This window comes from Melozone crissalis, unplaced genomic scaffold (genome assembly GCF_028551555.1).
Source record: "Melozone crissalis strain CALT ecotype California unplaced genomic scaffold, PUWL_Pcris_2 ptg000061l_1, whole genome shotgun sequence".
In the NCBI taxonomy this organism is placed as follows: Eukaryota; Metazoa; Chordata; class Aves; order Passeriformes; family Passerellidae; genus Melozone; species Melozone crissalis.
Window position 1 is genome coordinate 7,050,451 of NW_026535839.1, and position 68,521 is coordinate 7,118,971.

At 45.8% G+C, this 68,521-nt stretch overlaps 5 protein-coding genes across 13 annotated transcripts in view; 2 read left to right on the forward strand and 3 right to left on the reverse strand.

Moving 5' to 3' along the window:
- Window positions 1–395: 395 nt before the first annotated feature.
- On the reverse strand, window positions 396–20,052 carry CANX (calnexin). The gene is made up of 15 exons (XM_054287740.1): window positions 19,986–20,052; window positions 12,167–12,355; window positions 11,634–11,707; window positions 11,053–11,111; window positions 10,680–10,821; window positions 9,294–9,375; window positions 7,982–8,174; window positions 6,901–7,090; window positions 6,480–6,593; window positions 5,849–6,005; window positions 5,321–5,536; window positions 4,782–4,901; window positions 4,539–4,677; window positions 4,291–4,379; window positions 396–3,700 (listed from the first exon to the last, which is right to left on the reverse strand). Exons 2-15 carry the CDS (start codon window positions 12,350–12,352, stop codon window positions 3,647–3,649), a joined length of 1,815 nt encoding a protein of 604 aa, XP_054143715.1. The 5' UTR covers window positions 12,353–12,355; window positions 19,986–20,052; the 3' UTR covers window positions 396–3,646.
- A 13,783-nt stretch (window positions 20,053–33,835) lies between these two features.
- On the forward strand, window positions 33,836–36,987 carry LOC128944471 (leukotriene C4 synthase-like). Its single transcript, XM_054287749.1, has 5 exons — window positions 33,836–33,989; window positions 34,796–34,895; window positions 35,890–35,960; window positions 36,194–36,275; window positions 36,698–36,987. The coding sequence occupies exons 1-5, from the start codon at window positions 33,932–33,934 to the stop codon at window positions 36,822–36,824; spliced, it is 438 nt and encodes a 145-aa protein (XP_054143724.1). The 5' UTR covers window positions 33,836–33,931; the 3' UTR covers window positions 36,825–36,987.
- Window positions 36,988–46,629: 9,642 nt separating this feature from the next.
- Window positions 46,630–62,084, forward strand: HNRNPH1 (heterogeneous nuclear ribonucleoprotein H1). 6 transcript variants are annotated; one of them, XM_054287741.1, is made up of 15 exons: window positions 46,630–46,721; window positions 47,291–47,402; window positions 53,274–53,333; window positions 54,084–54,221; window positions 55,062–55,217; window positions 55,410–55,553; window positions 57,055–57,193; window positions 58,195–58,373; window positions 58,607–58,678; window positions 58,757–58,890; window positions 59,060–59,195; window positions 59,369–59,452; window positions 59,563–59,613; window positions 60,640–60,732; window positions 61,303–62,084. In XM_054287741.1, exons 2-15 carry the CDS (start codon window positions 47,354–47,356, stop codon window positions 61,425–61,427), a joined length of 1,560 nt encoding a protein of 519 aa, XP_054143716.1. In that variant the 5' UTR covers window positions 46,630–46,721; window positions 47,291–47,353; the 3' UTR covers window positions 61,428–62,084. The 6 variants fall into 6 exon arrangements, with proteins under 6 accessions (XP_054143716.1, XP_054143717.1, XP_054143718.1 ...); XM_054287742.1 differs by having other exon boundaries at window positions 58,778–58,890; XM_054287743.1 differs by having other exon boundaries at window positions 61,188–61,339.
- LOC128944470 (deoxycytidine kinase 2) lies at window positions 47,707–53,264 on the reverse strand. Its single transcript, XM_054287748.1, has 7 exons — window positions 52,396–53,264; window positions 51,666–51,781; window positions 51,070–51,263; window positions 50,711–50,858; window positions 50,363–50,478; window positions 48,924–49,023; window positions 47,707–48,278 (listed from the first exon to the last, which is right to left on the reverse strand). Exons 1-7 carry the CDS (start codon window positions 52,493–52,495, stop codon window positions 48,240–48,242), a joined length of 813 nt encoding a protein of 270 aa, XP_054143723.1. The 5' UTR covers window positions 52,496–53,264; the 3' UTR covers window positions 47,707–48,239.
- Window positions 62,085–63,239: 1,155 nt separating the features above from the next.
- RUFY1 (RUN and FYVE domain containing 1) overlaps window positions 63,240–68,521 on the reverse strand; it is a 15,046-nt gene continuing 9,764 nt past the window's right edge. For all 4 annotated transcript variants that reach the window (XM_054287735.1, XM_054287737.1, XM_054287739.1 and 1 more), the window contains exons 10-18: window positions 68,517–68,521; window positions 68,046–68,213; window positions 67,233–67,330; window positions 66,669–66,788; window positions 65,752–65,881; window positions 65,237–65,331; window positions 64,746–64,794; window positions 64,497–64,574; window positions 63,240–63,962 (exon numbers count right to left, since the gene is read on the reverse strand). The exon at window positions 68,517–68,521 is cut by the window's right edge and continues 112 nt beyond it. In XM_054287735.1, the coding sequence (XP_054143710.1) occupies window positions 63,819–63,962; window positions 64,497–64,574; window positions 64,746–64,794; window positions 65,237–65,331; window positions 65,752–65,881; window positions 66,669–66,788; window positions 67,233–67,330; window positions 68,046–68,213; window positions 68,517–68,521 (887 nt within the window). In that variant the 3' untranslated portion in view covers window positions 63,240–63,818. The remainder of the gene's footprint in view (window positions 63,963–64,496; window positions 64,575–64,745; window positions 64,795–65,236; window positions 65,332–65,751; window positions 65,882–66,668; window positions 66,789–67,232; window positions 67,331–68,045; window positions 68,214–68,516) is intronic.

The window sequence follows — 68,521 nt, forward strand, 5'->3', positions numbered from 1 at the left end:
CGGAGCTTCCTGGGTGGGGGGTACGTCACGGCGCGCGGCGCGTCACGAGCCGTGACCGACGCCCCTCCCAGCCAATAGGAGGGCGCGGAGGCGCGAATTAATCGGCGGAGGCGAGCTGGGGGCGGCGCTCGGTGCGGTTTAAAGGAACAGGTATGGAGGGGCGGAGCGACGGCGGCCCGGCCAATCAAGAGGCGGGAGGCGGGGCCGCGGGTGATTGACAGGGAGGGGCGGGCAGGAGCCCGGGCGCTGGAGCGGAGCCCGGCCCGGCCCCGTGTCCCGGGCACCGCTGCGGAACCCGCTCGGCCCCGCAGTGACAAAACCGCGAGACACGGGTCACCGCACCCTGAGCCTGCTGAGGGCTGAGCCAGCTTTGCTAATTAGACAAACAAAGCCAACCAGATTTAAGTTTCTTTATTGATTAGTTTTTACATTTTTATTTTCAAGTTGCTTCTACAAGTACCTGTTTGAAATGGACATGAAATCACAGTAGTTGTGTCCAGCAACACTAAAAAAAAAAAAAAACCAACTAAAAGAAACCAAAACAAAAACCCAATCAACCAAAAACCCCTTTCACAAACTACGAGGCAAGAGGGGTATTAACCATCAGTTTGGGTTGAGCAGAGCAGTCACAAGCCCCACATCTGTACCCTCCTCAGTCGAGGAGCTGAGTTTGTGAGGGAGGAGTAAGGAAAGAGTAAGAAAAAACCATGGGCATGTACAAGCTGTCATTACTTGCAAGAAACCCTCCTCAGGCACAGGAGTCAATCTCAAAACCAGACATTCATAGCAGAGCAGAGGCCACAGCCTCAAGCTGTGACAATCGAGTACTGAGGGAGGCAGCGAGGGGAGATCACAGCCAGGGATGCTGCTGGCAGGGGTTAGTGGGTTAGATGCACCCTGACCTAGCACTGCCCCTACCAACCACTGGCTCCAGCAGGAAAGCTGCTGTCTGCTTTGTGCCTTGTGTGTCAGAGCCCAGGGGTTTTGTTTTGATTCACCATTTCAGCCCAACACTCCCCCCTTGTCAGAACCAGCACCTCAAGCTCAGCATCCTTATCCAGAGCTGCCACCCTTGGCTGCACAGGCACAAAAGGCCCAAATATACCTTCCAGGATCTGTAACAGTTCCAAACACAGCTCACAGGTTACAGCCAGGTGGAGTTTCACTACTCTAAAAAACACAGCTATGCTTTATGAAATGAGGATAAACAGGTAGCTGTATTTTTCCTCCAAGACTTTAAAAATTAGAGCAATTCTAAGGTCAAACTGAGGCACCCAAGCCAGAAAACAGGATAAAAAGTAACTTGTCTATCCATTTTGGAAAGTCTTCATTTATTGTAGTGATTATTTAAAGCATACACTATGGTATCAAAAAAAGCCATAACATGCAGACAGGACTTTTTCAGGAGAATTAGCAGAAGCAAATGTAGATTTACAATTAGCTTTAATATAATGCTATTTAAAAGCTGATAGCAGATCTCAAGTTCACTTTTGATGCTTTGAAAGAACATGTATGCACAGGGATTGTTTGGGAGTTTAAGGCAATTTGCATATTAAGATAAAAAAACATTAGATTAATTAATTTTTATGTTGTGCTCAAAACATTAGCTGAATTGAAACCATTTACATATACTTCATCTCAAAGGACTGAGAGTCATAAATAGCAGCTGCTCCTTGATAAAAATACAGTCCTGAGAACAAGCTAGTAGCAATGCTTAAGCTATGACATCTTCCATGTCAGAGTATAAGCTATTTTTGCAATAAGGAGCAGTATTGACCAGGTGTTCAACAGGCAAAGGCATTCTAAACATGCAATAGCTCCCAACAGAAGTCTGAAATTACTTCCAGTATCTTGCTTACAACAGTTTATTTGTACACTGCAGAGAGATCAAGAAATCCTGCTATGCATTTGTGATCACTAATATTTCAAACACAACAACCAAGGGATACAACATAAGGACAGGCAGCAAAAGGTGTTTTACAAAAAAAAAAACCAAAAAAAAACCCAACCCAAAACAAGAGTCTTTTAGTAATTGGTTAGATTGTTTGCAAGGTAATTGGAACACTCTTCCCCCCACAACCCCTGGGAACTATTCCACACACTATACCTATCATATGACCAAACAACACTGGAGTGTTTAAGTTCAGTGCAAGAAGAATAATTTCATGACATTTAATTTCATTCTAAACAAAGGCAAAAGTTTATCTACATAGACATCCAAATGCAAACATATTTGGTACAGTGTAATGAATTACATCCATCTCACCCTCAGAGGTAATGCTCTTGTAGTGCTCACCTGCATTCCACAAAAAAAAAAGGGTGTTTGAAACAGTGTAGTATGGTAGACTCAACACTTTAAAAAAATTTATTCAGCTGGAATTGGAATTTCCTAACATTCACAATATAATTTAGAATGCACTTGTTACATGAAGAGCAGATAAAAGGACTTAAAACAGTTTCACATACCAGTTAAGAGATTCCACATGCTCCTTCCCCACCTACAATACTGACATCTTGGTTGTGGTTTTTTTCTTTTACAAATACTCACTTTAACTTGTCTACCTGCCTACCTCCCCCATTTCTACAGCAGACGTACAGTGACAACAGTGAGAGGATATGGGACACTGTCCTACTCAGTGTTTGGACCCTGGAAAGGAGCAGGCCTAGCTATGAAATCGAGTTTGACAATGAGCTGAACGTGAAGTGCTTCAGCAGCTGAGGCAAAGCTGCTCTCAGGAAGAGCTGTATCGTCACAGAGAGGAAAACACCGGTGGCTGAACAGAGAGCAAAGGGGGAAGTAGCCTAACCACACCTCCCCAGCAACCCTCAGCTTTACAAAAAGAGTTCAAGAACAAATAAACTTGGTTATCTGCAAACTCTGCAGGATTAAATGCCACATTAAGATGAGCCACTCCAAATCCTAGATCGTTTGTCAACATTTAACAGGGCTTTAGCCATGCACAGTATGCATATATTTTCTAGACTGCCTAACCCCTTCCTTCCACCCCTTCTTCCTCTTTCCCCTCCCCCCAAAAGAATGAAGTTGATTGATTAGAGAGTTTCACTACTGGTTTCCCCATACATCTTCCCCCAGCTGTCTTTTCTTTTGAGGGCAGGGGTGCTGTCAAATGCATTGACAACTTTTCTTCGAACAATTACCAAATTTTCGGGGTATAAAGACATTGGTGCATTTAGGAATTTACATATTTGTAAAAAAAACTAGTTACAAAACTGCATTTTTATCACCTAGCACTTTCAAGATTCATTGTTATATTTCACTAATTAATATATTAAATTAAGCCAAGGTTTCAGACTGGAAAAATTCTACCAATCTACTTAAGAACAGAAAAGAATATTTAAAACCAAAAATGAAAAGGTTAGTTATGTTACATTCCAAAATCCACAGCCCATTATATTAAATGCTTTCTTTCTACAGGAATGATGCTCTTTAAAACAGATGATTGCAAATATTTTACTGCTAGACACTCCATTACATTGGATCGTGTGACTGGAACCTGTGGATGGTGAAATCTTGAGGTTTGTCCAAGTTTCAATGTAAGGTGTCCAAGGTCCTCTCCCAGAACCATGTTTGAAAACAACAACAAAAAAAAAAAAGAAATCACAGATCAAGTTCTTATGACTTTTTTCAATCTTTCCTTGGCTTTCTGTTTCTGGGTGATCTATTCACAGTTTCCTCCTCCTGCAAGAAAGTAATTTGTGTAAACATCAATAAAACAAAATCTAAATATACCCTTCGTAACTATTTTGAGAAAATCTATGAAAAATAATCCACTTTCACTTTTACATTAGAACTCAGTTTTGGAAAGGACCTAGTGCTTAAAGTACTTTGTGGCAAACAGGCAAATTCTTTGTTTTCAGTGGATGTACATTTGTTGGGAGCACTCAACAGCTTCTGCTGCTGGGAGAATCCCTTAACTCCAAGCAACACTCCACCCATTTTTGAGTCATTGTGTCAGTGTAGAGCACTCAAGGTCACATCCTGACTGCAATTGAAGCTGAGTAAGTCTTTTGCCTCAAGAAGCTGCCTTCCAACAGTCCCACTCCCCTCTCAAGGCAGGGTCTACAGCAGTGCCTTTAGCAGGGTGCCCAAGCCTGCTCAAGTCAGCCACAGCAATTCCTATTCTTCAGGGAGATTAAGTTTTCTAAAGTTCTGAACTGGGAGGAAGGGTCACATGAGCCAGGTTAACTTTTAACACTGCAGTAAGGCCTGTCCTACACAACCTAGGAAAGAAAATGCATAAGCTTCCTTCAAAGATTAGGCACTCTTACCTCTGATGCAGGTTTCCTGTCTTCCTCCTCCTCCTCTTCTTCTTCCTCTTGACTAGCACTTCCTAGATCAGCATCACTTTTCTGCTTCTCTTCAAGGGAAAATGGAAAAAAAAATGACAAAAAAAACCCCCAAAACATTCTCCTTCCTGACTTATCTTCAGTTCACCATTGGCTTTATTTCTTATCTGCCAATCCTGTTGGTTTATTCTATCAGGGAGAACCCCATTCAGATTACCTAGTTTACCTACCAAGCTTTTCGTCATTTGCGTCCTCCTCTTCCTCCTCCTCTTCTTTTTCTCCTTTATCTTTTTCTTCTTCTTTCTCATCATCCACCACATCAGGCTGAGGAGCATCAGTCTTCTTGTATTCTGCAGCACTTGGCTGCTTCTGAAAGGCAATGACAAACCCAGGCAATTATTTGTGACATTCAGGCACATTTTACTGAACATATTTTTACACCTGAGGCTAATTATCAGAGGAAATGCATTTACCTTTCCAGAACAGCAGAAAAGGACAACGAGGAACACTGGCAAAGCTACAGTGAGGATGTAGACTACCCAAAGCCAGGGACGCTCTTCAGCAGCTGCCATCATCTGGCCCACAACACCAGGCTGTAAGACCAAAAGCACTGTCAAATTCCACCTCATACAGCAAGCTAGCAGCTCAATTTAAGCTGCAACATTTTCAAATAGGCTTTTGCAATTTTAAACATTTGTATTTCAGATCTTAAAAAAAAAAAAAAAAATCAAGCTAACCTGCACAAGTACTTTTCCTATAGCTTACAAATGAAGAATTAGGCCAAACAGTCCAAATATCAGAGCAAAATCTCAGAAGAGAGCAGTGAGTACTCTTAGTTACTTAGAGCAACCATTAACACACTGTAATTATTAATTGAGGCTCCCACCTGGTTTAGCAAAACCCTCAGCCTTAGCACATACAGGTTATATTGACAAAGGCTGAGAGAGAGAACAGCAGAGGTGCTTCTACTGTTCTCCACTCCACAGCACACAATTAAACCTTCCTCTCTCACCTCTGCAGCACCATCAGCTGCTTTTTTCAGTCCCCATCCATCACTGGCCCAATCATCAGCCACAGCTCTCTCAGTACAGATAATGAAGTTGTCAAAAAAGATGTCAGATGTCATGGACCATAACTCAAGTCCCACAGCACTGACAGGAGTCATCCTGAAAGGCTCCAAGTCTTCAAAAAAGTCTGGGTTTGGGATCTTTCTAGGTTTCCATATACCCTAGAAAAGACAAAACACATTCAGCCTCATCTACTAGAAGACAAATTTTAGTTTTCAGCCCATTATGAATGGAGAGATGTAACAATCCATTGCACTTAATTACAACATCTACAGGTGCAACTCATCAGTCTTTGGGAATCAATACAATGAAGTGATGCCTGGTAAGAAAGCACTTTGCATCTGTCCACTTGAAACACAGCACAATAGCGACTGCACTTGAATTTCTAATTACATCTGCTGAATCTAAATCATTCTGTTTTTTGTGAGAGAGATGCTTTATTGGCCACCAGCTTAAGCAATGAAAACACAAACCTGATAGTTCACGTTATCAATCATAGGAGGCTTCCATTTGCCTTTGTAGTTTGGATTGTCAATCATTGGGCGCTGCCAGGTACCACAGCCAGGAGCTGTCTCACATTTAGGATTTGCAATCTGAGGTGCCTCCCATTCACCATCCATATCTTCATCCCTGAAAAGGCAAACTCAGTTTTGAAGTCCACCCCTTGCCTTCATACAGAATACGACTCAGACAATGTCTGATTTCTGGGAAAATCTAAATTCCTACTGCTAAATGAAGACACCGAAAGTTTCCATAGCGTAAGTCTGTAGATAAATATACTGCAGAAGGAACAAGGATTTCAAAGACGAACTGTGAAGCACAGAAGATCAACAAAAGCCAGTCCCTGACCACAGCCTCCCCCAGTGCCCCTTCCAAGTAGGTTCTACTTCAAGGTAAACATCCCTGCCCTGTTCTGCTTACAGTCACAGAAGAGTTGAAAAACGCAGAGGTGAATGATGAACATGAGTCCTCAGACCACTGCCCTCTACTTTTGGAGAAAAACAGCCTGAACAGCAACTTCATCAGCAAGCAACAATGAACTGCAAATGTCAGTACCAAAGTCATGAAATAATTGCTGCCATTTACAAGAGGTAGCAAACTTACCAATCTTCAGGTTTCTCAGCATCAGGGTCTGCTACATATTCTGGCTCATCATCCAGCCAGCCCTCTGGTTTCACAGCATTTTCATCTGCGATCTTTGCAGGAGCATCCTCATCCCTTGAGAGCAGAGCATTATGTGTTAACATAGACAACACATAAGTTCTTAAGCCCAAGGCATGATTCTACAGACTCTGAACCAGCCCACTGCTCTAGACAGCCAGCCACCTTCCCTTCTGTCAGGGTCACTCCATGATTTCAGAAAGGAATTGCCTTGCAATCCTAACACATGTGCCTCATGGCATATCAAGGTGCCAACTGCAAAGTACTACTACTAATTTTGATCAAGACAAAATTATGGGGCTAAAGATTCCCTCAATTCCACTCTTCCAACACCCCTCAATTCCACCCTTCCAACACCCCTTACCAGTCATCTGGTTTAACAGCATCTGGGTCTGGGATTTTTGGTCTCTCATCCCAGTCCTCAGGCTTCTGGTCATTTGGGTCCTCAATCTCTCGGGGTGGATTCACAGGAGGTGACATATCATTCAGCAAATTCCCACTGTTGACAACTGTTTGATCGACCAGTATCTCAAAACTATTGTCAGGATTCAAGACTGTAAGGAAAAAAAGTTGATGTAGTCATTGCATGTACTACACAAAGCATGAGTCATAAAGCATCACTGTACAACCCAAGCTACCACCTACCCATCAACTGCTTTAAAGAACTGCTAAGAACATTTCTCCTTACACCACAGTACAACTACTGATGATGCACCACATCTCACCCTGTGAGAAGGCAGACTCCTGGCAGAAGTCCTACATGTGTTAAAAGCATGGAGCTTTGTAAAGTGATTTAGCAGTTACCACAACAAGTTGACTTTGGCACAGGAAGTATTGCTTTAGTAGTAAGAATGTATATACTCACATTCTACTACTGACTAAGACCTCCTACTACTGACTTAGAGGATTTTAATCTCACTTCTTTATCTACTGCTGTCTCTGTAGTAGGAAAAGACAGAGACACTCCTAAGTACTTCCTGAAAGATTTTGATGATAGCTAATATACTAGACACTATTTCAAGAACTCCTGAGTTTGTCTGGTACATGGACGCAGAAAAAAATACAAACAAAACTAAAACAAACTATGATGTCTCCACAGCTAAAGCTTGGCATACCCCATGTTACCCAGAGGCAGCATTCAGGCAGTGTATACACGCTGATAATTATTACAAACATACTTAGTTCAAGTTACTTACAACTGCCCTGAAATTCAGTTTGTCCTTTAAGTATTAAGTTGCATGACCTTTCTTACATGAATCAAGACTTCCTGGAAGGATGAAATAAACCTTTGCATAGAAAGTCAGTTTTTGCATTTAAAGCTTTCAAACAGTTTTTAGTTGTATGGTGCATTGGGACAAATATTCAACTGTTCATCTGGCTCACTTTGAGATTCTGGTGAAGAAGATGTAGTAATTATTAATATGCATAGTCAGCAGTCACCATACCTAGAGTATAAAGATGAGTCTTCTTATCAGTGAAGTAAGTCTTCAGATCTGCATCTGGGCGCTTTGCGTGCTTTTCCTCGTATTTGCCAGTCTTTGGGTTTTTGTGCCGGAAGATGAAGTGCAATTTATAGTCCTCTCCACATTTGTCAGGGCCAAACATTATTGTATATGGAGTTTTGTCATGGAACTGATCCTATAAAACAACACAATAACGCCCTGCATTATCTTGAAATACAACTTCAGTCATTGTCTGGCATAAGAATTCCCAATTCATTAAAAACTATTCTGCAACTTGAATATCAAACCCATGAAGTCTCCACATTAAAGCTTATGCTCCTCATATAAGCCTCCAGAAAAAATTATGTGCTAAGAACTATCACAGCTATTTAATTTTGCAGCTTTGGGCTCCACTTTCCACGTGGAAAACACCAGCTACTCAGGTGTTATCCAAAATATTAGTGTGACACCCACAATGTTTAAGTATATCTCTACATTACAACAAAGTATTTTAAAAGTTATCAATTACAAGTATCAGCTACTGGCAGTAATGAAAGGCTAGCAAGGCCACTGAGTTCCTTTCACACCAAGTGATAAGCAGCACTAAAAGTGAAGCCAAGCTGCATTTAGTCTACACTTATGAGCTGGGGTATGCCTCAATCTATGCTCTAACTGGATATAATCATCATTGAACTCTGCAAGTCCATTTGTTCTTGCTAATGTTATCTGAAAATTCAATGCACATATGAAACTGATTAGGCAGCCAAGCTGTGTTCTGGGTGTTTGTGGTTGTTTTGGAGTTTTTTTAGTAGTTTGGAAATTGTATTAATAATACAACTCCAATGAGACTGCACAAAAAAAGAAGGATGGATAACAAGTCATAAAAGGAAAATGGCTAAAGAAAACCCATAGGCTACAAGAGCCCATGCAAGGTTACCCAGCAGTTCAGCTTTGTCTGAACAGGCTAAACCACTTCAGTGAGAGGACAAAATGCAGCCCTTGGGCCTTAGGAGCTGGCCACTCTCCTAAGCACCTCCTTTTTCGTTCTAGAACCCAGGGAAATCTGAAGCACTGCAGAGTTTGGCAAAGGTCTACAACTGCTCAGCTATTAGAGAACTTCAGTTTCCACTCAAGAGGCCGTCACATTTCAGTACTTATCCTCTCCAACTGAAAGCACTGGGAAAATGCTGAGTGCAAAGTACTTGGGCAATCAGGCCCCAGCGCCTTCACTAAAAAGGTTTCTTCAGAAAGAAGCAAAGTGAAAAAACTTTAAGTTCTTTCCCAGCTAATACCCAAAAGTAGGAGCATTACTCACCAGGTTCAGCTCAGGGGTTTTGGAAAGCAATTTCACATAGGCCCCACCACACTCTATTCCATTTTGGAAGTTTACTTCATACCTAATTTTAGTTTTGGATAGAAGAGGGGAGAGCACATGTTATACATGAGGAAAAATTATTTTTGCAATACACAATTACAATTTTGTCAGTACAAATTAACAGTAACACTGTTTTGTTGTTGTTTGCTTTAAATCATTTATCCAGTGAATATTAAAGATACCATCATATAGATACATATAGAAAAAAGGACTAAGAAAATATTCACAAGAGCCTGAGAAACAGTTTCAAAATTGAAGATTTATAAGAATTAACCTGACAGAAGAGATTAAAGAAATTGAGTGCTGGCCTAAACAATAATGACCTAGAACTAGAGAGGAAGAAGAAAAAGCTTTCCAGTATATGATGACACTTCAACAGGGATTGAGACAAACCAATTATTTTCCCAACAATTACTACAGTAGGCAGACAACTCAGTTTGCAGGACTACCAAGCAAAAACAATTGGATTTTAGGAGAAGCCCCTTTAGGGTTATAAGCATACAACAGTATTTAGGGATGCCAAGGAGCCTGAAAAAGGCAAAACATCTCTGTCAGAAATAAGCTAAGTATGCTTGATCCTCTCACAATGCCAGCAGCTGGAGTGGATGACCACTGGGCTTTATTTTTAGTCTAGTATTTTGAGCCAAAACTAAACAGTGCAAAGTGACCAATTCATAATCTTGTGCAAATACAAATTAATTTACTCTTTGTTTAAAATTGGTAACATCACTAATAGTGCACAACTCAACTGTTCTCACTGAATTATGTTTTTCCCCTGACTTGTTAGTCTAAGATACATGCAAGTACATTCTTCTGCAACAGTTGTGACCTATGTAAGGTGTTCATCTTCCATGGCAAATGAACTAAGACACAGGAAGGAGGAAACAAATGCATCTTTACCCCCCTGTCCACTTCTCCTCAGAAACAGGGGGCAGTTTACTGTAGAAAAAAGTGCCCTGACCTACTTACAGGCCAGCATTCTTTCAAAAGGACAAGGACTTCCACAATTAGCAGTACAAAAGTCAGTTGCCTGACCTTGTTACCACAATTAAATCAAGTCAACTGAAGCCACAAGACAGGTTACCAAGACTAGTTTGCAGAGACTTCTTCCTTTTCCAGCCTTCAGAAGGACCCATGCAGCTACTAACTCCCCACTTTGGGAAGCTGGGTTACTATTTTACTCTTACTCAAAACAGTGTAATAATATGTTACAACAACTGGCGTCATCTAGACCCCCAGTCAACAAAAGCTCAGTTATGGAATTAACCTCAGCTTGCTATCATGTCACCCTGGGATCAACAGAACATCAAATTATTCTTTACTTACTGTATAATAAGGGGTTTGGTATCAAACACAAATGGCTTGGAAAGTTTGGAGGAAATTGCATGATGCTTGGCTCGGGTCACCATTACCAGCCCTTTGTCTCCTGGAAGCTTCGTTTCCTTCATGTCTTGGACTTCCCACTTACCTGGGGAGGAAATTGATCAAACACTCATTTATCTAAAAGTTTCTGAATGGATATTTTCTTTAAATTAGAACTACATTTTATATTATTAGCCAGGTACATCAACATCCCTCTCATTTTCTTCAGTGAATATAATTTTAGCTGAGAAACAGAAAAGAAAGACTTGCACCTCTTTTTCATACATGACAAACAGCATCATAAACATTTATCATTCAAAACCTGGGTTAGACTCACCATCATATTTGGCAATCTCATCATCTGTATCATCTTTCTTGGCTCTGGAAAGGACCCATCTAGAAGACAGACACTCAATGGTTAGAAAACTGTATTTCCCTCCACCACACACACACACTAAAAATCCTGCCCTTAAGATAAGGTAGCCCTTGCTGTCTCATGACTACACCCCAGAATCCTGATCCCCTGAAGAGTTCTGTTTCCAAGCCCACCAACTTTTCTATGTTTGCTACTTCCCACCCCAAGGTAGGACCATGGTCTCATGAGCAAGTACCTTGCTCCTGTAAAAAACAGAAAAAAAACCCCAGAAGTAGCACCTTACCATCCTCACATCACCTCAGGAAAGTAAAAAAGCCACATGCAATGGTCTCACCTCCCCTTTATTACTAGAACTTAAGGAAATATGGTTTAACCCAGCATCTGAACACCTAGCCTCAAAAAGTCATTACTGTAAGCCCAACTGAACAGGGGCCCTTTGATTTAGTTTTGAACAATCCAAGTTCTGCAGGGAGGGTTTCATTGCCTTTCACCAACATTTCACACTATTTGCTGTACCAAATCATCCTTCAGATTATACTCACCCATCCAGAGTTCCTTTATCAAAAGATTCCACAAAATACACTTCACCAGTTGGGACAGGGGGCCTGTAAGTAACCTATTGGAAAAGGGAGGCATTTATGCACCTTTCAAGACACATTCTTTATTCTACAGAAATACAGGCATGTAAAGCTCACACTCCCTCCTACATTCAAGTACAGCTCACCTGGACATTCTTGAAGCATAAACACAGAAATTACATAAATATTGCTGCCTGTGCCAAGTTGTTGTGCTCTTGTCTGCAACAAAACCTCAAGTATATACCTAACTGGAAATTTTAGCAATGACTCCTGATACTCAGATGTATCCTTGAAATCCGTGATGTAAGTCTTCTGGAAGAACATGAGGGACATGAAAATAGGAACAAAGCAGCCAAACTTAATTCCAAGCCCTACTCCTAGATAACATCTTTTATAACATTACAACAGACTAAGAAAATAAAGACAGCTCTGATCACACTCCCATTAACCAAAACACAAGCACTAATTCAATTGTTAAAAGGAATTCTATGTCAAACCTTTGGAGCTGGAGGAGCACTGCTTGTTTCAGACTTTGACTCTTCTACATCCTCAATACCATCATCCAAGTCATCCTCAATATCAACTACATCATCAGCATCATTGTCTTCATCTGTATCATGTGCCTGGAGAGCAAGGATCCCGAGGGCCAGCAGGGTCACACACAGCAGCCATTTCAGCTCCATGTTCTGAATAAACAGGACAAGCAAAGTGGTGAAGCCAGCACTGCACACAGAGCCACACGAGGCTTCTCAGTACAAATCAGAGCTTCCAAGGCAACAGGTGAAGTGCAAACTTCTCTCTCCAGCTCTGTTATTTACAGCAGCTGCCTGAGACAGCTCTAAAAGCTGGGAAGGAACACAACATAAAACTAAGTATTTAATATCAAACAGATATTAACTCAGTGGAGAACCACATGTACACGTTCTGCAGATCATGCAGAAGTGTCATAATTTTGCTCTTACACTGTCACAGTCCACAAGCAGGACAGCAGACACACACATGACACCATAACATATGTGGCTGTAAAAGCCTAAAAAGAAAAACTATTTCATGCTTATGAAGGACTTTAAATACACCATGCAGGAACTCAAGCTTCCATTCAGCCCAGAAATTGGAATAAAATTTTCTATTTTATTCAAAAATAGTAATTTTGCAGAGTACTCAATCCTCATCTCCTGTTCAATATATTTTTTATCCTTTTAAATGCAGAGCTCTGGTGTTTTCAATAATCAAACCCCTTCCCCAGGTTTTATTGTAGAATTACTGCCAACGGTCATTGCTACTACTGGCAGATGCCTACAAGCAGTTGAAGCTCCTGGAAACTTCCACTTGATTCTCTCAATCTCTAATTTAACAAGATGACCAAGGAAAGAGTAGCTGTTAACTGGAGCCTTACAGAATTAAAATATCACACCTAAACTAATTCATAAAGTGCTCAGCACATTGTCACACCTAAAACAGGATAGATAATGGCAAGCTGTAGCTTAAAATACCTTGTAAGTAAAATGGGTTTCAATTTGACTTTCCTCCTAGAAAAGCCACAAGATCACTGCCTCTTTAGGTTGATAGAGAAGGCAACATTCCCAGAACCCTGCTCGGTTTTATCTGCCCAAAACCCTCACAACAACAACCTGTGCCTTGCTCATCTTTTCTCCTTTGAATCCCACTCCAAATTTTCCTCCCAAAACCAGAGGTATAACTGAGACTGAACTTCTTTTGAAAACAAGCATAAAACCAAACATCCCCTCCCTCCTTCCCTTACATTCCTACCTCGCACTGCAGCCCTGCAGACTTTCAAACACAACTCAAGCAGAGTTAACAGTGCCTGTAGGGGTTTGAGATCATGCTAGGAAACAAACTTCCAACTTTCCAATGCACGTTTAGGCAACTAAAAGAGTTCACACTCTCAAAAGCTTATCAGCATTATCCAATTTTCCAAGACTACACTGCATACTAGATCTACCATTCTTAGATTATTCTTTAACTTACTGCTAATGACAGAGAGGATTTAAAAACTTTATACCTGTGGTTTTATAACTACAACAAAATTGTATTTTAAAGACTTGAGCTGAGGTCATGCCCAGCTTGTCACTACAGGAACATGCAATTGCAGCCAGTTTTCCAACAATAGTGATGGCCTTGAGGATTATGGCCAAATAATGGATCTCCCCTTCTGGGGGAGCAGAGACCTCCCCCACTCGGTTCAGGCAACTGCACCCAAACACCTCTGAGCCAAAAAGGACAATCATTCCAGAAGGAATAGCTGACAACAACTTCCAAGGGCTGTTATATATGAGCAAAGCTTGTTTGCTTAATGCACAGTGTACAGCCAAAACTGAAAATAGTTTCAGACCTCAAAACAGCTCTTATTAGTGTGAGAGCCACAACACAAAACCAAGGACTGAAAAGGGTCAAGCAGACATCAGTACCCTTGGAGCTGCAAATTCTTCTTGCACAGATAATGTGTTCTTTGAATAAACTCATATCCAGCAGCATAAGAGCAATACAGAAACAAGAGCCTGAAGCTTCATCTTTAAAAGTGATCTTTAGAACTGGATGTGCCCCGTGTGACTGAAGCAACCATGGATGAAATGGCACAAAAACACCTTTCCATGGAAAGGGTTTCATTTTGTCTTACCTTACCAATAGGGCCTCACTAAATATTTTTAAAATAGAACTAAATTCAGGAAGATAATACAGTTTTATAACTGCTTACAAATAATACTATGCAGATAGAATGAGCATGTCATGATTTGGAAAGTGATATGACAAAGTTAATCTTAAAAACATACCAAAGTTAAAAATGAGCCAATTCTTTCCTAAAAGGAAGGAGTTTCTGCACCCCTCCTCCCAACCTTGTGCAAAGGGTATTAACAGTTTAGCATGCAAGTAATCCTTTAAGTAATCTCACCAGTAGCCAACCAGCACGAAAGTTTTGATGAAGGAATTAAATCATCCCCCACAACTTTCCTGCCAGTACTGACTCCATATGTAATAATTACCTACTTCACAATCCCACCTCAACTACAACCCTTTGAAAATATTTGCCAGCAGCAAATGGACTTTGGTAAATGCTCACACCCAAGTGGCAAAGGCATGTGGCCTCAGAAATTCTTCTGTCAAAGCATCTTAGTGAAAGCAGACAATTCTGCCAGGGCCCACACAGCAGGGGCAGAATGCTGCTGCGTGTGTGTGCTCCTGACACAGCCACAGGTATCTACCCTGCTACACTGATCTTCTAATGCTCTGTCTGAATTGGAGGCCTTGCTGAACCTCATTTCAAGGAAGAAGTATTTCATGGTCAAGTTACCAAGGAAGCTTTATCACCCCTCACCAAAAAAAAAAAAAAAAGAAAGCTAAAAAGTCTGAAGAGAAGCTAATCCAGTTTCATGTCCTTACCTCTTTACAATCATTGGCAAGCAGTTGCACAAGTTTATATCCCTGCAGAAAGCTGCTTAGGACATTTCCTACACATTAAATCAGTCCCAAATTCAACATAAGCTACCATTCATATACCTTGAGTACATGCTGGTAGCTTCTTCTGCAACCTGCCAGTTATCATGCCAAATTCCTTATTCTGTTTAACCTGAAACAATATAAAAAGCTGGCTAAATTATAGGAAAAAAGGCACTATGTTCTCAGAAGAGCAATTTAAGTGAGGCACACATTTTCAATATTTAAAAAACTATTTCTATCCATAATGGATGTACTGCTACAGGAAAAAAATTCAAATTCACTTTACACAATCCTTAGGGATACAACATAAACACAATTATGCCCTAGTAAATTAGGTTATTCCTAAATAGAAGAGGAAGGGAGGGGGAGAGATACAACTCAGGTTTTACACAAAACAGGCATAAATCAATTTTTCAGTAGAACTTTAACTTGCTGGCAACTACAGGTGTTCAGTTGGCCACCTCACAGTCTAACCTACAGACACTCTCACCTACTCTATTATGATCTGACTTCTTCCTTAAATTCCAAGCAATTACCATCCTTGGCCATTTTTTACTCTGCCTGCACCTCCCTTCTTCAGGTTAAACTGTGCAGCATTTCTGCAGGTTGCTGTATTTCTGATCATGCAATTGCCAAAAGCCATTAACAAAGGAACACTTTCATAACAGGTGAGAGCTTCTGACGTCTCCATTCTACTTCAGTGTAACCATCACTTTCACCATAACAACCATCTCAATTCAGAGATAACTCCATGTACTTTTTTAAAAGAGAGTCTTCAGTCACTTGCAGACATTGGCACACCACTGAGATTGAAGGGGAAGCTACTGCAATCCCAGAGTTTGAGACTGTCAGTGCTACAGATGATTTGTTCTCTCTGCACACGCCCATGGCCAGCTTCTATCCCAGAAAACTTCTGAGCTGACATTTGTGCACCTGACTGTCAAAAGGCTGAAACATTTCACCCCAGATTTGTAAGATCTATAGCAGAGTGCTGGAAAGAGTCTCCTCAAACATTTGTACTACAGACTTTACTTTTTCACAAAGTAAAATCAAAACCAAATTGGAGCAAGATTCAGAAACAGAATCAGGATCTTACCCCAAAAGCACAACTCCTACCATGTAGGACTAAGTGATTGCTACCTTTGGAGTTCAAGGCTTTCAAGAGAGTCATCCATCTTCAAAGATTAATTTTTATTTAGAATTCCCCTTTTTCTAGGCATAAAGGAAAAAGTTCTTCTTTATTACTGGTACAACACTGGAAGCACTCATACAACAGACATTTATCACTATTCTCCCTAACATACATGTCCCCTGGAAGAGAGTGAAATTGCCAACAGGAAGGTTCTTCAAGCCCTCTGTTATCATTCTTCCAGAACAAACTGTTTAGTAACTCCCCTGTCAGGTCAAACAGAGCCTGCAAAACCAGTTTAATCATCTCCTTGGTTACTAATCTATTTCAGTGGTTCATCAAGCCAGTTCACAATACAGAATATTTCAGAATGTATAACTACATTTGAATGGCTACTGGCTAACTGGTTTACTACTCGCTCTTTTAAAAAAATAATTCAAGAGTCAGACTAAATAGATCCTATGAAAACAAGACACTTACTACAAACAACACCTATGCAATTTAACTGGATGAGCATCAGTGGTTTCTCTTTCAGCAGTACCTGAAGTCTCAGCTGAGTGACTCAAGCAAAGGAAGAACAAATGCTGCTAGCAAAGTCCTGTGCTCCCAGCACTGGGTTCCAGTGGGGCATTCACAGCAGAAGCACACCAGTGAAAACGAGCACAATGCCTCATGCAAGGCAAGAACTGGGGAAGAAAAATTTAAAGTCAACATAAAGATGATTCATCACAACACAAAAATAATTGCAAGGAGACAGAACAGAAAGGCTGAGACACAGATATACATTTTCCCTCTCAAATGAGAGTTCTGTGGTTTTGAGCAAAGGCTCAGTTACCCCACTTGGCAGTGCACTAATTTCCTAGAGTCAGAACTACTGAAGAGCAGAGGAAATCTCCTCTGCATCTCACAATCCCTGTGCCTTGCACACCCTGCCTCCTGTGCGGTGCCAGGGTAACTGTTTACACAGGCTCATGATGAACCAGCCGCTGGTTTAAGATGGCTCCAAGTCCTTCTGCCTTCTGTTATTTTAACCCTGAATCAATACCCCAGGCCAAGCCAGCAGCAAAAGCAAAAAGAAATGTAGCAGTACCGGTGAAAGTAAGTAGCCAAGGATAGAGGAACTAAAGCTGTTGGCAGCAGAGCCAGCTCAATACCACAGTTCCAAGTGCAGGTCTGTCACCTGCACCTGCCTGACCTGTCTTTAGGCAGATTTGGGGGATGGACACCATGGTGAAGCTGAAAACTGTGGCCAAATATTGTAATTTCAACAGCCAGTACAGTGCCTCAGCACCCCTCTAAAGGGAATATAATAAAATTATGTTCATGTATATACAGCAAGTCATAATGCAGACAACACTCTTTCCTCTGAAATACTGTTTTTCAGCTGGACAGCTTCCAGTATTGTGAAGGTTCTGCCTTAAACATCATAACTCAAAGAACAGCAGACAAGGCTAAAGAAAACCACCTCACTAACAAGAGAAGAGAGGCAAGAACTCTCCATTCTCTCCATGGTGGTGGTTTACCTTCCTACACCCCCTTTTTTTTTTTTTTTCCCCTTCAGTAAGGAATGGCTGGGATATATTTCTACATGAGGAAGAAGTTTCCTGGAAAGGATTAGCCAAACGTCTCTTGGGGATCCCCACAAAAAAGCTGCCTCCTGTTTGGGTTGTGGAGAGCACAAACCAGGCAAGGGATTAGGTGTGAAAAGGGACAGCAACAAAGCTTGCTTTTAATAGGCATTTCAAATATGCCAGTTTCTAAAAATAATGTACAACAGTGCAGATCCAGTACAGAAGCAAAAAGCAGATACTGTTTGTCAGCACAGATATCCTTCCTGCAGAACTGCAAGTCCTTGGAGGGTAAGACAGAACCATGAGGCTTTTTGACCTCATCAAACAGATGGGCTGCTGGGAAAATTGTATTAGTGGGGGCAGATCTGGAGGGACCCCAAGATCTTTGAGACAATCACACCTAGAAATCAATGCAAGTTTGCCCTGCTACAGAACTGGTTCCAGCAAGAACAGGCTGCCACCATGACTACTACCAGAAGCAGAAAATCAAAGGCCAGAAAAAGAAGTAAAAGACGGAGCTAAGGACAAGTCTCAGTGCATTCTCTGTAAAGGATTTATTCATTTATTCAGGGGAAAGTGCTACAGCACACCAAATGAGAGGGTAAACGGATGGAATTTCAAAACTTTCTTACTATTTTACACTAGATTCCCTTCCTAGGAGGGCAGTTGATCCCAAAAAGCAGTTTACATATCATACACAAGTATCTTCTTCATAATGTTTTTTAAACTAGAAATACTAGAAGTTAATACAAACACAAAGTTTTACTCAAACCTTTTCCCAATTTAATAAAGTGTTTTGCATAAGCCCATCAAATACAGCCAAATTAAGAATAAAGGGGTCTTTGAAGTCAGGCACCTCAGTGTGAACGTAGAGTAATATATACACCAACCTATATTTAACCATTATTTTATCTGCATTAGCTCATACATTATTATAGTTCTGCTATCTCTTTGCAGTACTTTAGCAACAACCAAAATCACAACGTGCAAGACTGCCCCATAAAACCCATGTGATAACCATGCTTACTTGACAACGTGAAGTCAACACACTACATTTAGAAATACATTACGTGCCTAGAGACCAGTTTTCAGACATCTAACATACTCTAAATAAGTTCCAGAAAGAGTTTTCCACGATGATCTGCAGAAGCTCTGCAGCATTAATTATGTTAACATTGACCATCTTGAGGTCTGGACCTTTACCATTACTACTGCCATTAATACTCGTCCATTTCCCCTCACAAGCAAATCACCTGCAGCATTTCTCTTTCTGTAGCCTAGAAAGTTCCGAATCAGAAACCTGAATGTGAAAGTTCACACTTCAGAATCAGTACAGATAAGAAAGCAGTGTACTGTACATGCTTTAATTCAAAGCTGTGGGGGCTTTTTTATTTTAAAAGCACACAACACAATCTTCAGCCAGAAATGTGAAGTGAGATGTCATTTATACACTATTTTAAAGACACCCAATGCTAAGGATATTTGGGGGTCAAAAATCAAAGCAGACATTTCAATTCCTTTAAATTCTCTGGTCTTCCTGCTGCAGATTCCTCGCCTGCACTTCACCTGTTGGGACTCCAGCTCCGCGCCATGAGCTCCCCCGTTCCAGAGGCTTCTCCTTCCCCTCGCACAGCCCCAGCCAGGCCCACGCCGCGCTCTGCACCCACCCCCGATCGCCCTTTGCGGGGCTTCACGGGGAGCACGTTCCAGACTATTTCCGACATGGAGCACGTAGCCAGATAAAACCCAAACCCTGCCGGTGCCACCACGCGGCCCCGGCGCCCGGAGCGGCGCTCCCAGAACTTACCAGAAGAGCCGCCGCTCCCCCCAGGCCGCTGCGAGCCCTGCGGGTGCCGGGCGGGACCCGGCGCCGCCGCAGCCCCGCGCCCGCCCCCGGCCTCAGGGGCCTCCCCGGGCCGTCCCTCCCGCCCCGACTCCGGGGGGTCCCCGCCTCCTCCCACCCCCGGCATGGGGCCGGGACCACGGACGGGCCGCCCACACCCCAGGCCCAGCAGCGCCCCGCCGCACGCCCCACGACAGGCCGGGCTCCCCCACCGCCTCACGCCGCGGGCGGGTCCGTTCCCCGCTCCCCCGCCCCGATGTTCCGGAGCCGCAGCGGCTGTGCAGGGAGGGCACGGACAGACGGACGGACACACTCACCCTCCGCCGCCCCGGCCACCGCCGCCGGGCTCCCCTCACCTCCGTCACGTGCCCGCGCGCCCGCCGCCGCCCGCCTATCTGCCGCGCGCCAGCCCCACCCCCGCCTCACGGCGCTCAGCCTCTGCCATTGGCGCACAGCGCGCCCATCCGCCCGCCCAGCCATCAGATTTGCGCTCTGATTGGCTAATATAACCGCCGATCAACATCCGGCCCGCCTCTAAACACGCCCCCAACGGCGCTGCCCTTCGTGGAGCGCTGTCATTGGTCGGCGGGGTTGCAGGAAGTGCCAGCTGATTGGCTGGTCGCGGGCAGGCCGTTGGGATGTGGGCGGGGTCCCACTGGGTGTCGGTCCAGGGGCGCTGCGGAGGCTGCCGGGGCCTTGCGGGCGGTAGGGGGCGGTAGGGGGCGGCAGGGGGCGGCAGGGGGCGGCAGGGGGCGGCAGGGGGCGGGGCCAGCCCCTCACGCCCTCCCCGCGCCCCCCCCCATCCCCTCACGCCCCTCACCCTCCGGCCCACAAAATAGCGCTGTGTTAAACAGCAGAGCCGTCTTTTTGTCTTCTCGTTCCTTAGAAAGGGTGTTCAGATTTTCTTGCCTATTCAGCAAATTCAGTGTATCCCGTGGTTCTTTTCCTCAATTACAAGCCGAGGGTTTAATAAAATAGTGAACAGTGACACAGACTCCAGCGTGTTCAGAACGTGGCAGTGCTGCTCAGCAGCTGCTTGCCCAAAGGCTTTGTGCAATTCCAGAACCTTTAACCTGTGCTCTATTTTGAAAATGAAAGTACCGTAGTTTTGTAGAGGTGAAATACTGTGTAAATGTTGAATGTTTGTACATCGAATCATTAAAGAAACACAGGGAAATACAGAAAAAGTATCCTTGGTGGGCCAATGGGACAGACAGGCCGAAGGTGATGCCGGGTTTGATGGGACCATGTGAACAAGGTCAAGATTGAACTTGACGAGTCTCTGTGTCCTGCCACATGCACAGCCATGTGGGAGGACAGGGGACACAATTCCATGATGAGGAAAACAGGCTCTGGTAGCCTGGAAGTTACAGCACCTTTGAGTTATGTCTGAGCTGCACCAGCTGAGAGCAGCTCCATAGAAAGCTGTGTCTGAACCACCCAGCTCAAAGCGAGCTCCTATGTGATCTGTGGGCTGCAGCATGTTCCCGGAGATAGGAGGTATTCTGTAGGAATAACAAATCCAATATATTACTAGAGAAAAGTAAGAAAGAAAAGGTTGGTGGTTTTTTTCCTTTGTAAACATAAATCTGTTTTGAGTTGATGCAATGAGTCAGCAGTATAAGTTTCCCCACAGAGAAAATTCCACCGTGTTAGGACAAAGCAAGCAGGGCCCCAGCATTCAGAAATAAGGCTCAGCATAAATGAAATCAGCAAATCCCTGCTTGCACTGAAGTTTGGAATCAAACACATTTTTCCAGAAAGACACCAAACTGGCTCCTAAACTGCTCTGTTGAGCTATACCCAGACTGAGCAGAAGATGCAGACAGGCAGGGAAACAGTCGCAAACAGGGCAGCACAGGAGATATCAAATGCTTAAAGAAGAACCTAAAAACATTATGGAAAAATACTTTAAAGAGTAACAAAGCAGTATATTTTAGCAAGTGCCCTCCTCAATCTAGGCAAATCCATTTTTTCCACCAAATATCTTTCAATCCTTTATTTTGAAACAGGCTATTAACTGCAACATGGCTGCAGGACAGCATAATACTCCTGCTGAAATCACAGAAACACCAGGAAGTCAAATATACACACACATACACATGTGATTCCCCTTTCTCTCCCACCCTTTCCCAAAAAAGAAAACATTCTTTCCTTTTACAACCTGCTGAATCATGGCACAGGCAGGCAGCCCTGGAGCTGGCTCCTGCCTATGCTGCTTTGTCATCGACGAGAACAGAGCACTGCAAGTTACAAAAAAAAAAAAATCTGCTAAAAGCATATCCTATGTGGGGATTTTCGAGATGTTTGAACTTAGATAAAAGAAATACAGAATGAGCACGTGAGAGGGATAATCCAGAAAGAAAGCAAAAGGATGAGTAAAGGAAACAGAAGAAACATGCACAGAGATTTAACTGCTTTGGCAGCTGAGAAGGTGGTATTTTTAGACTCCAGAGTGCCAGGGCGGGGAAGATGAAAGAAAGAGAATGGCAGATACCACATGGCAAACATGACATTGTCAAGGAAAAACATTTTGGTGTGTTCAGGTTTTATTGCAGCAGATTTGCTTTGTCCCACTGACAAACACTCAGGAAGGGTGTTGCCCTCTGACTTTGGCAGTGCAGTTGGAAAGGCAGAATTCAGGCAGTGTGGTGAGCCTGGCAGAGCCTGAACATGCACACCTCAGAGGTGAGAGGCAACAGTCTATTAGTGCACTAGAACTTTGAGTAATTCCATTTCAGGGAACTTTCTTGTCCTGAGTGTTATCAGGCAGAAACCTCAAGTGCTTTCCTCACCTGCTTTCATAATTCCCTCCAACTTAATCCCTTCAGGGCATTGCCACATTGCTGGAGTTCTCCTTGCATTTCAAGCACTAGTAGTACATCATTTCAAACAGATCTCCTCTGGAAAACTGGCAAGAAGTGAGTGGAAAATCCAGCAGGTCTGCGTGACAGGAGGGACACCACACTGGCAGAGAGCAGGCAGTCAAGGCAGACAACCAGTGAGAGGACACTGACTTTTGCTCTTGCAAACTTTGAACTGCAGGAGGGAAGGCAAGCTCAGATCACTGTACAGAGCAATGTCCATGTGCCCTGGAATGCTTTCCATGGAAAACACATTTTGTTACAAAGACATCTCTGGAGACAATGCTTGAGAGAAGGATGGGAAAAGATGAGAGAACATTATCACAACAGGGGGAGGATAATCATCTTAAAGGGAAATAATGAAGCCCTGCCATTTTCAGAGCTAATAAACATGAATGTAAAAAGTGTTATAAATTAATTGTAATAAGATGAAGCAGATAAATAGAAGAAAAAATCAACAGAAAAGTAGTAACAGAACACTCACAGATGGAAAGAGACAGGTAGACACAGTACTGAGGTGGAAGAAGACAATCTATCCACCTGATACCATTTCACAAGCTGGGAAGTGTCCCTGAGAACAGGAACTTTACAGACAACTTCTGGGACCCAGAAATTCAGAGTCACCCAAGAAAAGACAGTAGGTGCAGGTTTAGTCTGGACATAAGGTAGGGAATCCTGATGATTGTACACACCTTTCCTGGCTCCCATAAGCATTGCACCACTTTGCTGGGCAACATTTGGCTTTCACTGTGCCCCTTTCTGCCAGTCCTTTCATGGGCCTGGTGTAGGTTTGCTTGAGAGTGGCCCTTGTACATCCTCAGAATTGAGCCCTTCCTGAGGGTCTCACACTGGAGGCATTTGTATCCAAGCATGGTTGCAACATGTGGACAGGAGTTACTCCCTCACCAGGGAAATGCAGGTTACCCTTTGGATTTAAACACAACTGAAGACTTGCCAGCAACAGCAAGAGGCTGCCAGCACCTTGGTGTCCTGAGGGCATCAGCAATGCCCAAAACCTTTTGCAAAGAAGAAAATGCTCGACCAGGATTACCCAGGAGCCTCCCACCCACATCCCACTTGCCCTTTGTCTTCAGGGGACAAGAACTCTTCCAGCCCTGCACAAGAAGCCTGGCATCTGGGGCCGGATACAGCCCTGGGTTAACTGACCTGGCCTCAGCACAGTGCTCCTCCTCAGCTCTGCTTTCCCCACCACCTCCTCTTAAAAAACAAGCAAAATCATGGCAGAGTTGCTGCATTCCTGACATGCCATGTAAACAGCACAAGGCCACCACCTGGAACCCCTGGCCCATCCTAATCCCAGTTTACTGAAGTCAATAAACAAGGAATTAGTAGCACTTAACTCAGTAACCTCTCCAGACTGGCCACTCTCCCACTTGCAATCAGCAGCTGCTGGAGCTGAAGAGGCTGGATAACAGAAAACATACACTTCAGCCATTTTATGGGTCTTTGTGTCTAAGAAACCCTCACCACTCTCTTTCAAGGAAGACAGAAACCCAGATGTGGTCAGTACCCTGCACGTTGTCTTTTGATCCCTATTTTTTATACTTCCCTACTGTTTTCACTGAAATCCTGCATGTGGTTTTACACTGAGCCTCTTTCTATTACCAGTGTGCCACCCTCCACGTGGCTTCCTCCTGCATGCTCGTGTGGCTGTTCTGTGGCTGGTGTTGGGCGCCTGCCCCAGCTGAAAGCAAATCAAGTAAAGGAGACATGGTTTGATCTCTGCTGGATTAGCAGAATTGGCTTTTTCAGGAGCAGCACAGACAACTTGAGAAATTGAACCTCTAACATCCAGTGCAACTGCTGATGAAGGCGGGTTGGTGCTGAAATACTCCACTGCCAGAATGGCCCAGGTGGGACATACCTCCTGTTCAGTTGTCCCTGCTATGGAGCATCATCTTCTGGTGGATGGCCCCCATGGAAAACTGAGACAACCGAATTGCAATCAAGAGCCCTGTAAGTTAGAGAGCTCTGTAATGTACAGGAGGGACTTGCTTCTGAGAAACAACTTCCCCAAGGAAAACCTCTTCCCAGTAACAGCTCTTTCCCCATCACGTAGGAGATGTACCGAGGAGCAAGTGCCCACAGGGAAGGTCACAGTCGCGGCACAGCTGCTCTGTGGCCACGGTGGCTGCAACCAGCCAGCAAGGATTTCACTGTATCCCTGATAACCACTGGGTTGGAGCTGCAGGGTAGAGGGAGTTTGCACGTTTAGCTCCCTCTTCAAAAACAACGTGAGGCAGGGTCCACGTCTATGCTCACCGCAGGAGGGTTTCAGCAGATGGGAGGGCAAGGCAAGTCTGATGCATATCTGTTTTCCAAAGAATATCATAAGAAAATTGCTTTCTCTCTACACTGTAGTCCCTGTGTTTTCCTAAGGACAGCGAAGGGGGCCGGACTAGGGAAGTGTAACAAGGCAGGTTACAGTCAGCAGAGGGAGAAGCTCCTTCTGCTGTTTCTCCCTGGAGCAGGTCCTGCAACCACCAGCTGTTCCCAGCCGCAGCTCCCCGCTGCCTTCTGGTGGCAAAAATGCATTATGGATCTCTCTCGGGGCCCGGGATTCTCCTCCCAAGCCGGCGCCACGGCACTTGCACAGGGCGTGCGGTTTGGGGCCCCGTCTCACGCCCTTCCTGGCCTCGCCTGCCCTCCCGTCCCTGCAGAGCCGTTCTGAAGTTCCGCCTCCTTTCTGCAGAAAAAGGCTCCATTCTGTGCCAGGAAGGAAGGAAGGGGATAAACAAACCCTGTGTTTTGAAGGCTCCAACTCTGCCTCCAGAAATGAGACGTCTCCAACGCTTCTCTTCCACACAGGAGCTCCAAGATCCTGGCAGCTCTTTGTCAACATCCCCAAAAAGTGCAGGCACCTCCGAGGCTTCGGATGCCCAGTGTTAGCTGGTCAGAAAATGGTGAACGGATTTCCATTCCTGGTTGCTGGGATCCAACCAGCCAGCAGTGAAGGGCTTATAGGATTTGCTGCTGCTTGTATTTGTGATAGACATCTCCTAGGAAAGGATTAGCTGCGGGGTCCGGAGGTGGCCCGCGCCTGCCTGGCCCCCGCAGCCCAGCAGGAACAGTGTGTGTGCTGAGGGCTCTGCCGCTGCCGGAGTGCCCGGCTGCACTGTGCCCGGGCGCAGCCGTGAGTCGGCACAGATGTGGCAGCACCATGAAGAGGGGAACCACGGCAAGCCCCGGCTTCCAGCCCACTGCATGGAGCTGTGTGTGGTGAAGGTGACTTTGGAGGGTCCAACCTGGTGTTCCTCAGTGTTTTCTTGCATTGCTGTGGCTGGCAAAAACAAAATAATATTACAGTGAGGTGTGCATTCCCTCCCTTGGTTACAGAGGAAAATTTACTGTCATTCACTTGTTGTCAGTCTGAACTCTTGTCCAAAGAGTGTCTATAAACGGGTAAAAAGTGTGCACTGTGGAGATGTACTGGAGGTTTCTTTTATGAGAACGTCTATGTTTTTATTGTATCTCACCCAGGAGGCCCTTGAAGTGTAGGGTGAATTTGAGACATAGCCTGTGGCGTGCTTATTATCTTTGTAGACAATTGAAAACCCTTTGGGTGGGAAGCTGAGGCTGTCCACATGATCAGCCATCACCCTGAGAGCCCTGCAGTCCTACCCTGCGCCACAGGGCTCTGCTCTGGAGCTGCTTGTTCATGACAAAGTAGAGACAAGGACCCTGATGACTGTATTAACACCAAACATTTCTGCCCATTCTGGCTCATTCCAAGGCTATAGCAGAGCCTGTCCTGCAGGCTCACCCACCGAGTTTGAGCCTTGCTGCCACTGCTGTTTGATTATGGGAGAATGAAAGAAAATGATGCTTAGTGCTATTTCAGAAATCAAAGAACCTTTTTAAAAAGCAGATGTAGGCAAGCACATGTCAACCAAAGAAGACAGTAAGTGGGAGTCTGGGATCCACAGTTCAGAGCAAGGAGAGTGACAGCATAGCCCTAAGGGTGTGATGCTATTCTTTACTGTCCTGATCTTAGCTTCACCCCAGTCTCCAGTGCAGCTGACTGGAAAGCTGGAGATTGTTAAAATCCCCAAACCATGGCCATTCTAACAGTGTTTCCAGGGAAAATGGTGAGTCAGAGATTTTGAAGCAGCACTGTGGCTATGTGCAACAAGCAGTGTCGTATTCTCTGCAGAGTTAGGAGGTGCAGAAACCCAAGGGAATGCAGAGGTGGGGATTTATTTCAGAACTGGCTGGCTATTAAAGCAAGCAGAAGTTGGGGATGAGAGGCTTCCTTTGCTACTTGGACAGATAGGGAAATGCAGGTTGTGTAGTCACAGAAAATGCTTGGCACGAGAAGGGAAGGAATGGTTAAGGTTACACAAGTGAAACATGTCAACCTTTGCTTTCATTTTCAAGTCAAATAGCTCAGAATTAGATCTTATCACTCAAGACTTGAATTAATCATGGGGCAAGTATTTTAACTGAAAGAAATAGATCAGTTATAAAGGCAAGCTGCTACCAAGCTCAATGGAAACTCAAAAGAATGAGGAGGAATGAAGAGAGAGAGATCTGATTAAGATTAATAAAAATATCATCTGCGCCTTAGGGAATGTTGGTATTCTCAAACACAAATTCCAAAGTCAAGAATATGGTGCTTTAGTTTTCCATCAAGACACTGGGCTTTGTAAGAGCTTGAATTCTTTCAGAGTGAGCTAAGTCCCCCAAGATGAAGAGGCTGAGCTGAGCTGCCCCTCATTTGACTTTGTAGAAACTGTGGATTATAACTATTGGTTGCATATTAAATAAGTTCATTCTTTTGATTTTACATTTCCAGTTCATTTCTTTCATTGATTCTATATGTCTCCCCCATTGGACTCTCCTTTTTGCAAGTGCATATATATGGAACTGGAATCAGTCACTGACTTTGTAAAAGCTCAACATTCTCTTCATTATTTTGGGTTATTTTAATCTAAGATTTTGTCTTGGGAATGGGTACATTTTTAATCTGTCCATCAACTCAGTGGCGAGGGCCTTTCCTTTTGTTCTGCTGGACAAGCCCCATCCAAGGTAAAAGCTGTCTGAGCTGTGAGCTTTCTGCAGTCCTAGACAGACTTTTGTTAGAGGATGTTTTCTGGTGCCTTTTTACCAGGCAGCAAAAAGAATCAGACATCCTTCTCCCTTTATAAATATACAGATGTAAATCAGGCAAACTCAAAAATCCCCAAATTAAATTTGACATTAAATTTGTTTCTAGTTGTTTAGTAACTTTTCTTAACCAATTACGAGCCAGGGTCTGCTTTTGAGCTCTTCATATATTTGTTGTGTATATATGTATATATAGTGTGTATATATATATATATATATATATATATAGTGTGTATATATATATATATGACACAAAAATCTATATGTAATAAAAATATGCATAATAAAAAATCTACCTGTATTAGTCAGGTTAGGAAATCCTGTATTAAGGATGAAGAAGATCACTGGTATGATAAATGATAAATTCTGAAATTGTTGATCATTTGAGGACTTTGGGAGTGATTTTAACAAATTTTCACAGGAGTAAAAGACATGTTCTACACATAGTAGCTGACTGTGTTAATCTATTGTAAATATTGAACCTTTGGAAATTATAGGTGGAGATTTTTCTGTTTGCTTTAGTAATAACTTAAACACTGGTCCCTGATAAGTGCTGTACCAACAGACTGGATTCATTTTGGATCTCAGCAAGTGCTAAAGAAAAGCACTAAATTGTGATGTAAAACAGCAAATACCAACGTTCACAGCAGGGCTTTCAAATAGCACAGCCCAGGCTCCTGAGTGCTGTGCTGAACCTGCTTTGCTCCCCCAGGCCCTGGGTAAAGGCTGCTCCAATCCTGCAGCCTGGGAGGCAGGGAATGGATGCTGTCCTGCAGACTGAAGCTGGCATAGCCACGAGGCATCAAAAGCACTGACTGGGCACTGAGAATTCTCCTAACAGGAGTGGCCACCATCAGGACATGTCAAGTTAGGCAGCATTCCAGTCCTGTGCAGTATGGAGCAGATAGGTGGATGTGGCAGAAAGGCCACAAGAAATGATGGCCAGCAATTAAAAACCCACCTCTCCCACACTCACATCTTGCTCCCATGATCTGTAGTTGCTGCTGTCTCCCTGGTCTTGAGCCAGCAGGAGATGTGGAGGCTGGCTCTGTTCAATTTCTGCTTTGGAGATGGGAGAAGAAACAGAGCCTGTTTGTGTTCCTCAGTGCTCAGTGCAATGTGACCCAGGCAGCCTCTTCACTCTGCTTCCAGAGCACTTGCAGCCTGCCAGCTGCAGCAGGGTGTGTGTGCCCCTCACTGGGGGTGTCCACCCCCTACCTGGGCTCCATTCCCTGCCCAGCACATCACTTAGGGCATCTTCTGGGGTCATGAGGGTGAATGAGTTCAAAGAACACAATGGTCTGCTGTCATCCACAGAGTTTGCCTTTGATTCATTCTGAAAATATATTTCAAAACTTTTGGACACTGCTGACATCAGTGGAGCTCTACAGAAACATCAGTCAGTTTCCTGCCCTCAGTGCCTTCTGCTCTTGCACAAGTTTGTCCATGGGCCTCTGTGGTCACCAGACACTCTGTGGTCTCACTCTGTCTGTCTGGCTGTGCCCCAGGGTTATGGACAGGGTGACACAGGGCAGGACATTCAGCAGGACTCAGGTTTTGGCACAGTCCCACTGCACTAAGCAAGGAGAGAAGAGCATCTCCAGTGAGGACTATGGCAGACCTCCCCCCAAACCACCTCCTTTCCCTCAACCCCATGTGGGACAGAACTTTGGTGTGAAAAGTCACCATAAGGCAGAGGGACCAGTACCTTCCTGATTGCCCCATCCCTGAAGATACGACTTTGCACAGCAACACCTCCCCACTTCAGGTTAATTCCCTGACTTTCCCTGTTTCTTACAAGCCAAGGATCTCTTCTTTGCAGGAGACCTATTAGGAATTCCAGCCTTTCCCCTGGAAAATGTCTCCTTAGAGCTGTCCTCACTCTGCCCCTCTCCAATGCCTTGCCCAGCTTTATCTCATAACCAGCTAGGGCCAGCCAGCATCTGGGTGTGCTGGTCTAAACAAGATAGAAATGCTGAACAGCTCTATTTCTTCACCTCTGTAATTTAGGAAAAGCAAAGTTTTTGTTTGGGTTTACAAAGTTTTTGTCCACTCTTCAGCCTTTGATGAGTTCTGATGTACCCTGTATCCTTGCAATTTTTTCCCCACATCATTATAGGATAATACTGAGTGTATGTTGATGTAAGAGCTTCCAAAGATGTTTGAAAGGCTTGTTTGTCCCTCTGCGAAGGGAAATCCTCCCCCTCCCTGACATATGCACTTATCACTCCAGAGATTTATTCTTCAAGCCAGCCACTTTCTGGCATTGTTCCTTTTTGTTTATTAACTATTCCAGACTTTCTGTTGAACAGGAGGTAGGAAAATTGGCAAAACACATGGAAAAGGCTTTCCTTGCCTGACAATAACACAAGACAAGGCAGGGCAAGAGAGACATTTAATTAATACTTTTAACAGTTGTTGATCGTAAATGAAGGGGTATAATTCATTTGCATGTACCAGTGCCTTTGGATGATGAATTAAGGGGAGAGTTTTGGCATTGTTTTTATACTGATGTGCCCTCCAGTCAGACCTAATGTGCATATGGATAAAGCTCACTAAACTCCATTAGAGGAAAGCTTTAAAAAAATTCTAACTATCCCTAAATAAATTAGTATATATAATCATTTATGTGATTTTCCAAACACTCAGCTTTCCATCTTGCTTTCTAGAAAATTACTTTTTGTGTTTTCCCTGTTTGATCTCTAAAGTGAAGCCCTTCACCTTTACTGAGATGAGAAGTGCTGTCAATAGGTGCTTGGCTGTGGTCCTGCTCCATGCAGAAGCATTCAAGCAGCCCAGAGATTGGTTTGGCCCCTAGAAATTTTGCTATACCTAAATATTTGTGAACATTTTTGTGACTCTTTGATCTGCCATAGATATATAAATGCCAGGAATATGGTCTGAAATCGGTCTGGATGAACAGGCTAAGGCACATCTCCAATATACACTGTTTGTACTCCAAGAGATGAGTTGTACAATGCCAATCTGGACGTTGCTGATAAATCCAACCACCTGCTCTTTTACCTTGTGAAAGGAGGACTCTCTGGATAGATGCTAATTTTAGGAAGACATGGTAATTCTTGTCATGCAAAGTTCTTATGGTTTTTTCAAGATGCAGATCCCAGAACACATTTCAATGTGCTCAAGAGATCTGATCCAGCTTATGCCTTGCTCTGAGTCCTGTTGGGAATCACAGAGCAGAAATTGTCTGCAGCTGCCCCCACATCCTGGGGACACGTGGCCAGTTTTGCCTCCATAACGGGTAAAAGACTGAATTCTTTTTTCTCTTGCCGTATTTTTAGCATGTCCTTCCTTACACAGATGGAAAATCCACGAATTCCAGGAAAATCTCAACACATGTCAGTGTGAGTTTAAGAGCAGCCTCCATGGGAATGGGAGGTCAGGAGGGTGTATCACCAGCCCCACCACCCCACCCCGAGCAGTTGTAGTGGAACAGACTGAGTTGCTCGGGGCTGAACTGTCTTTCTTTCTCTCGAACTAGAAAAAGTCTTTCTTCTCTGTGACAAAAAATTCTTTTGAACGAACCCTCCCCTCTTTTTCCTTTGTGGTTGTTACAAAGACAGTAACTGTTCTCACAAGCAGTCCCACAGTCATGGGTTTGGATGTACATAGTGGCTGCAAAAGGATTCGGAAGGAAAGGAAGCACAAGAACGACCTGCATTAGAAAATATTTCCATATTTGTGCAATAGGATTGGAAGAACAAGGCACCTCCATGCTTCACAGCTGAAGGGTAAGTTGCTCATCTGCAAAATGTTCTCCCTTCCACTGACAGAAAGCTCTTGAGCCATTCTACGCTCCTGAAATGTCCAGGGGATGTTACTGCATGTAACAGTGCTGGATTCAGCACTGCTGGCTTCTCCTTGCCCTGCTGCTCCGGGCAAGTGATAGCTGCTGTAAACCCTATGGATGCTTAAAAACTCCTCCAAGGCACTGTGTTGATCATTTTTCTTCCCAAAATTAATTTTAATCCCTATTGGTGTTGCAGTCCAGCTAAGAGTGTATCCCCACAGTAAAAATTAGGAGGCAGAAAGGATTATTGGCTGCAGGAGAGGTGGCAAAAGCAAGCATGGGCACAGAGAAATACCTGCAGTGCTGACTCACTGGGAGGTGCGAGGACTTTGGTCTGTGCCCTCTGACTGGGGCCACATTAACACAGCATACCCTGGAGAGCAGAGCCAGGCAGTGGGAGAGGGGTGCAGCATTTCAGTGGCTCCTGCTCAGCAAATCCCCCTGAGGTGCACCTGGGACTGCAGGACTTGTCTTTGCCTAGAAGGGAACTCGTCCCTGGCAGCCTTGGAGGACGAGGTATCACAATATGCTGTGGTCCATGGGTGCAGAGGCTGTCACCCATGACAAGTCTGTCACCCAGAGCATTTGGGGCTGGGACTGGGGTGCTTGTGCCTGTTCCTGGTAAGCACTGAGGGAGATTGGAAAATAAAGGGAGTTCTGATGGTGACAAACAGGGACAAAAAAAGGTTGTGCTCTTCAGAAATTTAAAAACAGCTTGAAAAATTATGCTTATGGAGGAGGGAGGAGGAGGGGGGAGACATCTGTGCTTGTTTATTCATTCATGTTTCTGTTGGCCTTTATTATATTTAGATCATGCTAGATGATGACAGAAAATTATGCTAGAAGTATTTTGTGTTTAGTGATGATCTGGAGAGCAGGAATGCTCTGTGGCAGCCAGTGCAGCTCCTCCTGGCCCAGATTCCATGGCACACATTTGACACTGTTGATACAGCTCACAGTGCACTGTCATCTGATGGAGGTGTAAGCTCAAATCCTTTCTGCTCAGTTGTTTTCTTTATTTTCTGTAACTAGCAGGCTGTTATCAGACAGGAGCAAAGGGAAATCAAACATCATTAAGCACTGCAAGACCTCTGCCCTTCTTGAGGGGACACAGTGGAGTTCTTAATTTCTTTGACAACTAAATAGACACAATGTTCCTCATATTTCTAACCAGTCACTACAATGAAAAAGGTTCAGTTCTGAAATAAAGGAATTAGTCTTAGAGCTGGTGTTTGAAAAACAATGGGGTGTGTATTTGATATTTTGAAAAACACCAAGCTGGGACATTGTTATAGCCATTTTGGGTGCCTTTATAGCTTATAGAGAGGCAGAAAACCAGAACCAGCATATTGCTTCTTAGAAAGCCTATCAAAGACATCAGGTGTACAATGTAATTTCTGTAAACTGCTTTAATATAACTTTTTATAACAGTGGTGTTCAACGATCACTTTGTCTTAACCTGCTTTCCTTTTGCCTTGGTATGGTGGGAGAATTCATTGAATGAAGAGAGAGGAAGGAAACAAAGCTGGTGATCCCATCAGATCCTGTCTGTGCCAGCTATTGTGCTGTTAGATGGGAACTAGACAAATGGGTCTCTTCTGACAGGTGAAAATGTAATTTTCTTTTTGCTATGTCCTGATGAATTCTGTAGGTTTTTCCCCACAAAGAGCTCACTCTGGTGTTTGTGGTGAGAATTGATTGCACTGAGGATTGATCAGAAGCCTTAAATGCACATCTCCAAGTCTTTCTGGGATGAGAGCTGCCTCTGAAACCCCCTTGGTGTCCTGTCATTCTGCAGGACCCATCCCCAGATAAAATATCAGTGTGTGGGACAGTTCTGGAGAGCTTTAATACTTTATCACATCCTCTCTTACCCTCTCAGAGTGTTTTTCATGGAGGGTCTCAGTGTTGTGGCCATAAGTCATTCACTGTGCCCAGCACATGCTACCAGAGCCTAGGTAGGATTATGTACACAGCGATATGTACTTTGGAATGCTGCCTGTGCTCTGGTGTTACTCAACAGCCCAAGCAGAGCTTTGGTTTCTCCTGCAGCATCAACAGAGGGGATGTGCCCTGGCCTAAAGCAGATGCCCTGGGGGGAGTGGATTAGTGGGCTATAGGCTTTTGTCCATCCATTCAGCTCCAGTTCCCTTATCTCTCACATTTGTCAGTCTACTGGCTTTTCCACTTCCTCTTAACTCTGTTCCTGGAAGAGGGTGGGGCAGGAAAGGAAATACTCCATTAAACCTGTCTCCACTGATTTCCATTTCCATAGCATGTGTGATAACGGCACCAGGCTGCTCTGAGTGTCAATACCACCGACTAAATCTTTGCTTTGTTCAGTTAGAACAAACACAGGCTGTCAGATACCATTTCAAACTGCCACATCAGCAAGGACTGAACCTGGCCAGGGGAACTTCTGACCAAGAAATAAGATTTTCTAGGTTCTGGAGAAGTCAGTATGTTGGATCAGATTCATTGGCTGGCTGCCGTGACAGTCCTGGGAGTCCTGGAGCAAGGTAGGGACCATTGAATGTGTGTGCTCAAGTACTGGCTGGATCAATCTACTGTAACTCCACTGATTTTCTTTTGCTTTCGTATTTAATGTCTCCTGTTGCACTGGCACTTCACTGCTTTTCAGGCAGGGAACTGATATCTTGTTTGGGTTCTGGAGAGCATTCAATCAAATGAGTGCAGAAGCCCTTTCTCTGAACTGACCTACCCCCTCCATTCAGAATCTTTTTGGTAGATCTTTCCCTCTGCAAACATGTAGAATTTCCCTCTTTGGGTTTTACAGCAGCTCCTGAAGTGCATGTAGATGTGAGCATACAAAAAGCTCTGCTGCATGAAAAGGTGGAAGTATGGGCTGTGGTGGCCACATGGAACATCTCCCAGCCACGGGTCCACATTGCATGCCAATTTAATTCAGTATCTGGCTGGCTTATCTGTGGCATCAGTTCCATCCCTACACAGATATCAGAATTTAGAACAGGAAAAAATTAAAATGAAAAACCCTTGAAATTGTCGGTAATAAAGTGCATCTGAACTGTGTAATAATTTTACCATCTGCTGGTTATACAAGAAAGCAAATAACACTGGTAGTACATGACTTGCTTCACTATTGCTCTGGGTCATTCCTTTTCCTTGTCTAAAAGGTACCTGGGATTTTATTCTAACTTTCTCTGCTGTCTGGAGGTGTGGGGTTAGGAGGAGACTGCAGATCTTTTTCCTCAGCCTCTGGCCAGCTCCTGACTCCAGCATGCCCAGCCATAAGACTGACCATGCCTAGGACTGACCACTGCTACTTTTCTCTCTTTTGCTGCAGCCTACTTCTTCCTCCAGGTGATCTATGCTAGGAGGTTGTTTGGCATTTCACCTCCAAAGATCTCAGGCCCTCCTGAATTTGAAAGGATCTTTCGAGCACAGTAAGAAACTCCTCTTACTTGATGTTTGTCAGATCTCACGTAATGGCACTGCCTTTCCCCTGCTTTGCTATTCTTTTCCTGGAACTGTAATTAAGCAATTACCTCCCTTACCAGGTTAAGCAATGTGTTGAAGAGTCAGCATCAGAATTGGGCTGGCTCTTGAGTCCTAAACCAGGCACTGCTGATAGAAACCACACAGGAATCTCTGCTGTACAGTGAAGGGCTCATAAAGACATAACCCTTGGTGCCTGAGACTTAGACTGGTTTTATCCAAACCACAGGCAGCTTCAGCCCAGCTCTGAATCTCACCCACTGGGAAGGACAAGTTCCCAGAGAGATCTCAGCTGGTGCTGGGATGAGGATAACCCAGCATCTCTGCTGTGACTTCTGTGCTACGGCTGCAGTGGGGAGGGAGGAGCTTTCATATTGTTGTAGCTGACCACTGGAAAAAAAGCAACTGAGTAGCTTGAGCTGGATCCCCTCAGCCATTCCCTTCTTTGCTCCTTCACTAGCCTAGACTCAGCTTCATCCAGCATCTTTTGGTGCTACTGTGCCTTTGGGAGGAGAGGGCATGACATACAAACGGTCCCAAGAGTTATGTGCTCCCTCCAACTCCTGCACAAAGCCCAGGCTGCTCTGGCCTTGTGTGCTTGAGGGACAGACCTTCCCTACAGCCTGGGGCTTTGGGGCATGGGCAGCAGGGTTTGAGCTGCAGCACTTGGGAAGCAGCAGTGGGAATGGTTCATGGAGCCTTTCTGTTCACAGTCTGACCTGGGAATCTTTTACTTAATTTCTTGTAACCTGGAGACCTTCTTCTTTCCATTGTTTAATTTCTGTGAATAAAGCTGGGATGGGAACTGGAGTCTGGAGGCTTTTTATGACAACACTAGTCCTAAAAAGCAAAAGCCTCCAGTGTCTGGAAACTGCCAGGGGAAGCAAAAGAGGAAGAGCTTCTTTCCTTTCCCTAGTTTATGACCTTTCTCTTTCCTGCCAGGGTGAACTCCTCTGAGTATTTTCCCATCTTCCTGGCACTTCTGTGGCAGGCTGGACTCTTCTTCCATCAAGGTGAGAATATCCCATTACCTGGTTTGTTACTGGATCTGTTCCCCTGTGTGTTGCCTCAGTCCTCAGGTCCTGCTCAACTTCTGAACAATGAATTAAGCAGTAATTTTGTCTCTGATGGGAGGGTACAGCCAGATGACACAGAGTCTTTATTCCTTCATTTTGGGCTACCTCCTTGGTTCCAAGTAGCTCTGAAAAGCTTTTGGAGATGTCACTGTGATGTCTCCTAAACACAGGTCTGGCTGCAGCCTTGGGTCTGCTCTATCTCTACGCCCGCTACTGCTACTTCATGGGATACAAGGCATCATCCTCAGAAAGGTAAACACACTCATGCACACTCTTGCACACTCTTGCATACTCTTACACACTCACACACAGAGCAGCCCTCAGGGGACTGCACAGTAACCCTTGGGGGGTCGTTTTTGGAAACATAATGTGCTTGGGGAAAGCTCAAGACTCTTGGGGTCTCTGGGGCTCCTGCATGACTCAGCCTTGTCTCTGAGGCATGACGTGAACATGGACACAGGGCTGGGGCAGCCACACAGATACTGGACAAGGCTGGGGCTGCCCCAAGCCCTTTTGGGTGTGTGTGTTCGCTCCCTTGAGATGGAAGCAGGGCTTGGGACCCCATGCAGGGGGCAGGGGACAGCCAGGGGCTGCCTTTCCACCCACCTCTGCAGGGAGGAAGGGGCTGTTCCAGGCGGGAAGCTCGTTGTCAGCAGCTGCCTCTCTCCCACCAGACTCGCCCCGATATACTTCAGCGCTGGAGTTCTCTGGATTCTCATTGCAGTGTCAGCCCTGGGCATCCTGCATTTCTTCCTCTCTCACTATGTGGGGCTGAACGTCCTCCAGTTTCTCACAGCATGACCCACTCCTCTGTGCTTCACCACTGTACCCACATTTCTCCTCACAGAGAAAAGCAAGGCACGACTTCTCAAGAATATTTCTGGTTTTCACATTCTCTGAGCCGCAGAGAAAGGAAAAACAATTCTTATCTCATTTTCTGTGCCTGTATTTGTGCAAAAGTAGAATGCAATATGGAGATTGTTTACCCAAAGTGATGGTGTTTTGTTTCCTTGGCCTATCAGGGCCAAACATGTGTGTGTGTTGGGACTGTCAGCTGACAGTCACGAGATGCTGCAATTGTGTGCAGTTGAGTGCTTGGCAGATTCAGTTTAGATGTAATGTAACATAGTGTAATATAGTATAATAAAGTAATTAATTAGCCTCCTGATAAGATGGAGTCCTCCTCATCATTCCTCCCTTCATTGGGGCTTTCTCTGTGAATACTATACACCACTGTCCTCATCTTCGAGTCCTGCTCCCTCTGGCCTGCCTTAACAGACTGGGTACAACTCTACAGCCCTCAATGAGAAATCCACCCTCACCCGAGCTTTTAACACCTCCTTCCTCACTGTCCAGCACTGGCAGGAGCTGCTGAGCTGTTTAGAAGATATTTTTCCCCCATGGCACTTGGTGTGCCAAGTGCTCCACATCTGGCGGCTCCATCCTGTCTGATGCGGAAACAACAACCCCAAACGAGGACATATAAAAGCAAACTCTTCTCCGTCTGAGTTTCCCAGTGAGCTGCCAAAGGGAAGTGCCACATGTTCCCCATTATCCAGTGGCTCTGCCCTCAACCCAGGCACAGAACACGGATTCATGCCAGTTTTCCAAGGCCCACACCTAAGAAAGGCATTTGTTTGGAACCAGATGTGCGCTGAGACATAACAAAAGAGGTGAGGGATAAACTGGAGTAGCCACCAACATGTAGTGCGAAAGTCTGTTTGTGCCCTCATGCTGGTTATCAGCCACTGCTGTAAATCACACTGAGCAAACTCATCACCACTGCTGCGTGTGCCACTTTGAACTCGGCCCGGTGACAACAGGCACAAATAAAAGGTCACTGAACTTGCTATGCTGGGTGTCTCTTTGTGAGTCTGCAGCTAGCACAGAACAGAAACATGAGTTTGTGAGTGCAAGGTGGCTGCCTTTGTTTCCCTGACATGCAATCCAACAAAGCCTGCAACCCTGTGTGCCATGGGAGGAGAGACCTCCCTCTGAGGAGGGAGAAGCTGAATTTTGGAGATGTTGAGCTCATGGATTGGGGACTGAGCCACTCAGCACCAAAAAGTGGTTTACCCAGTGCTCAGGTCCCTCCTGCATCAGAAGGGGCTGGATTTTCATCCAGCTCAGTATACACAGTACTGATACTTTTGGCCACTGGTGTCTTTATGTTGTGCCACAGGAAATGCCAGCAGTGCTCTGTGTGTCATCATGGGGGAATTCACAGCAAACCCAGAGAGTGAAAATAATTGCATGAGCACGATGCCAGTCCAACCGCATTGTAAAGCCCACTGCTCTCCCCTCCTTTTCCCAGCAGTAGGCATATCTGGACTGTAAGAACAAAAGGGAGGGGCTTTTTGGAGGAAATTATTAATTTCTCACATTGTTTCTTTTCCTTCCATGCATTTTAAATTGGCTTCTCCAACAAAGCATCCAGTTGATTTCCCTTTCAGGCTCTCCTGCCTTGGAGTCATGCTGCTGCATTGAAACTGGCAAATGCTGCAGGGTAAGGCTTAAAGCCAAACAAAAGTAACTGTACAACACTTGTCTCTGCAAAGTTTTCAGTGTAGCAGGGCCCCATCCTCACCAAAATCCTCAGGTGTCACAGCAAGATAAACAATAACTTTTTCTCCTGGCATCTTTGGTGACACATTTCAGAAAAGTCTGAGCATAGTTTAACCCTGGCTGTGCCTTAGCATGGTCAGGGAGGAACAGATTTCACAGTGAGATTTCACTTAGCCTTTGCATTAACAGGTCCTACCATCTCCTGAAGATGCTCCCCAGTCCTCACCTTTTTACCAGTATAACCAGTCACCTCCCAGAGAGTTAGTGCAGAAGGACCAGCCCCAGCTGCTGGTGCAGGTCTTGACTCCAAATCAAAACTCTGCTTTCTGGGGTTAGTCAAAGTGGGTGCTCCTTGGTTCTGTAGACACAATCTCTGTCTTTTATCCTACATCCAGGTTTCTAAACCCACTGTATCAACCTGCACTGCCCACCTCAGCCCCGCCTGTGTCCTCTCTGTGTTTGACAGGGCCGCAGGATGACTCAGAGGAGGGAAATTAATGATTCAGCAGTGAGATTGTAGCTGGCTTCTCCCCTTGGATGCACAGAAGACCATTAAAAATCCTGGCACGGTGCAGTCAGGCTCTGGCCTTGGTGGCTGCCAGTCCTGTCACCAGTTATGTGGCAGAACTGCCACCAGTTCTGCCACAGAAAATCTGACAGGCACATCATCAGTCCTTCAAACCACTGTCAGAGGGGCCATTTCAGGTGCCCTGAGCAGAAGGGAAGATGCTCCCCTCCACCAGGGCTGCTGTCATTGCTCTGCTGCTTCATCAGTCAAAGAAAACCACTTTACACCGATCGATGGTTCAAACAGTCAATGATTTTGGGATTTACTCAATTCGTGACGCTGCTGCCCAGCACGCTGTGCTGGTGCTGTACGGCACCAATGTGCCCGCCTGATCCTGCTGCAGAAGTGCTGAGGACCCGCTGGGCTGGCACAGGGTGTGCTGGGGGGCTGCACCCCGGGTCACCGTCCATCCTTCAGGTGTGGAAGCCACCCCGTGAGCCCCAGATTAAAGGTGGTCCAGCCGCCAGCGGCATTGCTGCTATCCCCTGGGCTCCGGTGCAGCGCTGAGAGGGAGGGAGGGTCCCACCGGTGCCCCCGCCATGGGGACCAGGCCCAGGCCATCAGCCCCGCTCCCGTCGGGATTCGCGTCCCCTCTCCTCCCGGGATTTCTGCCCGCTCCGGCCGCCCCGGCCCCGCCGCTTCTCCCCGGCGTCGGGAGAGGGCGCTGGCGGCCCGCGGCTGAGCGAGGGCGGGCCCGGGGGCGGCGGGGCCCGGGGGTGTCCGAGGGCAGCGACCACCGACGGCCCCGGGCCCGCCGCCTGTGCCCCTGCCCCGCTGGCCGCACCCCGGGCCCGCCGCCTGTGCCCCTGCCCCGCTGGCTGCCCTCCGAGAGGTGCCCGGGGCGGCGCTCACCGAGCAGCCGACACAGCCGGCACTGCCACGGCCTCTGGCGCTCATCCACGGATCTGCCTGCTTCCAGTTTGATCCGTGCTGGGCCAGGCTCTGGCTCTAAGGTATTGGGTAGGGCAGTCCTGGAGCCTCGCAGGAATCTCCTGAGGACGCTCACGACAGACATAAAGCAAAGCGCTCTGCGGAGTCCAGGGCTCCTTCTTGCTTCCTCCCCTTACGGCTGCCAGTTCATTGCCAGCAGCGGGGAGAAAAAACGTTTGGTATGCGGTGTTTGGAAGCAAATCCACTCTGATAGTGCCACAGGCTCCCCGGATAAGCAGGCAGCCAGATGGGAGGCCAGCAGAGAGCAAAGGAAACCCGCAGAACCAGCGAGAACTTTTTTATCACAGGAGGTACAGAGGCTGAACTTGTAAACAAGGCTCTGTTCCCGGCGGGGCGGGTTCCACGACCGTGACGGTGGAAGTGCAGAGCCCCGTCCCGCACACAGCCGCTGCCACCCGCCGCAGGCACCGCCGGGACGCAGGTGCTGCTACCGCCGCGTTCCCAGGATCCCAGCCAGGTTCCTGGAAGGCTTTGGGATCAAGGTGCAGAAGTTTGTAGCTTATAATCTTGAAAACTTCAAGGACACCCACGTGTACTTCCCTATCCGTGACGTGCTGGCCCGTGCCGGATACGGTCTGGCGCGGGCAGCGTGGGCTTTACAAGCGGCCACCAGACCGAAGTATTGTGTTCTGTCATGAGGAAGAACAGCACCGGTGCCCCCAAGCCCACGGAAGAGCGCCCCAGTCCCTCCAGGGCACGGCTTGGTGAAAGGGATGGAGAACATCCTTGAATTTCCCCGGAAAGCAGGGCTGCTAACCTTTGGGAAGCTGTTTGGGAGGGAAACTCCTGTGGGGCCGGGAAAGGAGGGTGCAGCTGGTGGCCCCGGCTTTGTGGCACTGGCATGTCAAGCAGGTTTCCATAGCACCAGCATCCATAACACGGGGCCGAGGGGAGGGAGAGAAGTAGGTCAGACAGGGCTAACAATACCCAGACGTGTCTATCTGTGGCTCAGCCTGACCCAGGAAAGGGGTGAAACGGAGAAGAATGGCAGAGGGAAAGAAAAAAATTAAAAAGAAGAAAGTATCCACAGTCTGAGCAATGCATTTCTTGCCTTCAGAAAAATAAGGACCTTTTAAAGCCACCTTTGTGTATCAGCGCTGAGCAACCGAGACTAGCACCCACCTCCTGCCCATCTGACAACAGGCTACAAGGGAATTCAAATGCTAATTTGGAGCCAGACTTCTCAATGGGCCTTTCTTTCTGCAGCAGCACCAGGATCAGAGCTCTGGGGAGCCAGCCGGCAGGAGCTGTGAGGATGCAGTCGCCAGAGCAGGACTGTGGGATGCCTCCCTTTCCCCTCGCCGTTCCTCACCGTCACTTTGTTACCCCTTGTCTTAGTTTTACTTGTTTACATGCAAATAACTTCAATGGCAAGGAAAAAGAAAGGTGGGCACATGGAGTTGTGTGAGTGAAATGCTCCTGCTAGTGACCCATTTTATGTGCTGAGTCTGCAGAGGCCTGGCTGTCGTGTTCACAGCATTTTGGGGGTTGCCTGCTTTGCAGTATGGTCATTTTGAGCTATGTGTCCATCAATGCCAAAAGTAGGAAGAACAGTATGGGCAGTGAGATCCAGAGCTCTCTTGATCTGAGCAAACACATGGACACACAGATCTGCTGGGCATGTAACAGAGCAAGGGCAGGGGAAGGAGTGCTTTGCTCAGGGGGAATTGGAGAGTGTGGGTGCAAGAGGCTGAGATGGGCTGGGGTGAAGAGCGTGACTGTGGCTGACCTGTGTCATACCTGCGGCTGGAGAACACCGTGCTTGGCTTGAACATCATCCCCACACCATCAGGGTGTAGATGCAGCAGTGGATGCAGGCACAGTGTGTTTCAGGTAGGCCAGTGAGAGCAGGCTCCTCACTTGCAGGCAAGTCTTCCCTTACATTAACCACAGGCCACGACCCAGTGCAATAAAAACCGTTCCTGCACTTGATAGTGTGGTAAAGCCTAAGCAAAACCAGAGCTATCTGCAACTTTGTCTGTTAGCAGGTCGGGAGGCCAGGAAAATCCACACTCTAAAGTTACAATTTGCCTCATTCTCATCAGTTTTCTACCTCAGCAATTACCACGTGTAAGAGAGCTCCAAGAATTCACCTTTCCCCAGGTAAGGGCAGAGCCACAGTATGTATAAGATGGACAGGGCTTAACATGGCCCTTTGTGAATGCCCTCCCTGCAAAGGAAAACTGACCACCTGCTGGGGACCCTTATGGAAGAGCATGCCCAGCTCCAGCCCCCAGCAATGGATGCTATGCCAGATTCTGTGTTCAGGGACTAAAGGTAAAAGTTATGTAGGAAGAGCCAAAGGGTCAGCACTCAGGAGGACTCACAGAGCATTTCTGGAGTGAGAGAATGAAAGAAGATCTGTGCCTGAGCACGTGTATCAGCTGTGTTGCTTTGATGTGGCACTGGTTGACAAGAGAAAGGTGGGTGACCCCAAATTACTTAGGCAACATTGCCTGCCAGGGCTAAAAGTCAGAGATCATCATTCCAGTGAGGTCAAAGCACTGAGCTGCTGTGGTCTCTGCTTGTGAGCATGCAATGGGTGGGTGGCTAAAATAGGCTCTATTTCATGAATGCAGTTGGCCAGGATAACAAGAGCTCAGGACTCTGTCTGCCCTGATAGAGTACCACAGCACACTCTCCCAACATTGGACTGAGTCACCCTTCTGTCCAGTATCTATGGCTTTACAGCTCGTTCTCCATTTCGGAGGGTGTAAAGAAATGCAGACCTTGGAGCTATGTGAGTGGCCACTTTCCACCTCTCTCCTGGCAGCACTGGGATGAAGTGCCAAGGTGCTGCGAATGTTCTGCCTGAGTGAAGAAACCTTTCCCGGGAGCAGCCTGATGAGCTCAGCACGGCGCTGCTCGGCCAGATGGCTCCTGGACCAGAGCTGACTCATGCCCACAGAGCCAGGCAGCAGAACGGGCAGATAGCTGCAGCACGCTGTGGGAGACACCTCACCCTGGCTGGCCCTGCCCTCACAGTGGGGCAGCTCCAGCAGTAAATCCAGGTGTTCTGCCCACTGCTATCATTCTAATGCTGCAAAACTGAAACGGTGACAGGCCTGGGTTCCACTGACAAACAAAGAACCAGGCTGGTGAACTTTTCTGAGCCCTGAAAGGGTGCAGACATTGAGGGAGCAGAACTCTTCACTCTCACAGTGGCAAAGGATGGTGAGCACAAGCTGTGGATAAGCTGATGGCACAAAAGGGAAGGGTGATAGCTTCTAAAAGTGCAGCAGAGGCCTCAGAGAGAACAAGAGACTTGGGTATCTGCTGTCCACTAAAACAGTGTTTATAAACCTCCCCAGCCGTTTTCCAGCTTGGCTTCTTAGTGAATTACAGTTTAGGAAAGCTGGGAAACATGAACTACATCCAATCCATGCTGCAGACCACCATTTTCAGAAAACTGAATAAAGGTAAAAAACAAAGGTGAAAAGGAAGAAAGGTGAAGTGTAGCCAAAATCCTCTTAAATTGTCCAAATCAGACATGGGAGGGAGACTGCACTGGCAAAGCTGTGAACTGGCAGCATTAGTGGGTGATGAACAAGGCCATGTTATCTAATATGGCAGAATACACATCATGCATTTTTAATAGCATTGTTTCACTTCTGGTTATCATAGTGTCACAGCTCGAGGCTGTTTCAAAAGGCATGGGGAATACAGAAAGATTATGATTGGATGGTAGGGCTTTTGCCTGGAGGTCACACACACAGAGAAACATACAAAGCATCAGTAGTATAAGACTTCCATGTATTCCCTGTTTTCAGAGTCCACATGAAAAACAAGTCAGCTGCAGCAGTGTTTACTGAGAGTTAATCAGGTTTGCAGATTAATCATAAGATCCTGAATTACAGGTGCTTATATACAAACATGAGGAACATGCAATGCACGTAGCTGAGACATGAAAAATGGACTCTGTGATGGCAGCAGCAGAAGAAATGGGTAACAGCTAAGGAGGAAAGGGAAGGCATATACAGTGATGATGGACTGAGCTCTCTCATCTCTTCAGAGCAGGTATTTAAGTTCTGATCAATTCTCCCTGTAATGGCAAATGCTGATCCGTGAAAGAATTGTTGGCAATTATTTTTTGCATTGCAGCAATATCTCCAAAATCTACTCAGAAATGAGCATCTGCTTTACTCTCAGACACACAAAATGTCTCCATATGCTTGGATGACTACAGAACCCTCAAACAAGAGCTGCAGATTTTCTTCATTATTTTCTTGTCCTGGAAAGAAGTGCAAGCAAGATCACAAAGAGAGACTGGTATAAAACAGAAAATTCTTGTTCAGGTAACAAGTTTCAAGACCTGTACTTCGGTCTAGCTTAACACTCCACATGTGTACTCAGCTTTATGTATCTCTCTGCAGACTGGACTGGGGCTGCTCTCCATGAACCTGTAGGGAATTTGGGATGTTGCATAGGGGCTGTGACTATCTGGCAGATTTCTACTCTGGAGCCCACCTTAATGCCTCAGGTTTTAGCTTTTATATTTTTCAGATTCTGTACTGCTTTACTGTGTAGTTCTGAGCTTCATATTAGGGGATGGTGAGCTCTCTTTGCAGAATAGGGAGACAAAACAATTCCTTCTCTAGCTGGGGACCAAGGACAAATGATCCAAATCTCAGGCCTAAATCTCAACAGCATAAACAACAAGTGCACTGAAGAGAGAAAAACAAGAAGGGTGGGACTTCATAAGCTAAAGATATAATTGGATGATTAATTCTAATATGGAAATGACCAGAACTTATAAAAGTGTGAGACTCCATGACTGGTCATCCATTTTGTGACCATGTTGGGATCATCTTGGTTGGGCTCTTGTACTGCCCAAGCCGTATCCATTGAGGCCTTCTAATAAACACCCACTTTATTCTTTAACTCTCTCTAGTCCCTGTTCTAGGTCAGCCTTCACAAGGCATCAACCTCTTTGCCCATTTCCTACACAATGCACTACAACACCCAACAGGCTGAGCTCAGCCCTCACTGCCCCCGCTGACTGGAATGGGGCAAAACCCTCTGGGAATGCAAATGGGAAAATGAGAGGAGCTCTTCTCCCCTGCTGTCTGGGCAGCAGGTATGCCTTTCTCCATCACAGGAATGAAACAGTGAACTTCTGAAGTAGAACAAAGCCCTTTCAGGAAAAAAACATGTACCCAGAGCTGCAGCATGAGCTGTGACAGACACACTGGGGTTCAGCTGGGTCTGTTGGAGGGGAAGGTGCAGGTGTCAGGCTCACACCATAAAACAAAAGCCAGGTAAACATGATGCCTGAGTCCTAGAAGAACTCATGGAAGGAAGAAACTGTACCAATGTTTTCAGGAAGATTTTTATTTCCCGTCTCCCTCTGTGCTAGTGCTCACACACTATGAGACCACCCCCATGTACAAAAGCACTTAACCAGCCAGGACCTCTGAGGAAAAGGGCTGCTCTGTTAGCAGTAATTCCATTTGAATTGTTAATTATTTTTGTCTTTCAAACCAGCATATACATTGGCTAATCAAAACTCTTCTGATAACTATTTATGTCTTTGCTTGCCCCTGGTGCTCACAGTCATGTTCTTTCCTTGGAAGTGGCTTTACCAAACTCACTGTGGGTTATGTCAAAGGCAGGCTGAGTTTTTTGCATAAGATTAGTAGCAGATACATATTTGCAGAAAGAAGTCATATGACCTTTCTTCTAACACTGGAAGGATATGTAGAACTTCTTGTCAGTGTGAACACAGGATGATTCTAATTTCCTAAGAGACCTCTAAAGATAGGTCTTACATCAGAATCCTGTTTAACTAAATAAACATAAGACCAAGAAAATATTAGGCAAATCAGGCTTCATTTCTCACTGTAAATTAGATGGCAAGAGAACAGCCATTACAGCTCTCTTTAAAGCCATTTAATCACGTGGATCATGATGCATAAACAACAGAAAACCCATTTTCTGTCCTTTTTCAAATGCAGTAATGGGGACTAAAAATACCAATCAGGACTAATAAAATGACACATAGTAAATGTACCTCAGTGTATGAACATTAATACATACTATAAAAAGCCAAAAATTATCATTATCTCGCTGCTAGAAACGCAAAGGCCTCAACGGGGATTAGCAAAGGGATTTGCTTTACACTAACACTCGGCCAGAAACAAAGCTGAAGTCGGTGCCACACCTCCACAGTCCTAAGGTCACCTCTTATCTGTTCAATCCCACAGCAACGCTCCCTTGCAGCTATTTTAACCTGAACCCGCTTCACTCGCGATTTGTTGTGGAGACGGTGGGTCTGCTCGGGAGAGCGCGGTCTGAGGGGAGAGAGGGCATGTGAGAACTCCCAGCGCCCACTCGGGGGTTCCAGGGACAGCTCCGGCCCAGGAACCTCCTGCGCCAAACCCGAAGAGCCCCAGCAGTGCCTGAGGGAGCCGCTCCGCCCGGGCTGCCACACGGCGGCCCTCGAACGCGCGGGAGAGCCCTCAAGGCCCTCCCCGGCCAGGCCCGCGCAGGCCCCGCCGTGCCCGGCCCCCGCCGCGGCGGGAGGCGGAGCCGAGCCCTGCTGACACCGGCGGCGGGCGGTGCTGCAGTGCGCGGAGCCGCCGATCGCTGCCGGAGCCCCGCGGCTGCAGCTCGCCGTGAGCGGGGGTGCCGGGGCAACGGGGAGGAGTGGGGGCGCCGGGACGGGCGTGGGGGGGGAGGGACAAGGCCGCCGCCATGTTCTAAAACCGGGGAGCGGAACGGGCGGGGGCGGGACTCGAGCTGGAGCCGAGGCCGGCAGCAGAGACTCGAACGTGGGTCCCTGGGGACTCGAACCCGGATCCCCCGGCGGGCGCGGGGGACACAGGGGGTCGCGGGACCCCCGGGGCGGTCGCGCGCTCCCCCCTCCATTATCCTCTTCCCCCCCCCCCCCACCGCGCGCGCGGGGGGCCGGACGTGACTGGCTGCGTTCAATTTGTCACGCAGCCATTGGCTGGCGGGGGCGGGCGGCGCGTGACGTCAGCGCGCGGCGCTGCGCGGCCGGCGGCCATTTATAGGCGCGGAACGGGCACTGCGCAGACGGAGCGAGCGGGCGGTACCGGGAATACCGGCGGCTGTATCGCGGCCCATCCCCGCGGGCGCACCGAGAAACCCCCCGCGGAGCCCCGATCCACCTTTTCCGAGCGCCCCTTCAGCCGCCGCTGAGCTTTTGTTTCTGTTCGCGCAGCGCCTGAGCGCCCCCGCCCAGCTTTGTTCTTCTTGCGGCCCTTGCGGGGAAGGCGCGGCCAAGATGGACCCTTGTCACACCGAGGAGACCGAGGGCGAGATCCCCGGCTTGGGTAAGGCCCAGCGACGGCGGGCGGGCAGGGGGTGGCGGGAGGGAACGGGGGGATGGGGGAAAGGGCGATCGGGCCCTCGTGGTGCCGCCAGGCCGGGCCCGGTGCCGCGGAGGCCTCACGATGGCGCTGGGGGAGGGAAGAAAGGAGGGAGGGAGGGAGGGGGGGGCGGCGGGGACGGGCCCGGCCGCGTGCGCCGCTCAACCCCCCCGGCCGCGTGCGTCGTGTCGGGCGGGGCCGCGGGGGCTCTCCGGGGTCGCTGTCCCGCCTCCAGCGCCGCTGCCGCGCCCCCGGCTCCCTCCCCGTGCTGGGGGGGTGGGCGTGAGATCGCCAACGAGATAAGCGCAAATTACAGTTTGTTACAGGTCTAACGTCCAGCCTTAAGTAGCGTAAATCCGGTGGAAACGGCCACTCAGTAAAGCAGAAGTTGAAAGTAAAGGTTTCTGGACGCCATAACAGTCTCGTCTTAAAATGGTGAACCCGTGCCAGTTATTGCAAAACAGCCCTGCTCAGCGCCTGCTATCTGTTTACTGGGTGTCGGCCTCTCGCTGAGCTCCCCCGTGGGGACAGTCACTTGAGAGGCAATATCACTTTAAAATCTTTATTAAACAGAAGAGAATATACAAGAAAAAAATCAATATCAAAACACCCCATATTTGTTCTTTTCAGCTATACAAAAAGGTTTAGCAAAACACACTGCTCAGACAAGGATAAAAATAAACCCCAAATCATGTTATTACATTTCAGGCTTGTTTTAAAATCAGCTATACAGGCAATGCATTTGTTTTAAGTAAATTTTTAAACACAGATTGAGTGAACTTCATGGACTTGTTATTGGAATTAATTTTCATCTTCTAAAGAAGTCAGAAATGACTTGACCTATAAAAAAAAAAGCATATGTATTATTTGCGGCATTAAAAGTACCAGGCTTTTCCCTTTATTTGGGAAGAAATTGTCTGTTACTACGGTTTTCCAGTGATGTTTTGCCCCCGTATTTAATTAACGAACTGAAATGCATGTGGCCTTTCAGAGGGGCAAGGTAGATGGCAAGTCTGAGTGTCTGCTTAAAATTAAGCTATTAATTGCTGGTTTCCATGAGGATGTAATGACAAATACCTCCACAATTCATCATTGGGCTCCTCAATTTATTTAGAGCTGTTAAATTAAGGGGAATTAGTCTTGTCTTAAAGGAGTCATTCTTCAGTAATCTTAAACTGATGACCCAGAACAAGATGAAGAAAATGGTTTATAGAGTTTCCTAGGAGAGCACTTCCTCATGCTTGTAAGTATTAGGTGGAGTTTTTTTTTTCCTGTGAACTGGCCAAACAACTCCACCAGAATTTCTTTTTGCATTTACTTCCCAAGTCTTGCTTTTCTTAGGAATTGGTAAACACCATTTTGGCTCTCTGTTCCCTCCTTGTCTCCTCAAATGGTTGTTCACTCTCCCTTCCCACTGTTTAGTGTCACTGCATGCATGATGACTGCGGAAGAGCAGATACAAACCCCCTAATACTTCATACTTACTTTATCAATCAGGTACTCTTGTTTAATCTTATCGTTCTTAAAATCTTCATTAACATCCAAAACTAGAATAGGAATCTCCTTAATGTTCTCAAAATCAACTCTGTTAAATGGAAGAAAGTAGTTTGAGTAAAATTACACAAAATACTGTGCATTCAAGACCCTTATTCTTGATTACCACATGCACCTGAAATGTTAAAGCTGGTGCTCCTAACTTAAATATAAAGCCTATGCCAACTTTGTCCTTAATTGCTCTTAATAGATTTCACAAATCTAGACTCTTAGTAATGTACAAGTTGGGGGGGGGATATTTTTTACCTTAGTTTTCTTTATCTCATTCTTGTAATGGAACCAATGACCAGGAACTGGTCATACAATTTTGTAATTGTAAGATGATGTATTTTTTTCAAAATCTCCCTTGCCCTGTGTCTCCCCCATTTAATCCACTTATGAAGATGCAATTTTAAAGCTTCCTTTCATGAGGGCGACCTCTTTAACAGGTTATAAGACTGGTATTTATAACGTCTTGGACATAAGCAAAACCATTTTGGCTTCAGTTTAGGAACAGATGGGAGCACTAGTTAGTCTTTGTGAGTGTGGAAGGCATTTCTAAAACGCAGTACGTGTGCTGAACAACATTCTAACTTGTGCTTGCACACTTCAGTTCCTATTCCAGACACAGGAAGTGCTTCCTTACTGAGTTTGGAGTGAGTACACAACGTAAACATTCCCAAAATTGCACAGTGTGCACTGCCTTCTGTCTCCTAAGCATTTGGGTCATCCTATGTGAAACTTCAGCAAGTAGATCAAACTGATAATGTACTTCTCCTGGAATTGTAGTGCTTCCCCTTCAGTAGAATATTTTGGACTCCTCTAGGGGAAAATGTAGGGTCTGTTTTCATGTTCAGATTCTTTAGATGGGAAAGCCAGTAAGAGTCAATAAGGAGCTTAAGAGAAGGTGTACAGAGATCACTCAGTTGCTAATTAGGCTTCTTGTGTGTAACAGCTCTGCCAAAAGCCTTTCTGATTATTGTTTAAATTTAAGTTAGGATTAATACTTTGTTGAAATGCAGTCCTGCTAGTTTAATGGTATTTGGGGCCTTGTTTGCCTCTTACATTGCAATAGAAACTGCATGGTGAGAAACGTATGTGGTTGGCCCCATACCACCATTTTAAGTGTCTTATCCCTGAGTCCTTCCAATTAGCAAAATCCATATCCTTGCCAGAGTTACAAAAAAGCTTTCTAGTTGAAGCTAATGCTTAACAAAGATTTCAAATTAGATTGAGTTTCATCCCTTGAAACCTGAAGTGTGAATAAATATGAGCATATCCAAATGCCTGAGTGAAACTAGACTTGCAGTAAACTCAATAAAACTAAAGCTTTAATGTAGGAAAGAACCTTGCCTGCAAGTTGAAACTTGCTACAGAAAATGGGTTCCTACCTCATAGTCCTTTCATGAAGCCAGGTTTCATGTTTATAGTGGAGGTTTTCCAAATACTCAAGCTCGATTCCTTGCTCCTCTTTTCTGCCCCTCATCTGTAGCCTTTCCATGCATTTCTGGGGAAAAAAAAATATAAACCTGGTCATTAATCGTGTGTTGTAGGTTAAATCAGCTAAACGGATCAAGTGGCCCTTGATTTGGAAGGACTAATGCTAGACATTAGTGAGCATTAATTTTAAATGGTTGGCTGAACATAAACGAGTTAAATCTAGAATAACTTTTTTGTACCCTCTTGAACCTGTGGAAGATGAAACTGGAACTGAAAAACCTCCATTTTAGTGAGCATACCTGAGGTGTGGTTCTGAGATAGATCATGCCATCCAGTTCTATATCTGATTGAAACTGATTCAAAAGCCATGTGTGCCAGTCCTGATAAATAGACCACTCTGTTTCATTAATACTTCCAGACTCGAACAGGTTAGAAGCAAACACGTATCTGAAATGAAAGACATCAGTCTTACGCCAGGAATGACAAAAGTCAAGTACTAAAACACTTACCAACACAACAGAATGATGGCATTGAAAAAAATGCCTTAATAAAGCCTGCTCCCTTGCAGGTATTACTTTAAATATCAAGTGTTTCCTCAGCTCCATGTCTTTAAAGACCTGGAAGTTGTTATTGTGAGTTCTTGCCATGGTGTAATTACCTGTCACTGTACACAGATCTTTCAAAAAATTGCACTGGATGTTCTGCTTCGTACAGCTTGGCTGAGAGAGGTTTTAATTGGGCTTTTACTCGGCTCAAGCAGGCATAAGTCTGAAATGTGTAAGCCCATCTTGAGGGTTTGTCATACAGCATTTGAAGTAAGTTTCCTCCACTCTTCTGAGATGTTGAAAGTTCCTAAAAGGCAAGAGGAAAAAGTTAATGTGAACATACTGCTTTTCTCAATCCAGAATTCTGATATGTTTAAGTAAGAATTCATGGCTTTCTTTTTATTACTAAGAAAATGCTTAGGCATAGGACCTAAGAGACTCTTTTTCCTCAGGTGATGGTGGTTTTCATGACAGCTTCTTTGAACAGTTTAAATTCCAGATTTTAGTGTGATTCCCGTGGTGTAGGGGATGTGATTTGGAATATACGTTCAGTAGTATCTTGCCTTTACAATTTGAGTGCCTGACCAACTGTGGTACGATAGTGGGGATGACTCTGGCTGCTGCAGACTAAGTATAGCTAGGTTTTGGCATAACTCCCTGGCTGAGGAGCTCCCTGCAGTTTCTTGCGGCCCAAATCCAGCGCACCTACCTTATACTCATCCTCGGCTGTCTGGATGTTGCACCACTTAGCGATGGGCTCGGGGATGATCTCCCACTCATCGCTGTGTTTCTCCAGCAGCCTGACAAACGTTGACTTCCCCGCAGCTGCGGAAGATAAGAGCAGTTCACAAAGGGCTGGGGTTTGATAGCTCTGGTGCTGCTGACGGACAGGGGCAGTTTGAGGGTTGTTAGTGCCTGTTGGGGCGCGGGGCCGGCCGGGTCCGCCGCGGAGCAAACTGCGCTAATCTTTCTCGCCAGAGGGGCCGCGCCCGGCCGGGCGGGTGATAAGGGCGGCCGAGGAGCAGCCGACATTTTAGAGCTGCCGTGGCGGGCGGAGCTTAGCGGGGAGAGCGAGGGAGCGGCCGCGCAGGCGCTGGGACTTGGCGCGGGCGGGAGCGAACGAGCGCTACAGCCCCGGCCGGGCCAGGGGGGACACCGGGGCTTTGTGCTCCCGAGCCCGCCCTGCGCCTCGGTGTCACTGACGGGCACCCTGCTCGGGGAGCTCCCCATCCGCCCCAGCCTGGCTCCGGCTTCCTGTCCCGGTGCGACTCTCCCCGCAGAGTACAGCGGGGGTACAAGCGCCGCTGCCGCCCCTCCCTCTCTTTGTCTCCCCCGGCATCCCAGGCCCTTGGGGTGCTCCCGGCCTGACACCCCCCCACCTTCCCCCGGACTCCCCTCCCACCCTGAGCCGCACCCCGCACCCTCTCCGCCGAGCTCACCGATATTCCCCTCGATGGAAATCTTCCTGAGGCGCTTCTGGAAGCTGGATTCGAGGGAGCCGGCGGGGCTCTGGCAGTGCCGCTTGGCGGGGGTAGACATGGCGGTGCCGAGCGGGAACTCAAGGGGTTCCCGGCTGCTCCAGCGCACTTTAAGCGTCCCGCCAGGCGGGTGGGCGGGATGGCCGCTTCCCGCCAGTCCTCCCCGGGAAGAGGCGGAGGCGCTGCCCCCTCCCCCGCCGCCCCTGCCCAGCTCCCGCCGCCGCGGTGTTACAAAATGGGCGTTCGGCGAGTGAAATGGAGAAGAGACCTTTGAGCAGGAAGTGGCTGTAGCACGGTTCCACTTACTGATCTAATTTGCATTTCTGTAAACCACTTCGCCATGTTGTTTGATTTACTTACGTAAACTTGAGCATGCACTTAAAAAAAATCTAAAAGCCTCCAGCTGTGGGGGTGGGGTGAATGTTAGTAGTCCGGAACATGTAATGAGAGATGAGGCAATGTAGGTTCACAGTCTGTTTTGGTACTGACTGGAGAAGAAACGCTCGTGGATGAATGGTGTTCATCCGGAGACTACTCAGAGCAGCTTCTGGGCTCCAAATACCAATGGCGGGGGTCCAGGAGCCTGCTTAACTCTAGGCAGGGGTCCTCTATCAGCTGTGCAGACAAGTTGGAACATGAGCTGGTTATCCAAGGGGAAAGGGGATGAAGGATTCTTAGATGAGTTATTCCAATTTCCTCCTTCCTCCTCGGTAATACAAGGTGAAATCTAGCTAGGTCTGGTGTGTTTGGAGGAAATGGGAGGGAATTAACTTTTCCGTTCTTTTATGATAATTGTGACCCATTGTCTCTTCTTTCCCCATCTCCTCCAAACACACCAGGCTTCAGTGACCGAAGCGAGCAGATTGTTTCACGTGGGGTAGCGTCAGCCTTTGAAGCTGGTAAGTGCCAGTTCGCGCACCGGTGTGCGCAGCCAGAGCGCTCCGCTGTCCGCGCCACGCGGGGGCCGGGGCCGGGGCGGGGGCGGCAGCGCGCGGGGCACGCGCAGTGCGGCGAGCAGCGCCCAGGGCGCGCGGGGCCGGGGCTTTGTTCGGCGCGGCGGGCGGGCGGCGCGTGCGCACAGGCGGCGCGCGTGTCCCGGGGGTGGGGCCGGGCCCACCGGGGCACATGCGCCCCGCACCCACCCCGGCCACGCCGCGGCCGGTCCCGTGCTCGGCGGAGGCTCGCGGTGCTCGGTGCCCTCTGGTCACACGGCCCTCCCTGCGAACCGGGCACGGGCGCTGCGCCATCGCCGGGGGCCGCGGGCCTGCCAGGGCGGCGTCTGGGACCGCGCTCTTTGTGCGGAGGAAGGCCCGGCCCAGCGGAAGCGGGAGCACCCGCCGCCATTTCCTAGCGCGCTCTCGCTGCAGGCTCGCCCGCTCGCTGCCGCCTGACCGGGACTAGGCGCTCTCCGGACAGTGGATCAGGCTCGGAGCCCTAGAACCAGCGCGGAGCCCCACCATGTGTGCGTGCGGGGAAGGGGCAGGGCGGGGGCGGGAGCGGCGCCGTGTGTGTGAGGCGGCAGCGGCCGAGGCAGAGGAGGATCAGGGAGGGCCGGGACACAGGCCAGGGGGGCCGCCGGGCGCTCTGAGGGGGTGCGGGTGGCGGCCGTGCTGAGCAGCATCTCAAAGGGCCCGTTCTGGTCTTTCCAGCCACCACAGAAGCAGAAACAGAGCAGAGCCTCACCCCCAATGTGATGCTTAACACAGAGAGCAGCGAGGGATACGTGGTGAAGGTCCGGGGACTGCCTTGGTCTTGCTCCACCGAGGAGGTGCAGAGATTCTTCTCCGGTAAGTGGGGCTGTGGAGGAATAAGAGCTGTGGGAGAGGGGTCGGGCTCTGCTGTCAATTCTGGGTCACTCCCAGAGACACTGTGGTAATGCTGTAGTGAGCGCTTGCAGGAGGCGTTCAGTAGCCAGTGCAGTTTGTAGTGCAACAAGTGCTTCAGCCAGAACCTGGGGTGCAAAGCCATGTTAATGCTAGCAGGAACTCACTACTAAGGGGCTTAGTTTGAGTTGCTGGGATAGCCACAACTGCCTTTGCTGCTTGAGTAACCAGGAGAGAGAAGGTTCAGTTTTAAAGAAAGTTCAACCTGAAGTAAGAATTATAAAGCTAAATCCCAATAGACTCATGTAATTGGGACAATACGAGTGTTCAGTGTGTGTATGCTTCCCCAGATTAATAGCATTCTGCAGTAATAAATAGTAGTGATAAATACATGCTTTCTGCAGTGACTGGACCTTTTAAAACTGCTTCTGGAATTTGATGTATTTGATTTTGTTCTGATTTAGTTTATTACACTTAGACTGATTTTACTGTTCCTTATTTCAGGCTAATAAGAGAGTTAAGATCAAAAGCAGATAGTGTGTTCACCTTGAGACAGAAGAGCTTTGGAAAGAGCTAATTTGCAATTATCCTTTATCTGCAGGTTTGACTAGAATGGGAACTTTAGTTAGTGCCTTATTTAACTGGTCATTTTAAAGTTGCATTGCACCAGAAATGGTGCTGGCTTTGTTGTTATGATATAATTGATACTCAATACATTTTTGGTTTTAGGCTCTCTGAAACTTTCAAAGTAACACTGTTCCTGTAATAATTAAAGTAATTCTGACCTTTCTGTTTGATTTTCAGATTGCAAAATTCTGAACGGGGCTCTGGGTATCCGTTTCATCTACACCAGGGAGGGCAGACCAAGTGGAGAAGCATTTGCTGAACTTGAGTCAGAGGAGGATGTGAAATTGGCCCTGAAAAAAGACAGAGAAACAATGGGACACAGATACGTTGAAGGTTTGACTCAGTTGGTCTAGTAACTGGCTACACTGTGTTTGTGCTTGATGGGTTTTTAGTTAATTGCATTTTTTGTCTCTCTAAAATGCATGTGAAAGGACTTGCATATCATAAGTTGACTAGTTTCAAGGCAAATAACTTTAAAAACTTCACCTTACTCCAGAATGCATTAATTCTAAGTGCCTTTTACAGTTTTCAAGTCAAACAACGTTGAAATGGATTGGGTTCTGAAGCATACTGGTCCCAACAGCCCTGATACAGCTAATGATGGTTTTGTACGTCTTAGAGGACTCCCATTTGGCTGTAGTAAAGAAGAAATTGTACAGTTTTTTTCAGGTATGTGGGATAAAAGTAGTAGTTATAGCACTATTGGTTTATGCTAAAAGTTCCCCAACAAACCAAACAGGCATGGATTGCCCAGTAGTACCTCCAACAGTATTATCATGGGTATTAAAAGTAAATAAAGCAATTCTTCATTAGTTTTCTGGGCATGAAGAACCCTTTGGATCACTTCTTAAAATACTTGATAAATTAAATAATTTAGAGAATGCCAAAAAGGTGCTTGAATTTATACTTGGTGAGACATGCTGTTCCAAGAAAGGATTATAGAAAAGTATCTTGCTTTCCAAATAAAGCTGAACAGTTCATGTGGGAGGCTACTTCCACCCCTGGCCTTGGATGATTGGCCCTGGTCAGTGAAGGATGTAGATCACACTCACCACTGGGCTCTGTGTGAGGAGCCCGGTTCTCAGTAAAGGGCCCATGACCTCTTCCCAATATAGAGTTAGTATTGAATGAAATGCAGAGAAAACCTGCTGAACTCTACCCAAATAGAGATCTACAGATTTGCCCCTTTCTCTTTCCATGAGGATAAAAAACCCACCAGACCCTTGATGTTGCCTAGCTCAAAGTTTTTATGGATGAAGCGATAATGCCTTGTTTTGACTAATTTTTACTTTTTTTGCAGCTGTTTTATGTTTACAAACTGGAATTTGGCTATTAAAATGTCTAAGAATGGAAACTGTTGTTTGTTTAGGATTTCATTTGTTATTATTTTCAAAATACTAGATTTCTAAATGTTTTGCTATTACAAGATATGATGAAGCTTGTTGTTTTGCTTTAAAATACAGTAGAAACATTTCCAGTTTTGCAATCTCAGAACTTGTTTTTTTTTTTTTTTCTTTTCTGAATTGGTGATATGAACAAGAGCAATTTCTAAGCATGTGCATTTTAAACTGTTCTTTTCTTACATGGTGAAGTAATTCAAGCTTTATAAGTTGTTTATGTACTTAATATACAAAATGTGTCTCTTCTGTTCAGGAACTAATACTTAAAAATTACTTCATGATTTTTTTCTTAATTAAGCACTCTTAAAGATAAAAAATTGCTGAAACTTGATATTTGCATAAGACTAATTATTTTACATGACTTCTAGTAAAATTACTTGTTCTGTATTAAGCTGTTTAACTTGCTGTGTTTGAATTTAAGTTCTCTTAAAAAGTTCATCTTAAATACTTTCACAGAATTACCGAGGTTTGTAATGATGTGTGAAGTTCTTAACTCACCCTGCATTAGATGCCTTCTCTGAGGGGCTGTCCCTGACCCTCAGAGCATTTCTGAGCTCTGCAGGGTGGGTTAAGAACCTGAACTGAATGGTATGTGATCGTGGAGCTCTTTGTTGAAGTGCCTTTTTTATTCTGGTGTTCTAGAATCAACATACCATTCTCTTAAAAGTGTTTAAATTCTGGTGTTTTTAAAGCTATAAGAAAAAACTCATGACTGGGCTTGTGATGTTAATATTGCCCCCCTACTGGGGTTATTTGTCCTTGGGTTGAAGGGTTGGAAATCGTGCCAAATGGGATAACATTGCCGGTGGACTTCCAGGGGAGGAGTACGGGGGAGGCCTTCGTGCAGTTTGCTTCACAGGAAATAGCTGAAAAGGCTCTAAAGAAACACAAGGAAAGAATAGGGCACAGGTGGGGATGGATGGTTGGTTGGCTCTGTCACTTTTCTTATGGTAAACAATTAAATCCATATTCTCTCTTCTGAAAGCGTTAACACCCAAATCAAAATAGTAATTGTGGTCTCTAACTTGGTGATGAGTAAAGGTATTGATTGCTGCAGTGTGTGTGGCACAGACTGTTTAGATCTACCCAAAAATACAAGATAAAATTGGGCTAAACTAAAATGTGCTTTGGAAAATTGAGTAATAACTGGCATTCAAAACTATAGCTTGGAAATGACAAAGTTGAGAGACTATGGCTTTAACTTCTCAAATAGCACCAATTCTGCCTTTAGCTCTAAAGACATGCACAGTATTCTTACTACCATAAGAAAATGTGATACTTTCTAAACTTGTTTTATAAGTTGAAATGTAACAAATTTACTTACTTGTATTAATCTTCAATGTAATAAGCATAGCTTTCAAGAAATTGTCACAAAGGGTTTTTATTCAATTTTACTTGTGACTATTTATCATTGAAGCATGCACCTTTTGCCTACGCTGAATCACTGAAGCATAGGCTGGGTTCAGTAGTACATGCAGAGCTTTTTGTGGCATCCTGATGGGTTAAACTCTTGGTGGAGATCAGGTTTTTAACCCTCTGTTTCTGTTGCCTTGAGCAACAGTGCTGAGTTGAGTGGACATTGGTCCCTCCTACATTGTTTGACTAACATTTTAAATTGGGGGGAGGTGGGTGGGGAATCAGTATTGCTCCCCCACCCTTAAGGCTGGGATACTGCAAAGTATGAGGAGCGCATAAACCCTTCAGTAATTTTAATTTCTTGAAAATACACTGATTTAAATGTAATGTAGCGCTAATAATAGAAAGTCATTGCCTACATAACGTAAAGAAATCTGGCTTAAAATTAACTGCCAGTGTCAAGGCTATGACTAAATGGCTTGTTGTAATGTGAAGTTGTGAGGTGTTAGTGGAAGGAATCAAAGACTGACTTGTCCCTGTGCAAACGCTCGTAGGTACATTGAGATCTTCAAGAGCAGCCGAGCAGAGGTGCGCACTCACTACGACCCTCCCCGCAAGCTGCTGGCCATGCAGAGACCGGGTCCGTACGACAGGCCCGGCCTGACGCGCGGGTACAACAGTCTGGGTAGAGGAAGTAGCTTGGAGAGAATGAGGCGTGGAGCCTACGGAGGAGGTAAGTGCCCGGGGGCCCAGGGAGCTGCTCCTTGAAAAGCAGCAACTCTTGGACCTGGTAGTGTCTCCCCAGCTGTGTATGTGTCCTTGGCCTTAATTCTTGTAGAAGAAATGAAATGTTGTAGTAGTCGTTGCTTGCAGTGTGTACTGTGTATTTGGATCTTTCTGTAGTCGAAATGAAAGTTTATTTGAAACTTTGTGTAGTTGAAATGAACATGTCCAATCTGTTTCTAGGTTATGGAGGTTATGATGACTACAATGGGTATAATGATGGCTATGGGTTTGGTTCTGATAGATTTGGAAGAGGTAAGGATCTCTAATAGGAACAGTAACTGAACTTACGACATGTCCCAAAAGAAACTAAAATACATCTGAAAGACCTAGAATGGACTCTTTTCTCCGCAGGGATGTCGGACCACAGGTACGGCGACGGATCGTCCACCTTCCAGAGCACAACCGGCCACTGCGTCCACATGCGAGGTCTGCCCTACAGAGCCACGGAGAACGACATCTACAACGTGAGTGCCACACACGCTGCTCCCTTGTGCATGGCTCTGGGTCCCGGGCTCCTTGTGGGGACAGAGCAGCTGCCCTGCAGCTGCAGTGTTCCTCTGGAGAAAATGGCTTGTTGTAAACCCAAACTGTTGCATTGGTGCGTTTTAATCTGTGTGACTGTTCCGTGTGTAGTTCTTCTCACCTCTGAACCCTGTAAGAGTACACATTGAAATCGGACCAGATGGCAGAGTAACCGGAGAGGCAGACGTTGAATTTGCTACTCACGAGGACGCAGTGGCTGCCATGTCCAAAGACAAAGCAAATATGCGTAAGTCTGACTGCTCGAGAGAGGTGGCTTTGGGGAGCTGCCAGCACTGGAGGGGGTGTAGTGCATCTGCTGCAATTGGAATGCCAAAGATATCACTGCAGCTTCACTTGCAGTGAGACAAGCTGCATGGGTTTGGTGTGATATGCTCTCATGGGAGAACTTTATTCTTGCAGAACACAGATATGTAGAGCTCTTCCTGAATTCTACAGCAGGAGGAACTGGTGGTGCCTATGGCAGTCAGATGATGGGAGCAATGGGTATGTAACTGTCTCACTGCACTTGGAAGCTGGCTCGTTCTGTACAGCTCCTGCTTTATTGTGTGCCTGGCATCAAAACTGAAATTCAACATTCTGTCTTAATCACACAGTCAAGGAGTCGGAAGGGGTAGTCCAAGATTGGAACACTAGCACATTGCCAGGTATATAATCCTTTTGGGAATACATTTGAGCTTTAATAGGTTGAATAAACTTGTGGTGCTGAGTGTGGTGTGCTTGTGGTGGGATGAGTGGCTTTGGGAGTGTGGTAGTGCAAAATTGGGGAGATACCTGTCCTTCTTATTCTCCTTCCCCTTCCCTATTGGGGGATACCAGAACATGGTGCGGTGATGGAGGATGTATCTGTGGCATGTGACCTGCCATTCAAGCTGAGTCTTGGTGGTGAGAGAGAGATATTTGGAATTGGGAGAAATTGTCTGAATTGCTCTGGCAAACTCCCAAATTGTTTAAAAATTTAAAATGTGTGTTTGCAGCACAAGTCTTAAATGCCTGTTGCTGTTATGCCTCTAAGACAGATACCCTCCTGACACCCAGCTGGGCTGGTTACGGAGATGAAGGTGGGGTTGGTTTCTGGGGGGCTCCGTTCTCTCGAGGGTGCTGGGGTGGGGGGATGTGGATGCACTGCTGCTTTTGTAGTATTTGTTTACAAAATGTTTATAGTTCTAATGCTGATGTTTAAACTACAGAAAGGGGTGTTAGGCAAGTGATGAGGTTAAGAGCAGTTTGTTTAAACAGAGGTATCTGTGTATGAGCCACACGACTGCTGTGATGTGATGCACAATCAGTCTGGGGCAGGAATAAGTCTGTCAGGACCACGTACACATGAGTGACTCCACTTAATGAACTTCTGTGGTTCTGGAAGGCCAGCACTCAGTGTGAGGTCCCTTATAGCCAAGCTTAAGTTTTTTGGGGTGTGTTACAGTGCAGATTGATCCTGTTTAGTATAGTCCACAGAAATTGTAAAAGTAACTTCTAAAGTTCTTGTTGCTGCTTGATTGCAGGGATGTCTTTAGAAACCCCATCACTTTCCTTGAGCATGTTAAACTTCCCTTGGTGTGAGCAAGGTAGTGCCAGAGTGCAGGGGCTGTTGGTTGGGTGAGGGCTGGGTTTGTTGATGATGAGCAGATCTTGACCGGCAAGTTCTTAATGTTTTTACCCTTAACTTAAAGGGAGCCAATCCAGTTATGGTGCTCCAGGCAACCAGCAGCTGAGTGGGGGCTATGGAGGAGGATATGGAGGTCAAAGCAGCATGAGTGGCTATGGTAAGAGCATTTCTTTGCTGGTTTCCATTGGGCCACGTGCAGCTGGCTTAACATGCCCTTCACTGGTGTTAAAGGGTTATGTTATAGCCTGGGCAGCACAGGCTCTGAAAGTTAAAGGTGTGGCTACTGTGAATTTTGGGGAATGGGGGGATCGATTCAAAGCTGCAATGGGGACCTGTGGGGGGGAATTGTGGAAAACTATTCTGGAAGGGGCAGGAAATGCCAGTCTCAGACTTGCATTGCTCTGATCACTTTTCTTAACCCAAAAGCTGGAGACCAGCTTTGTTTAAACAGAGTACAAATGGGGGAGGGGGTCATGGGAGGCTGGGTCCTCCCTATTCCCCCAGAGCAGTGGTAAAGCTCTGGCTTGGGAAGGGGGTGATGCAGAGCTCGTGCTGTCGTTGAACATCCGGTAACTGGCTTTGGGTACGGAGCTGTAAACTGACACTTTGCAGCGTTGGGCACGGTAGACGGTATTTACGAGGTGGCCCAGCAAGGACAGGCGTTGGGGCAAGGATGCTTCGAGTCGGCCTGAGGCAGCTGTGAACCTGCTGTCGGTTTCCCCCTCAGACCCCGGGAGCCAGGGCGCCATGAACAGCAGCTACTACAGCAGTGGGAACCGCGCATCCATGGGAGTGAACGGCATGGGCGGCATGTCCAACATGTCCAACATGAGTGGTGGCTGGGGAATGTAACCAATCGCTGACTTTTGGTCACATCTTTTTTAAAAAACAAAAAAACAAAAAACTAAGTTTAACAGTTTTGCAATACGAGCTTGTGATTTATGCTTTACTGTAAGTGAATTCAGGATTGTTTTAAAACCTTTCAGGTTCAGTATTTTTGAACATACAGAAATGAACTTTCATCTAGGATGTAATAACCAAGTAAAGACTATAACTGTTAAACAATTTGGAGCGTTTCTCAAGTTAGTTTTGTTGTAGGAGTGTATTTAAGCAGTAAGCGTATTTAGGTTAAAGCTGTTTGAATTATGTTAAATGTTGCTCTTATACCATATTACATCCAACACTGTTTTGAATACATGTTGAAAGAGACATGCTTTTTTGTAAAGAACCAATATAGGAGCTGTGTCTGAAAATCAAAGTGAACATTTGGCATGTTAGTTCTAGTTTCTTTCTTTTAATATCCTGTAAGGCATGTTAAAGCTTTTTTTTTTTTTAAGTTAATGGGGGAAACATGTTGAGACGCAATACGGCTACTTTAGGATTTTGGTCTTGGTGTTCGTATAAAATTCTGAGGCCTTGATTTAATCTTTCATTGTATTGTGATTTCCTTTTTAGGTGTATTGCGCTAAGTGAAACTTGTTAAATAAATCTTCCTTTTAAAAACTGGAACTCACTCCTTCTTGACCTCCAGCTTCTTGTAACCACACTTGCACCCATGTCCTCTGACCGTTGTGCCCTTGCCCTGCAGCTGCCACACATGACTCAGTGACCCATAAACTGTAACAGTGACAACTGGGGGGGAGCAGAGGCAACCCCCCTGCTGCTGGGGGTGCCCAGTGGGTGTTGGTTCAAAGCACTGTGTGGCTGGGCCCTAAAACCGCTGGGGGGAATGAGGGTTGATTCTGTACTTTCCTGTAGGCATCCGTGGACTGGGCAGCTTACTGCAACCATGCTTCAATAAATGTAACTTGTCAAATATCCTGCTTAAAGATGTGATTTTGTAAGCAACATTGTTACAACTTTTTGAGCACTGCAACTTCCCCTGAACTAATACAAAATCTGCTTCCATGCAGTCAGTGGCCATAGTATTTTGGTTACCCATGATAAGGAACTGTTTGTCCTGAAGGGTTAAGAACCTGAGGTCCTTTCTACAGAGATAAAAGTGTCCTCCTCTTTTGTAGCAGAGGAGCTGTAAGGGTGGAATTCTGAGCACTGGGCATTTTGGCCATGGCTGTCTGCCATGAAAACAACCTGCTTCCTGAGGGGATTGCTGACTGAGCCCAGCTCAGGGGGCACGTGGCTGAGCTGGGGCAGAGTGGGGATCACCCCTGGGTATGCACTGTTCCACATGGAGCCTCTGCAAGAAGCTCACTTGGTTAAAGAGCTGCTCTGGCACCTGGGGCACACACGGGGGCTGTTGGGTGCTGCCTGGGGACAGGGCTGCCTTCACTGTGCTGCTGGTGTGGTGACAGTGCTGGCACTGGCACAGGAGCACAGACTGCTTTGGGATCCCTGGTACAGCCAAGCCCAGGCCTGGCAGAAGTGGGACCAGGGCCCACTCCCCTCTGCCCCAGGGCTGGACACAGTGAGCCACTGGAGCCACTGCCCTTTTTTTCCTGGAAGAGGGTGAGAGCAGTTCCAGCTGCAGAGCAGTGGCTTCATCCAGCACCTTCCAGGGAATACCACAGCGTTGGTCAGGTATCCCAAACACAATCTGCTACTTTCAGCTTAAACCCTGGATATGCATGACTGAAAAACATTCTTTTCCAGGATCTATGACTTGACAGATGTTAAAAATTAGAACTTCACTTGCTTTCAGTTTTTGCAAAAGACTTTATTGTGTAACTACTGCACGGTGGTCACAGCGACTTCCAGAACAAGTATAATGTGCAGTTTTTGATTCTGCAGTGAACTGAAGGCACATTCATTGACACTCCTTATAAAGCTTTCTATAGACAATTCATAAATTGACCTTTTCCTCTCTGAATGACTTAGAGCAAATACAAAACTGTACATGAGCCAGGGGAACACATGGAACACCTACAGTGAAGGTAAAGAAATTAAGTTCATGTACACAGAGACAATGATGTCTACAGGGATCAAATAAATGTATAAATGCCATATACAAATTTTAATACAAATATCTATAAAAATCAGAAAAATGAATCTTAGTTTCAAATAGAACTTTTGGGGAAATTACAGTTGATATAAGCTCCTTAATTATTTCAGTTGGAGAAGCATTAGTTTGCACAATCCCTACAAATTAATTTACACTGCCTTTACAGTGGAAATAATCAGACCAGCCAGTCCAGTCTGCTGCACAGAAGACACCTGCAATTGAGAATTAAAAAAATAATGGCTACTTTCCAATGTTAAAGTGGCTCTGTCGAGGGTGGGAGAGCCTTAGGAGGAGTTAGAGGAGCACTGCTGGAGCAGCAATGTGTGACAATTGTCACAGACACGGACGGGTTTGGGGTAGGATGGCAGCGCGAGTTCGTTACTGGAACAAGTGTTGCAGAAGATGTCCCCGCAGTTTCTGCAGTGGTGCTACAAAAAAGAGTCAGAGTGAGCACAGCTGCCTACAAACAGCATCAGGAAGAGAGAAGTCAGACCTTGGGAACTGTGTTGGACTCCACTGAGTCCCTCTACTTCCCACCAAGCCCAGCCCTCCCAGCAGCACTTCCCCCTGCGCAGGGCCGAGCACAGCGCCCGGCTCGGGGACAGCCAGGAACGGGAACAGGAGCCGGAGCGGGTTCGGGCCTGGCCGCGGAGGGAGGGGCTGCGCTGCCTGCCCGCGCCTGCCGGGACCCCACGCTGTCCCACACCGCGGGCCGGGCACCGAGCAGCGCCTGCTCAGCCGCAAAGGGAGCCTGAACGCAGCCACAGCAGCTCTCCACTGAGAGCACCGGAGCAGGGGGCAGTATTACTTTTGGGGTGGTAAATGCCAAATTATTCCCTATATGTTTATCATGCCAACAAGATTTGGAATTGAACAGGTTCAGTCTTTCCTAGCAAGGTATGCAACAGCACCGCTTTTGTTTTCCATGGATTATTTAAAAATGATCTGCTGAACCACATTACCTTCCTTCTTGAGATGGAGAACTCCTTTTTACATTGCTTGCAGTGAGTTGCTTCATCATCCTTCAGCCACGTGTGACCCTGGAAAATTGGTATGAAAACCACGCTGGAGATAAAAATAAACCTAGAGGCATTTTAGCAACATTGTTGGTATTTTTCAAAAGCCACCTTTTAAAGCAGAATAACCACGGTGAAATTTGAAGGTGTTAAATGAAATTCTTATGCTTAGTCAAAATATCTACGAGAGAGTACCTTTAGTGCTTTATTTACTTCTTTAATGTCTTCCATCTTCAGCTTTGATCTGGAAAAAAGAAATTATGCCCTGCATGACTTTTTATTTAGCTGTGTTTGGTTTTCCCTGCCATTCCACTGTCGAGCCACTGAAACCAAACCCCAATTCTTCAGTCAGCTCCCTGTTACCCATCTGAACCACTCACTATCACTGGGAAACTCTGTCAGCTCAGGATTTGCCCCTTTTTCAGTATAAACAGAAGAATGTAGGAAAAGCACAGTTCCATATAGGAATGAAACATTTCCTTTAATATTTCCTCTCAGCCAGCTCACTCTGACAAGATCCTCTCTCACTTTTATTTCATGGCTCTTTAGTTTCTCATACATAGTAATTGCCTACTAAAATTCTAACATCAATTGATTTTCATAAGTAGAAGAGGTCTAAAATTCCTGGTATTAGTCTGATGTTCCAGCTTACATCACTTACAGGAGTTCTGTTCCCTAGAACTTACTGGCTGAGATGAAGTCCCATTTCTTGAAGAGCTTGCTCCTGCTCCTCACGGACCTTCTTCAGCTGCTGCTTCTCATCTTGCAGTTTTCTCAGCTCCTATAAAATCAAGCACAAAATCAAATTTTTTGTGCACTGCTTGACCTAAACCTCGATCAGTCTACCCAAACTACCCAAGCAGTTCACAAGAATCGGCTCCTGTGTAAATCCCCCTATTTCTAAGGCTTGATTTTTAAAATTACAAGGGAGAACTACTCACAGGTTCTGCACAAACAATGGAATCATTTAACCATATTTACCAAGAAAAGGAAGATTTTCAGGCTTTGACCATCCTTAAACATAGCTGGAAAATGGCAGTCCTGTGCCAACACAGGAGCACACAGACAGGCACAGGTGCACAACTGTGTCCTCAGAAACTACTTCATACGTGTCAGCAAATCCTCTTCAGATTAAAAAGAATGTTCATGCTTAAAAAATAACTCACATTCAGTTGTTCTGAATGCTTGAAACTGTGCATACCTTTTTCAGTCCTTCCATCTGTTGCAATTCTGTTTTAAGCAGAGTGGTAGCATCCTTCTCTTGGTGCAGTTCTTTTTGCAAAGTTTGTCTCTGTTCCTTTTCGGATTTTAACTCCTTTTCCAGAGTTGAGCTATTTAAAAATAATTCATTCTAAAAAAACCCTGTAGCAGAAGAATATCCTATAGCACTTAAGGATAGCAACAGTGTGAGAAGTAGAAATCTTGTCCAAAAGAGGGCAAAACTAGAGTAGTGTTCTGGGAAAGGAAAGAACAGGCAGCAGACGTCAAAAATGTTAACACTGTTAACATTTAACATATGTTAACATTTCCAAGTCACAGAAAACAAACAGCAATGAAGGGCTAGAAGAAAAACAACCAACCAAAAGACCCCCAAAGAAACCAATCCCCACAAGTTAATATTTCACCACCTATGTTTAAACTGTTGTGTTTAAAAGGGACACTCTATCCTGCAGTCTGAACAGTGAAAGAAGATTTTTCTATTGGCCTTAGAAATCTTTAGAGGATTAACATTCCCTAAGAAAACACCCATAAGTCCCTTCAAAAATCCCAGTCCCTTTGGATGACAGTCAGTTCTATGCTCAGCCTACAAGCATGACCATACCTATCTCCTGATTTATTAAAAAAGCAATTGAAAGCTCCATTGCTAGTTGGAATGGGCAGATTTTTTTTGCTGCTACTCTGTGCTCTAAATTAGATGTTCTGGAAAAAACATGTCAAAATCCTGATGCTAACTGCACACTGCACAAAAGTGCTGTGCTTCCCTGGCTCCTGTCTGTCAATGTTGAAGCCAACAGAATTTCAAACTCCACCCCTTGTTAGACCTGAGCATAAAAGGAATAGAAAACACTTCTTAAAGAAACAGCAAAGGGAAGGAAAACACCTGCTCAGATTAAATACCATTTGCTGTCCAGCTGGGCCATCTGCTGCCGACATGAGTTGAGCTTCCCAGCCAGCTCCTGCTTCATCTTATTGCACCGTTCCTCTGCTGCCTGCCTGGCCTTCTCTGCCTCCTGCAGCCTGCACAGGAAGGAACACAGACATTTGTTTTCAATTCACTCCTTCTCTGCACCCTCTTCCCCCTCTTCTTTTAGAGTTACCACAGGGATCTTTATAAAAGCTTGAACTGAAAATGCTAGAGGAGGAAAAAAAGACTTTTGAAAGCAGTTGTTTCTGAAAAAAACCCAAAAGCAAAGTCACACCTGTTCTTAAAGTGAAGTTAACATGCTTTTCAACAGCCTGTTATGGAAAGAGCTATGGTTTTCCAGTGGGTCAGTTATGGACATGTTTGCCTGGGAAGAGAGAACGGCAAGCACAGAGGGATGAAGAGGAGAAAGTAAAAAAGCTCATGCTGGCACACAGGCCCAAATGTCTATGGGGCATATGGAAGGTCATCCTGTAAAGGTTTATACTGGAAACTTTCTACTGACTTCAATGTTGACTTTCTGATCTTGCAATTATTACCTCTTTTCCATTTGTTTCATAGAGGACATCATCTCATTTGTTTTTCCTTCAAAAGAGGATATTGCTTCTGTTTTCTCTTGTAATGAACACTCTGCATTCTGTAGGAAATAGTGAACAGTGTTTAAAGTCTGCCACCAGAAAAAGAATGTTCACCATGCTAAAGGCCATGCCTGGGTCTGACTGGAATGTGCAAACAAAATGCTGATAATTCCAGAGCAGACATTGCTCCAATTGTTTTGTAACAACCAGAGAAAAAACCCAAACCACCTTAACTATGTTTTGACCTATGAGATCAGCTACAAGCCAAAAATGTTCTCTTCAGAAAAAGCCTGAAGTAATAAAACCAGATTAAATTGACAGGGTAAGAATACCAATGATGTAAAAACTGCACTCAATGGGCATGGAAGCAGGAAGCAAAAAATTCCCCAAAAATACTGCTTTCAAAAGCAAAGGCACACCTCAGCACTGGGGTTTTGCTGACTTTGCAAGTGTCTGGGAAGGAGTCAAGGACCTGGGTAAAGCCTGAACAGGCATCAAGGAATAGGCCATAAAATTGAGAGAAATCCTCCCTGGATTTCTGGAACCAGGTGTGGGAGAGGAAGGCTTGCTGAACTCTTACTTCATGCATGGAGAGGTTAGTTAAACTTTTGTTTCATTACTGGAAACAAGCTCTGTATATTTTATGTGAGCACTGCTACACCATGGCTGCCTTGTAGAAATGCCTATCACACAATTCAACTGAAAAAAACGTTAAACCACAATTCACCCAAAGAAGATAAACCCCACAAACCATCCCCAGCCCCCAGTACATACCTGGGATTTGTGAAACATCTGCAAGTTAATGGCCTTCACTTCTTCTAACTGTTGGCGAAGGGCAACTAAAGTGTCTTGTTTTTCATGAGTATCTTTTTCCAGAAGTTTCATGGCAATTTCCATTTCTGTTTTCATTCCAATTTGTAGCTCCAACTCTTTCTCCAGTTCCTTACAAAGAGATGGAATTTCCTAGTTACTGCTACGTAGCCATAGGTCAGGGATAAAACCCAGACAATCCCATACACAAACTGTCTCTCTGCTGTAATAATGCCAGTGGTTTCTTAAAAAGAGGCTTTTTATTTCCAACATTCCAGACACTGTTAATGACCAATGCCCAGCATCTTGCTTGCAATTGCTCTATGAATTCTGGACAGCTGCAAAAGGTGCACAGCTGTCATCTTGTATTTGTACTGTTATCACAGGCTGAATCCTGTGTCCTTCACTTCACTTTCTACAGTTTAGTTTCCTTACCAGCC

What these genes read in the sequence shown, in the direction of transcription:
- LOC128944471 (XM_054287749.1), top strand. Translation starts at nt 33,932, where the DNA reads ATGTTGGATCAGATTCATTGGCTGGCTGCCGTGACAGTCCTGGGAGTC. An exon ending in GAAAGGATCTTTCGAGCACA is followed by an intron (nt 34,896 to 35,889) that starts GTAAGAAACTCC and finishes CTTTCCTGCCAG; the next exon opens with GGTGAACTCCTCTGAGTATT. An exon ending in TGGACTCTTCTTCCATCAAG is followed by an intron (nt 35,961 to 36,193) that starts GTGAGAATATCC and finishes TCCTAAACACAG; the next exon opens with GTCTGGCTGCAGCCTTGGGT.
- CANX (XM_054287740.1), bottom strand. Translation starts at nt 12,352, where the DNA reads ATGGAGCTGAAATGGCTGCTGTGTGTGACCCTGCTGGCCCTCGGGATC. An exon ending in GTGCTCCTCCAGCTCCAAAG is followed by an intron (nt 11,708 to 12,166) that starts GTTTGACATAGA and finishes CTTTTCCAATAG; the next exon opens with GTTACTTACAGGCCCCCTGT. An exon ending in ACCAAACCCCTTATTATACA is followed by an intron (nt 9,376 to 10,679) that starts GTAAGTAAAGAA and finishes AACTAAAATTAG; the next exon opens with GTATGAAGTAAACTTCCAAA.
- LOC128944470 (XM_054287748.1), bottom strand. Translation starts at nt 52,495, where the DNA reads ATGTCTACCCCCGCCAAGCGGCACTGCCAGAGCCCCGCCGGCTCCCTC. An exon ending in TTCCATCGAGGGGAATATCG is followed by an intron (nt 51,782 to 52,395) that starts GTGAGCTCGGCG and finishes TATCTTCCGCAG; the next exon opens with CTGCGGGGAAGTCAACGTTT. An exon ending in AAGAGTACCTGATTGATAAA is followed by an intron (nt 48,279 to 48,923) that starts GTAAGTATGAAG and finishes TTTTTTTTATAG; the next exon opens with GTCAAGTCATTTCTGACTTC.
- HNRNPH1 (XM_054287741.1), top strand. Translation starts at nt 47,354, where the DNA reads ATGGACCCTTGTCACACCGAGGAGACCGAGGGCGAGATCCCCGGCTTG. An exon ending in CAAAGACAAAGCAAATATGC is followed by an intron (nt 59,196 to 59,368) that starts GTAAGTCTGACT and finishes TTATTCTTGCAG; the next exon opens with AACACAGATATGTAGAGCTC. An exon ending in GAACACTAGCACATTGCCAG is followed by an intron (nt 59,614 to 60,639) that starts GTATATAATCCT and finishes CTTAACTTAAAG; the next exon opens with GGAGCCAATCCAGTTATGGT.